We start from the raw sequence: 72,089 nt of genomic DNA on the forward strand, positions 1-72,089 counted from the left end.
TTTTTGAGTTTTATAATGTGCTAAATGTTGGGGGTGATGCTTCAAAGCCCCTGGAAAAACAAAACTGGACACCAAGTCCAATAAAAAGGAGTGACATAAATATACAATAGGTGCATGTGTACACAGCGAAGTAGTCTACTTAGCTACAGTCAGTATCAGCGATCTGTGCTGACAGGTGGATTACATAGTGTGGTTGATGCTTTCACTAAGGCACCATGGGCTGAATAAGGCCTTGGGGTGGAAGTGCTAGTCATACGGTGGAAGTGCTGTAGAGCCAAGTATAGGAGTCAATGCAGGATGGAAGGTTAATTGGTTAATGTACACAGTCATATGTGAGTTCAATCTTCTGTTTACAGAGCTAGATTTTCACATTCATTTGACCACCTTGAGGGTATATTCTGTTTTCATGGTTATGGAAATGTTGTTCCAGACTTTCGGACCTAATACTGCAGGGGTTCGTTCCTCTGTGTTTCAGTCTTTTGAAAACTGGTGTACTTAGGCTATTAACATGTGATGGTCTTAGTAGTTTTGTAGGTACATGTTTATTTACCTAAGGGTTCAGGTACTTGGGAGTGATGTTGTGGAGGATTTTGAAAGTAATACAGCTGATTAAATGTGTTATTCTCTTTGAAAAGGGAAGCCATTTGAGGATTTTTAGGCCTTATGAGAAATGGTCCTTGGGCTTGAGCCCCAAAATAAGTGAAGCTACTTTATTTTGTATGAATTGGTTTAGTTAGTTTTTGTTTAGTGGTAGATAGTGACTATTAGAATAATCTAGGCAAGGGAGGACAAAGGCTGTGGTTAATTCCAGGTAGTGGGCAATTCTAAGGATGTTGAGCTGGAAGTGCAATTTTTGAGGTTGCAATTGTATTTGTGGCTGTAGCTGGACTTTAATGGTGACAATTACACCTAGATTCTTTACCTGGTCCAACTGGGCGGGTGACATACCAATGAGGGGTGGCAATTTGAAAGATATTGTTGCCAGGGTTGGGATCCCAAAGAAGACATCCTCTGTTTTAGACGTGGAAAGGTAAAGCTTGCTATCTATGGTATAATCCTGGATATCCTCTGGAGGGGTTCATTTATATGCTGATGGTTGTTACCAGGTTCAGAGAATCTGAGACTCATCCACGTATAATTGCCACAAACTTTGAGACGAGGTTGATAATATCTGCTGGTGGTTTAATGTAAGCATTAAATAGCCATCGGGAAACGCTGGAACCCTGTGAGAACATCACAGTTTAAGGGGAACATTGTCTCCCGTTTTAACCCACAGGGTGTGATTGTCAAGGTAGTTGGGGGCCAAGGTAAGGCTGTTGGTGCATTGTTGTCCAGTGCTTTCAGAATTTCCTCTTGGATGGAAAAGACACTTTCTTCCGTACTCCTGTTGGAAAGAAAACTTTATTTGAAGTAGGAAGTTCTCTTCACTGTTGAGGACCATTTTAATGGAAGTTAATTATTTTAGCAATGAAAGGAATGCTGTATATGGGTCTGTAGTTTTCGGGTATCTCTGGTTCTGCACTCACATTTTTTAGGAGTGGTGTTATGGTGACAGCCTTTCGTGATGTCGAAATACTGCCGATATACAACTCTACAAGATGTGGTGACTCGTTTCACCAGGTTAGCTATGTGTTCCTTGATCAGGGTGGATGGGCATGGGTCAGAATGTTCAACTGAGGCATTTAGTTTCTTAGTGATGTCTATCAGTTCTACAGTTGTAATGGCATTGCATTACATAAACATAGGCGGGTGACCCTGGTTTATGGTGTCTGTGCCCTCTGATCATTTATGATCATCTATGGTGGTTTTCATTTTGGCAATTTTATCCTGAGGGGCCCGAGCAACATGCTGGGCCAATTCCTCCGAAGGCTTAGGTTGATTTCTACTTTTTTGTGGGTTGGTTCATTGTACATTTTGAAAACTTCTTTAGTTTTACATTGTGAAGCATAAGTAGGGGCGGCAGCTGAAACGTAGACTGCAGAGGAAAATGAGGGATTGCGGTCGGAGATAAACTGCGAGACAAAGAGTCGACCCTGAGGCCCACTGCATTTTAGCCTTAAGATAAATGACTATAGAGGAAGAGAGAGACTGCTGGGTAGATGTGAGAGGATGCAGAACACATAGAGATGGTGAATGAGATACTCCATAGGAACGTAGGGCCTTGTCCGAGTTTGGCAGTCATTTTGAAGCAATTGGGCAAAATTACTGCCAAAATCGCTAAGCGTTGTCACCACTCAGTTCGGTAGAATCACTACCAGATTATGTGTGGTAGTAAAACGGTGTAAACCCCAATTTCTGGAGTCAACGATTCCACAAGGACTTTTTCAGATTTACCATAAATTGTAATCCAGCCGCGTTAAATCCACGCATTTTTGGCATTAAAGTAGAGGATGTCCCTCCAACATCTTGCTTGAAGCAAACCCACCACACTAAGGTCAAAACGTGGAATTCTGCAGTGCGGTAAAACTGCCAATAATTCTGTGACCACTAGAAAAGTGGCAGCAATGGAAATACTGCCACCTATTTATCACACTGCCAAACCTATGGTGAGGCCCATAGACACTGCAGAGGTAATGATAATGATGTGTTATTTATATAGCGCCTTAACCCAAAGCGCTTTACAGAGCACATATTCACATACAATATCACCCAACTGAAATTGGCACTCATTTATCGACCTCGGAAGGATGAGAGGCTGAGTTGGCCATTCCAGGATTCGAACCTGCAACCTGCAGATCTCACTCAGATCGCAGCAGCAAGCGCTCAACCCGCTGAGCTATCTTACCAGTATATTAGGTAGAACCTCTGTACATGGAACCGGAGAGTGAAGAAGAAAAGACTCCCAGAACAGGGACCGGAGAACTTACAGGTGATTGAAGGAAAAGATAACAGTCAGGAACAGACTGCAGCAGAAAGGGTAAAACTGTGGGGATGAGAGAACTAAAGCTGCAGGAGCAATAGACTACTTGGAAAAGTTAGACTGCAGGTGAAGAGTGCCTGCAAGGGGAATAGAACATGCTCCACAAATGAAAGAGGGGTAGATCACAGAGAGGGGGGTAGCTGTGGTCTACCTTGGAGACAAAGCGGTTGCAATCTGGATTTTCAAGTATAAAGGCATGTTTTGGATTTTAGCGACACCTTGGTTTCGGGTGTGAGGCGGGTGAAATTAATGTCCGAAAGGAGGAAAGAAAGAGCATGGGTACTACTTCAGACTGAGAGAGGCGCGAGTGCGACCACCATTTTGTGAGAGTAGCTTCGACCAATGTTGGCCTTACTGCCACACTTGAGCAAACATGAAAGAACCGGAAGTGAGTCGAGTAGAATATTTCCACATCATTTGGATGCAAGCCAGCTGCAGAACAAACACAGCTGTGTGGCCTACTACAAGGGTTCACCTATATCCACATTCAAACAAGAAAGGATAAAAGGGGGATAAAGAGCACTAGGAAACCCTTTAATCAAGGGATTAACCCTTTACAAACTGTGACTTCACAGTTAGTGCTGTTAGTTGCTACTCACTCTTAGTGGTACCTATTCCTATCTCAAAAACCGCTGTTCCGTACATGAGCAAGAATTACTTTGATGCAAATTTGTATAAAAAATAGACATATTTTATTATTAAATATTACAGGCAATAGTTAAGAACACCTGTGGTGTCAACTCACTGTCCTTTTCACAAACGTTATTTACAGTGAATTTTCTAAAAAAACTATTCACAAGATTGTATGCACCCACTACTGACCTTCATGTGGTGAGCTAAGTAATTTAGGTTTGTAAGCTTGAAAAGTGTAATGTGCTGTGTTATTTCTCACACACGGTCATTCCTCACTCTACACACCTCACTTGTTCTCATTTCATTCACTTTCAAAAACCATTATCACCATTTTCATTCAACACACACACGCCTGTTGCCAAACATGTTTCTTTCCATAGGGTGTATAACTATCATGAATGTTAGGAAATTCGTCAGGGGCTTTCTAGAAGGCTAGATGTGACCTGCACATTCAATCTTGCAACAATATCATGACCCTCAATACAATCAATCACTAAAAACAACAATCTTCAAACAGTATTTCTATTTGTAGTTCAAGATGTCTCTTCTCAGCAGGGGTTTGTAGTTCCCTCGCCGTGCATCTATCTAGGAAAAAGGAGGTTCACCACCTATCGAGGGGCAGCAAAACAAAAGAGAGAGAATAGGCATATTAGTGGCCAATTCTACTACTGCACTCAACAAGCTGCCATAGTTCAGTAATGGCAATGTTTAATCAAAGTTAACCTATGGTTAAAGGGGCAAGGAAGTGCCTTTACTAGGGTTTTATTTAATTATTAGTCCGACCTTATCAACTCAATCCCGTGATGTCAAGGGAGAGAGGGAAACACAAAACGAACTAGGTAATTGAGGGGAAGCATCACTATCTCTACCTACCCCCATTAGCACTAGAATAGAACACTCACCCTCGTTTTTAGAAAAAAGGGGGGGTCTATCCACAAATCAGCAAGCTGCTAGATGCAGTGAACGAATCCTCTGGTTTCCAGAAGTCACGTGGTCTTGTTGGTCTGGTGGGGGATAAAAATAAGGAAAGAAAAAGAGAGAGAGTATCCCATTACCATCAGCTAGCTTTAACACCATCAAACGAGAGGAACTTGACAGATCTCGCCTGATCTTTACCAGTCAGAAGGGCATCTCGTGTTCACGCTGTACTATGGATTCCACACATTGCTGTCTGGATGGTCACGATTCTATCTTGCCTGGTATTTCCGGTTCCGTTCCGTACTGGTTGGTTTGAATTTCTAGGTGGATGAACACAGAGAGAAGTCCACATGAATTACCCATTAATTAATCTTTTGTGGAGGTGGTCGTATGAACTTAGAGTCAAGGATATGGCCGGCCATATAGTATGCTCTCACTCTTGTTAAACAAATATGTTCTACCATTATTACAAGTCAAATGTGCGTGTGTTTTATATTTATGGCAATCTGTAACCGGTTTCTCGCAGATCTTGGGTCCCGCCTACTAACGGCCTTCTAAATTCACTTGGGGTAGTATACGAAGTTCCTCTCACCTTTTGTTTTGACTATAAGTCCCACGCCTGAAATTTTTTGCTCCGACCGCGTCTCCGCCTTCGCTCCAGTGTTAGTGGCCAGATGTCACGTATCTTCTACGTCAATTCGCGTGCATCCTTTCTACCGTCACATGCTTCCGGGGAGGTCTCCATTTAAATGGCAGCCAACTCATGTTTTTTATAGGGCTGCAATCCTCCTGTGCGCATGAGCAGTGGTGTCACCGCGCTCCAGCTCGACAACACTGCGGCGGGCCACGACTCCATGTCCCAGTCTGCAATGGGATCCAAGCCGTTTGCCTAGTTAAGGCAAGTTCCATTTTTTAAAAAGACGTGTCAGCATTTGGTAATTACCAAAAGCAAGTGGAACTGCGCAAAATAGCCTGTCAACAACACTATCATTTTTCTACAAAATCGATAACGTTAATATATGTGACATCATATTTACAATTGTACTCTTTCATTTAATACGGGTTGTGACCCATTGGAGTAGCGAATTGTAACTAATATATTTTGATCGATCATCACTGCATATTTTTGATAGCATTGCACCCTTCTGTGCTTCAAGATGTTAAACAAAGACTAATATCTGTCTGATTGCATATCAGACGTTGATGATTGAACGAGCCGGCGGATTACTACCAAGATCTATTAAGATATTTCCTCCTACCGTGGGGCATAAATGAAAGTTGTCTCTGCTGTGTTGTGTAAGGCCACCAATCGATTTTATCATTAAGGCCATTCATTGTGCTGTTGGTGATAAAGATTAGCTGTTGTTCTTTTTTAAGCAGGGTTCTTTTTTCCCGATTGCTATCCATGCTTAATTTAAGTTTATACAATATCGTCCAACTAATGTCTTCCACCTCATGATTATGTTCGATACAGTGATCTACTAGGGGTGCATTCCGAGTTCTATTTCCTATGCAGCTCTTATGTTCCCCTATTCGGATTTTAATTTTTCTCTCTGTTTTGCCCACATAGATTTTTCTGCAGGGGCACCAAATTGCATAGAGGACCATCTTCAAATTGCAATTGGTGAAGCTTTTCTGTTGCCATAAATTTGGTAGACCGATATCTACTGCTGTGCTTTTAAAAGTAGAAGAACAGCAGCGACAGTTACCACATTGGGTGTGGCCCGTCACAGCTGGGAACCCCCATTGTTGTGGCAGTGTAGCTTGAGTTGCAGGTCTCCTGCTAATGTCGTTTCTTGTCAGAAGTTCTTTAAAGTTACGGCTTCTTTTGAAGGCAATTATGGGTCTAGCAATCGGCTGGTCCCCATTTTCCAAAATATGCCAATTTTTCCCAATCATTTTTTTTATTCCATTGGAAAGATGGTTGTATGTATTGACAAACACCAGTCGTTTATTGGGTTCTTTCTGTGTGCGTTGCGTACGTTGTTCCCTGTATTCGAGGAGTGCCTCTCTGTTGTTGTTATTCTCCAGGTAATTTTAAGTGGGTACCCCCTGTCTTCAAGTTTGTCTTTCATTTTGGCTGCTTCAGTTTGGTAATCATTTCTGTTGGTGCACCCTCTTCTCAAGAAACCCTCTTCCGACCCCTCCTGCCCGGCTAACTATCGCCCTATCTCCATCACTCCCTTCCTGGGCAAGCTCCTGGAGAAACTGGCCATCTCCCAGCTTAACCTCCATGCTGAATCTGTTGGTAGTCTTCATGACCATCAATCTGGCTTCAGAGCTGCCAGAAGCACGGAAACTGCTCTCCTGAACATCCGTGAAGACCTGCTCTTGAACCTTGATTCCAACACTCCGTGTGTTCTCATTCTGCTCGATCTCTCCTCTGCCTTTGACACTGTCAACCATGCCATCCTGCTCAACCGTCTCCGTGAAAACCTGGGTATCACTGGTCAGGCTCAGGCGTGGCTGACCTCTTTCCTTTCAAATCGACTCTCCCAGGTCCAAATGGGGTCCTTCCTCTCCGACATCTTTTTCTCCACCTGTGGTGTCCCCCAGGGATCTAATCTCTCTCCCTGGCTGTTCAACCTGTATCTGGCACCCCTTGCCCACCGCATCGCCGCTCTCTGCCCTAATTTCCAGTGCTATGCGGACGATACCCAGCTCATTTTCAGGCTACCCTCAGCCTCCCACTCTCCTTCCCTCATCTCTGACTGTCTGTCTGCTATCCAGGAATGGTGTGCCGCCAATGACCTCTGCCTTAATGCCAGTAAGACTGAGATTGTACTCATTGGTACACCCACTCCCTCCTTCCCTGCAGCTCTCTGGCCTGCCTCCCTTGGCCCCCTCCCTGCTCCTACCTGCAAGGCAAAAAACCTTGGGGTCATCTTCGACTCCACACTCTCCTTCTCTCCTCATATTTCTGACGTCGCCAAGAGGTCACACTACCAGCTGCACCTCCTCAGAGGTATTCTTCCCTTCCTCTCCTTCCCCCAGAAGCTCACTGTCTCCCGAGCCCTGGTTCTCTCGAAGCTGGACTACTGTAACAGCCTCTATCTTAATCTGCCTGCCTCCACTCTCCTCCCTCTGCAACTCATCCAGAACAGAACTGCGAGACTTGTCTTTGGCCTCAAGCCCAGGGACCGTATCTCTCCAGGACTGAAATCTCTACACTGGCTCCCAGTGGCTGCGAGGATAAAGTTCAAAACCCTCTGCATTGTCCACAAGGCCTTCTGGGGCCTGGGTCCTAAATACCTTCAACTCTCTCTTCCCAAATATCTTCCTTCCCGAGCCCTTCGCTCATCCGCCTCCAATTCCCTCAGGGTTAGCCGCTTCTCGATGCAACGAGCTGGGGGTAGATCTCTCTCCGCGGCAGGGGCCTCCCTCTGGAACAGCCTTCCTGCCTCCCTGAAACTTGAGGAGAACCATCTCCGGTTCCGGAAGCACCTCAAAACCTTCCTCTTTGCTTCTGCTTTCTCTCTCCCTCTCCCCTGCTGAACAGCTAATTTAATTCCTCACTGAAACTGCACTGATCCTGCAACTGGACCACTCTAAACGGCCTCGGCCCTGGGCCCTGCCACTCTCCACTTGCACTGATGCCCTGGAACTCCTTTGCACTGCGGGACTGTCTCTGTATCCCTACAGCCCCCCCCGTCCCCCAGCACTTGTTCTGCACTTACCTCACACTTGCCACCAGCTGGCCCTATTTATTTATTTATTACGTTACGCCACTTACCTTGTACTGCACTTCCCCCCCTCCCCTTCCCCTTGCACTTTTCCCCCTCCCCCACCCCTGCACTTGCGCGATCTGAATGACACCTGGCCTAGTAAGATCGTTGTCTGTCTCCCCTTGTCCCCCCCTCCCTGCCTCGTCGCGCCTTGAAACATATGTGTATAGGCGCGTTACAAATACCATATCATATCATATCATTGGTGCTGTTTCTTTTTAGTCTCAAGAATTGGCCTAAGGGTAGGTTGTCGCGCACATGGCCCGGATGAAAACTCGAGTAGTGCAACAGTGAGTTTCTATCTGTTGGTTTGTTAAATGGTTTTGTCCACAGTATTTTCTTATCAGAATCAGAACAGATGGTAATGTCCAAAAAATCTAAGGACGTCCTGCTGAACTGGTGGGTAAATTTCAAAAACCCATTCTGTATATTAATCCACTCAAAAAAGCTTTCCAGTTCCTGCTCTCTACCTACCCAAATCATGAAAATATCATCTATATATCGGCGCCATTTTCAGATATGACTAATGAACGGGTTAGAGTTGTTCATGATGATGTTAGTTTCAAAACCCTCCATGTAGAGGTTGGCTACACTGGGAGCCAGTGTAGCGCCCATGGCGGTTCCTTGTATCTGTTTAAAGAACTCTCCATTAAAGTGGAAGTAACTTTCCACTAGGGCCATTTCTGCGAACCACAGAATGAAAGATACAGGAGTATTTTTGACAGTGTGTTCTCTCAACAGTTTTTCTTCAAGTACTTCTAAAGATAATTGTTGCGGAATGCTAGTGTACAACACCACTACATCGAGTCCCACCAGGAATTCGGTTTGTGGATTAAAGTCAAGGTTTTCTACTTCTGAAATGATTTGCGTTGTGTCAAGTACAAATGATGTCATCTTCCTCACCAACGGTTGAAGAAATGTGCCTGCAAATCTTGACAGGGGCTCTAAAACTGAGTTTACATCTGAAACTATGGGTCTCCCTGGCGGATTAGTGGTCGCCTCGTGGATTTTGGGCAGAATATAGAATTGTGGAATCTGCGGTTTGTCTTTAATTAAAAATTCACATTCTTTCCTGCTGATCCACCCTCTTTCTTGTGCTTTAGAAACTTTGAGGGTGATTATATTCAGTAGACGAGTTGTAGGGTCTTCTGTAAGTGGTTGGTAAAACGAGAGGTCTAACAATTGACGATTGCATTTTCTAACATAATCTTCCCGGTTCAGAATCACTGTGGCTCCTCCTTTGTATGCTCTACGGATTATTTTGGCTTGAATATCAGAAAGTTGTTGCAATGCGAGGGTTTCATTTTTGCTGATATTTTGGAACACCTTCTTTCCTTTGGCCTTTAATTCAAGAGTTTTGATCTCTTTCAAAACTCTTTTTTGAAACACCACTGCTTCTGCACTCTGGGCTGCTGTCGGTACGCAAAACACAGATTTATTGCTCAACTCTGAATCAGAAGCCTCTCGTTCATGTGCATTATCCTCAAAATATTGGTGTAAGTGAATTTTTCTCATGAACTGATTGAATTCCTGTCGAAAGATAAAGGGACTATGATGGTTTGTGGGCACAAAACCCATCCCTTTCTCTAGTACCTGCATTTCTTGTTCCGTCGGTAAGTAGTCCGAGAGGTTTACCACAAGGCTGCCATACTTCGTGTGACTCTGGGCTCCACGTCCCATGTCTCTGCGCCGCTCTCTAAAAAATGCTGTTGATCATTCGGTCTGCCGCCTTGATTACCCCCTCCTCGATTACCTCTCCGTCCTCGATAAAATTGTAATCCAGCCGCGGTAAATCCACGCATTTTTGGCATTAAAGTAGAGGATGTCCTTCCAACATCTTGCTTGAAGCAAACCCACCACATTAAGGTCAAAACGTGGAATTCTGCAGTGCGGTAAAACTGCCAATAATTCCGTGACCACCAGAAAAGTGGCAGCAATGGAAATACTGCCACCTATTTATCGCACTGCCAAACCTATGGTGAGGCCCATAGACACTGCAGAGGTAATGATAATGATGTGTTATTTATATAGCGCCTTAACCCAAAGCGCTTTACAGAGCACATATTCACATACAATATCACCCAACTGAAATTGGCACTCATTTATCGACCTCGGAAGGGTGAGAGGCTGAGTTGGCCATGCCAGGATTCGAACCTGCGACCTGCAGATCTCTCTCAGATCGCAGCAGCAAGCGCTCAACCTGCTGAGCTATCTTACCAGTATCTTAGGTAGAACCTCTGTACATGGAACCGGAGAGTGAAGAAGAAAAGACTCCCAGAACAGGGACCGGAGAACTTACAGGTGATTGAAGGAAAAGATATCAGTCAGGAACAGACTGCAGCAGAAAGGGTAAAACTGTGGGGATGAGAGAACTAAAGCTGCAGGAACAATAGACTACTTGGAAAAGTTAGAGTGCAGGTGAAGAGTGCCTGCAAGGGGAATAGAACATGCTCCACAAATGAAAGAGGGGTAGATCACAGAGAGGGGGGTAGCTGTGGTCTATCTTGGAGACAAAGCGGTTGCAATCTGGATTTTCAAGTATAAAGGCATGTTTTGGATTTTAGCGACACCTTGGTTTCGGGTGTAAGGCGGGTGAAATTAACGTCCGAAACGAGGAAAGGAAGAGCATAGGTACTACTTCAGACTGAGAGAGGCGCGAGTGCGACCACCATTTTGTGAGAGTAGCTTCGACCAATGTTGGCCTAACTGCCGCACTTGAGCAAACATGAAAGAACCGGAAGTGAGTCGAGTAGAATATTTCCACATCATTTGGATGCAAGCCAGCTGCAGTACAAACACAGCTGTGTGGCCTACTACAAGGGTTCACCTATATCCACACCTGGGCTTTTCCAGGCCGTCAGCAGGATTTTCTCCAGGCAAGCACTTTTGTACGCCTTAAGTATGGCATGGAATAAGAGTTACAGATCTGCCCACTTGCCATTCCCCTTTCAGGCGTGCTTGTGTGAAAGACAAATGTCCACTGAACTGTTCCCCTGCACAGAATATTGACAGCAGGTGCAACGTTTAAACATGCTTATGAATGTTATTGCACACAGTTCACATTGACATATTCATGAATATGCCACGATTTGGTGTTTTATACCACATTCCGCTGCCATTTGCATGGACGCTGGAGCAATGAGCCATAAAAAAGAGGCATATTGAGCTTGGTGGATAGTATCTACAGGAGAAAAGTGCAGGATAGTTTAGCTGTTGTGATTGTGCCTACAAGTCAAAAGGACTTGTGTGATGCTGGAAATGCCTTTGAGGGACAAGGCCTCCTAGTCTTTGTCATACCACTTCTCTGTGTGTGTTTTCTATATGGTTTACCCACTGAGGTCCAGCCTGGACCTCTGGCAGTGCAGCTATTCATGTTTTCCTTTTGGTGAACACCCATGGGATACGCTTATGGCACCCATGGGTGGGGGTACACGCATGTCCCCCTTATGTGTGTTTTTGGGCACTTGTGTGATGCCCACAGAGCAGGGTATGGGCTGGTGCTTGCTACATGTTGGCTTGGCAGTGGCTCTGAGTGTCCTCCATTTCTAGGACACCCAGGCCCTACCACAGGAATCAGTGGATTCCTGATAGAAGGCAAGATGGCCCCTGTGGCCTCTTGGTTTCTAATGCATTTTACCTTGTTTCCCGAAGTCCTGGGAAGCCTTGACTCTGTCCCATCCTCCTTACTTGTTTTAGGGTGGAAATACCATATGTGGCTCTGGGGCCTGCCCCTCACACTGGCTGGTGCCTTCGCAGGGGCTGTGTGTTGTGGGTACACCCTAGGGGTGGGATCTGTGTGAATGGAGTCTGAAGTGAAGTCACATTCTGTTTTATGGGTGCCTGGATGTGGTGTGTGTCACACAATGACCCTTATCTCGAGTTGGGCAGATACCGCCCAACACTAATAGCTCTACCGCAAATCGGTCCAGTGTAATTTGCACCGGATCACGACTTGGATGGTAAATCCCCATTCCCCATTATATCCATAGGGCCCAATGGGGTTGGGAAGCGTTATTCCCACTGGCGGTAATTGCACCGGCGGTAATAGCATCAAAAACAGCCAAAAAACGGCCCAAAAATTGTCATTTGTACCTGCAGCAAAAAGGTGGAGGTACAAAGGCCATTTATCGCCAAACTCATGATTTGGCCAGCCCTTAAATGCGGTGGTAATACCGTTATGCTGCATTTAAGGGCTGAGGCCAAATTCGTGATGATGCCCAATGCCTGCGACTGCCCTGACTGAAACTGACATGAATGCAGTGCAGTGTGCTGAAAGCCTGGGTATTTACCCCAATCCACATTCTTTGTTATGGGTGTCTGGGTGGAGTAAATGGCCTAAATGCCTGTAACTCTCAATACATATGTAAGACAGAGCTCAGTTCACAGGTTGCACCACATACAAGGTTAACAGTGGTCGACAGCACACGGACGGTTGAAGGGATGAGCACATTCCTGCGCTGAATGGGTGTCAGACGCTGCAGTAGCACACTCGAAGAGGGAATGGCTGATCCCTACTCTTCAAACCTAGAAGAAACATAACGGCACCAATTTCTATTCACAGCATACACGAGCTCTGTGTGGTTTCCGAACTGCAGGTCCGCAGGGGATGAATCTATTAAATGAAGTGGCACTATTCGCACTGAACAGACGAATCCACATATGAACAAGAGCCCAGGGCTTGGGAAATTCTACCCCATGGGAGCTATGGTTGTAGCCTAGCGTCCATTGAACATTGTCTTACCGAGTGCCATACACATCCAGTCCACTCCACCTTTATGCATGAGTGGTTTCTACCACCAACAGATACCTAGTAGGTTCTACCTACCAGCCTACTGCAACTGAATGATTGAAGTTGAGAGCCCCACGAGCACCATTTAAGGTGCACTAATCCAGCTTTTCTTTACAACTGGACACGTTTGTTTATACTAGGATTTTCATGATCTATTTACTTCTCCTGATGAATGTTCATTGATTAACTACATATGAACAGAAACATGTCGAGATAACTCTCTGGATTTGAAGAGAGAACGCAAACTGTTTTATCTGACAAAAATAAGAAAGCCATGCACTATATGAGTTGTCTTGAGTGTACCCACATCAATTTGAGAATAACAATAATTGATTGTAATCTATGATTTCCTATGTTTTATGTGTCTCATGGCAACATTTATGTTGATTCTGATAACTTGTCGATTTAATAACATTTTAACTGTGTTCATTTTTTATTAAAAGTGTTTTATTGATTTTAATATGGTTTTCAGCCACTGTTAACCTTGTATGTGGTGCAACCTGTGAACTGAGCTCTGTCTTACATATATTTTGAGAGTCTATCACCCCCCGGGTATAGACAGAGAAGACTCACCCCCCACCCAGTAGTGGGCTGGTGTCTACCAGGATTCCTCCCTTTTAGTGTCGGAATTTATTCAGAAGCTGAAGTTAAAGCTGAAGCAAGAAGAAGCTGTTCCTTGAAGCACAGCTGGGATAGAAGTCTGCTGCTGCATTTTCCTCATATAATCTGAAAGCTGCCGTGTTCTGCCAAGGACTGAACCAGAGTGGACCTGCGAAGGAGACCTCTCCCAAGATATGAGGGTCCATTGTGCAACCTGCTACTCTTCATCTGAAGTCTATTGCGCTTTAGGGACAACATGCTAGCACACAAGTTACTATAGTAACCAGTAGCAACAGAAAGGCATAGAGGAAAAGTGGCATGCAAATCTGCTCTTAAGGGCTGGAAATCCACTACAAGGTATGACTTGGATCTGCGAGAGTTATAATTCTGTTTAACATGAGTTATAGCATTGACATAGGGAGAAGATACATTCATGTATCTTTATTTACAGGCAATACTAACAGTAATGAATGATCGCCGCAGACAGCAGCATTTCAAGACAACTCACCAGTCTTTGAAAAAGCAGGAACAGGTATTCAAATGAGGATATTCCGAATTTGAAGGTACAAGTACATTCTTTAAATCTAACAAGAACAATTATAACATCTGAGCTAAGGCAATCATGTACTCATACTTAGTCGTGTTTTCCACGGGCAGATAAAAAAACAGTTTTGAATGGGAATACAGCAAATCTGAATATTCTTAGCATAGAGGCAACAAATGAAACTAGAGCTTGATTCAAGTCATTATTCCTACCCACCAACAACGATATGAGTCATTTTGACTTTAGTACCACAAAACGATTGAGCTTTATACAAATGCAGGGCTTAGAACTAGGACACAGGGCTATTGCCTAGCGACTGGTCCCGGATCTAGCCCACCCTTCATGATCATACTCATGGAGAACATTTTATCTATTCATAGTTCAAACTCTCGATGTGAGAAGATTGAAATACTTGTTATTACAAATTTTTCATTGCTAGTCAGTCCACCTTGCCAACACACTAAGGTTAGTTGCTGAAGAGGAGTGCCCATACATCTTGAGTCGAAGAAGTCCATTTATGTCACCCAGGGTCCGGAGGTGAGTTTCGTGACCACTGGAAGCCGTTGCTGTCTACCGCCCAGAAGAGGGGGTACACTGGCATAGTGCTGCTGGACACCCGGAGCTGTGGAAGTTCCCAACTAACTAAGAACATTTCAAAGGACATCCTTGCCATCATCACTGACAACTTTTTCCCGCCAGAGAGAGTACAGACTCACTGGGTGCAGAGGAAGGTCTGTCAGTGTGTTTCACACCACCAGAAGCTAACAAAGATGTCCTGAGGTTATAGACTTGGTGAGGGTCCGAGGTCCACTCAAGTGGCTGAGTGCAGGTCACCAGAAGCCATCCAGAGGTCTGTGCTGCAGCTGTAGTACCGAAGAACCGAAAGTCAAACAACCGTGTAAATCCAAAACCTGACACCAAAAGTGACCTATGCACCCGTCGCTACCAGAAGTAATCGAAGGGCCCCAGGGGTCTTACTCTCATCTGCCATGCCTTTAAGAAGCCCACAGCAAGTATCATCTTCCCAGGACTTCCACAGTCTGAGAAAGTGTCGACCAAAGGGGTGCACCACGAAGAGCCAAACTGCTGCAATTCAGAAAGACTTTGGTTGAATTTATCTTCTTGAACTCAGCATCCCAGTGGCTCCTTCTTCCAAGGGGGGGGTCCATCCTCGGAGGGAATTGTCTAATGAAACCGAGAAACTCTGAACCTTTGCCTGCCAAGGCATCAAAGGTACTGCGACGAGGGAGAGCATCTTCTAGCCTCAGGAGTCGTCCAGTGGTCCCAGATTCTTCTTGGATTCTGTTCTCCTGTGGCCTCTCGGGTGCTTTTGGGTTTGTAAAGGAGGAACGGTATCACTTCACACTGACACAACAGTTACAAGTTTCACAACCTTTATTACATTCTTGGGGTTTGGAAAAACTCCTACTCTACCTTATACTTATGATGGGAGTAGCCTCTACCATCAAATAATAAAGAAAACACAGTCCTATACAGTCTTTGTCAAATCAAAATAGCCTACACTACCAAAACCTAATGCCTGCCCTATCTCTTATACAAAAAGTGTGAAAAGGGAAAAGTGTATGCAAAGGAAAGTCAGTGTTACAACATAAAGTATCAAGATGGCTGAGTCAGCTCTCCTTCCCACGTTTGACTGCACAGAGTAAGGCAGTCCCCGTAGACAGGATGGCACACTCTTGCTCAGGTTATTAAAAAAAGGCGGTTCAAAACGTGGGTCGAGGGCCGCTTGTCCTTCCACATTAAAGTCACTTATTCCCAGTGGTCAAAATGAGCGGGAGCGGTTGGGAGCGGTGCTCCTCTACTTTTTAAAATTAAGTTTTATTGTTCCTATACTTTTATTTTAAAGAGAAACCGTTCGGAATGGTTTCATTTTAAAATAAAAGTGTAGGAAGAAGTTGAAACTTGCACTTTCAGTGCACTGCATTGAACGTTCCCTTAAACAGCAGATGCAAGTGTTTGGGAGTTTGTATTGTGTTCGGGAAGGGGCGTGGTGATAGGGTTTGTGGGTAGTGGTTGCAGGCCAGCAGGGAACAGAGTTCCACTACTTCTTTTCGTACACTTCGACCACTGCTTATTCCAGCTCTTCAAAGGTTCTTTCACGGTTCAATAAAAGTTCACGTAGGTCTCCTTCGGTCGGGCTGGGACCTCTCAACTAAAAGTACCTGATTCAACTTAGATTTCCGTCAGCCGGGCCCGGATCTCACAATCACAGCCCTTGCAGGGGTACCCATCCCCAAGCTTTATTCACATTCGTTAGGGGTTACTGTCCCCTAACTTATTTCATATTCCGGGTCTCCCTCAGTCAGGCTCAGAATCTTTCACTGACATTGAAGACTTTTGAATGTGCAAGGCTTTTACTATAGACCTCTGCAGGACAACTTCGACTTTCACTTCAGCTTTCCCTTCATGTTATTTACCCCAGTGTTTCTTGGTCTTGGTAGTTCTATAACATAAGCACAAAAGTTCAAAGAAACATTTCTCTTAAAGCATTCACCTTTCACTTCCACTTTCGCCAGGGTTAATCTTGACCTTTGCGCATTTCAGAGTTCATTCACTTTGCCACTTTATAACAAAATGTCAAACATTTTGCTGAGACTTTCCAGTGGTCTACTTTCTTTTGCCGGACCACTCTGCTACTCTGTATCACTGGCTTCACAGTTATCAGCAACTTAAAAGTTCAGCACTGGTTAGATTTCATCAGCATATGTGCAACCTTCAGTTGTGAGATACACTGTTGCGGCTTCAATTTTTGCTTGACACAAACCAGACTTTCATGTCTTTCACTAACTCACCGGTTCTGTGCGTTCCTTTCTTGTCTCTGCGGCTTTGATTCACGAGTTAAGGTTAATACCACAGGCTCGCCTCCCCAACGCTGTTGTTCACCCGGGAGGGTTGCTGGCGTCCTTGAAACACAATGCATGTTTCTTCTTGTTTGCGATTTGGCTTTCTCCACATCACCTTCACGACTTTCCGGAGGCAACAACTTCCTGCAGGGAACTTCAGGGTTTCTCTACCCTTTGCCCTAGTTCCTTGATCGGTCGACCTGCTTTAGTGGGTTTGCCTTCACCCCGGAAGATCTGCTCCTTCTCGTGTGCCACCTTGCTCAGAGTGTGTCTCTATGTTCCGCCTTTTATTTGTGTGGGGAGAGCTAATGGGTATCAGATGTATGTGATTAAAGTCAAGTGCCTGACTTTACCTGACCTAATTAGTGGGACATGTCCAATGAGATATGTAAGTGTTAGCTTTTCTACCGGGGGTGCGGGGAGTTGGGACATTGGAGGATCCTATAAAATAGGATTGGGTATGGGTACGGGAAAGGGGGGAATACCACGTCTCACCATCGGTTGCCTCACCCCCAGTCCCGGACGAACTCACACCCAGGTGATCCTCCCGCACTGGTCCACCCCAAGGGTCTGAATCCAAAGGCAATGGCCGTGCCCTGGCCATCTGTAAGAGGGATCCCGGGGACTACAAAGTGAAACACCCTTTGGTTTCTCACAGGTGGTAAAACCTTTTAAAATAAAGTACAAGGTTATTGAAAATTATTGAGACAAAAAGGTAAGTTCCCCCAAATCAGTGGAACTTAAGATCTGTGTACACGTTTGTAGCAAAAACTAATGCTAAATCAATTCAAATGCAGTTGAAAATACAATTTTTTATGATTACATAGTTAAATAAAATGCAATGCAAATTCATCAAATAGTAACAATATTGAATTGGTCAAATACCATTTCTGTGTGCAATGTTTGTTACACTGTTTCCAATTTCACACAAGATAACAAATACTTTTTAAAAGGATATATATACAATACATGAATTTGAAGTTTGCAAGGTCAATTTAAATTCAATTGAGAACAATATAGTGCAAGGTCCTTTTGTGAGATGCCTTCTGATACACAAGGAGGTATCTTAAGGTTGTGTATTGTGTCTCTACACGACACGTTTCGGGCTAGGGTGCACTTCATAAGTGTGGACAATTCAGGAGTTGTAAAGATTTCCTAAAAATTAAATATGAAATATTGTGAGTCTAGCTATTAAATTCATCATTTTCTCTACAGTGCTATCAGTTTGGATTTAGTAAAAAACCCAACTAACCTTAGTGTGTTGGCAATGTGGAATGACTACCGATGAAATATTCATAATAAGTATTTCAATCTTCTCACATCGAGAGTTTGAACTGTGAATAGATAAAATGTTCTCCATGAGTATGATCATGAAGGGTGGGCTAGAATCGGGACCAGTCTCTAGGGAATAGCACTGTGTCCCAGTTTTAAGCCCTGCATTTGTATAAAACACAATCGTTTTATGGTACTAAAGTCAAAATGGCTCACCTTGTTGTTGGTGAGTAGGAATAATGACTTGAATCAAGCTCTAGTCTCATTTGTTGTCTCTATGTTAAGAATATTCAGATTTGCTGTATTCCCATTCAAAACAGGTTTTTTTTATCTGCCTGTGGAAAACACAACTAAGTATGAGTACACGATTGCATTAGCTCAGATGCTATAATTGCTATTGTTAGATTTAAAGAATGTACCTGCACCTTCAAATTCGGAATATCCTCATTTGAATGCGTGTTCCTGCTTTGTCAAAGACTGCTGCGTTATCTTGAAATGCTGCTGTCTGCGGCCATCGTTCAATTGCTGTTAGTACTGCCTGTAAATACAGATACATGAATGTATCTTCTCCCTATGTCAATGCTATAACTCATGTTAAACATAATTATAACTCTTGCGAATTCGAGTCATACCTTGTAGTGGATTTCCAGCCCTTAAGAGCAGATTTGCCTGCCGATTTTCCTCGATGCTGTTCTGCTGCTACTGGTTACTATAGTAACTTGCGTGCTAGCGTGTTGTTCCGAAAGCGCAATAGACTAGAGGAGGACTGAATGCTGTGCTTTTGCAGAGCACCATGTTTGAGTTTAGGTTAAGGAAGAAAGAAACTTCACCATCAGAAAATGTTAATAACATTAAAGTTCATCTTCATGTATATAAATGAATTGTGTGTTTGAGGCATGCCTATTGCCCCATATATGTGCACCATGATCTGAGACCAAACCTTAAGGAAAGTTTTTTTAAGAACATATGACAAGGTTAACGTCTAGATGCATAGGACCTTATGAATTGTAATATTTTGTCAGTGAACAAAACGACCTGGCCTAGATTTGTCAGTGAACAAAAACAAATGGCCAGATATGTGATGTTATCAGTGATATCATCAATGACATTTGTGATGTCATCTTTGATGTCCTGGGTGTTAGTTTTAGCAGTGCACGGTGGTGGCGTGAGTTATGGTTGCTTAGCTTACCATAACTGGTGAATTTCTGAGGGGTTTCTGTTTTACTTGTAACGATAACCTCCCTTTAACAAAGATTTTTCATTGAATTTCATAGGTTTTTATTAGTGCAATTGAACCATAATGTCCATTTAACAATTTTTTTCAGTGAATTTCATAGGTTTTTACCAGTGCATGCTATTTTCCTACATCTTACTAATATCATACTAATATCATACTATCATACTTACCCCAATATAGCAACATTTCTATCCAATTCACAAAGTTTCACCTTAAAACTCTGCCATTTGCCACCATCTAGCATAATTTTGGACACTTCTATACACTTGTTGAAACTTTTTCCACTGTTTTTGCATCCGTCGACACCGCAAATGTCTGTCGTCATCACGGACCTTCCGGACAGTGCCACATGACCATCCGCTCGTGCACCATGACGACGTGTCCGCGAAGAACGCGTCCGCACTTCACAATGAAGTCTGTGCTTCGAGGACAGTTCGGAACTGCATTTACTACTAATCTAGGAAGTTCAAGCTCAAAATGTACCCTTACACAGCTCCTACACCTATACTTACTCATTATCCATTAACAATCTAGTACAAAGCACATACTTGAAAGAATATTAGCAAAACAGCTATTTATATAACAAATGGCATCAGCTACTGCCATCCCTCTTTCGCAAGAGCCACCACCACCAGCTGGAGGACCTACACAACAAAAAAAGCATGGTGCTTCCAAAGACAATGAAGAGGACCAAGAAGATGAGGCAGAGGAAGTGCCTACCTCTAGCACCCAGAGGGAATCATGGGTGTGGCAGTTCTTTACCACTGTTGGGAATGTACAAAAGGCTAAAGCTGCCAAAGTTAAATGCACTGACTAAGTCGCAGACTACCTGGACAGTACTCTTATGGGACCACCTCCATTTGCCGGCACACCAAATCCAACCACCGCAATGCTCTCAGAAAAGTTGTTCCTTTCTTAGGAAGTAGTAGGCTGTCTTTCTCCACCTCATCTTCCTCAACCAATACTGTAACCACACAGCCTACTTCTGTGGGAAACAAAATCACACCAGCTACCTTGCAAGCAATACAAGAAGCTGTTGATCCATATCTTTCGAAGACAACAGTCATCTGTATATACTGCAACACACCACTCTGCAGGGGGAAGCAATTTCGAAGTGCTTTTGAAGCTGTAATCAAGGAGCATGAGAAACACTGCCCCTATCATAGAAGAAAGATACACGCAACATCTTCCCCTGTCCACCTGCCCCTTCATATTAGTGATTGGCGCCTTTTCCCTCATTTCCCTTCCCACCTTATGTTCTAACCTCTCCATCAAAGAAAAATACATCCAAAAACAACAAAAGAAAGGTTCCTTTAGGAACCACATTTCACAGTTAAAAAATAGAACAAAAAAAAATCACATACACTCCATCTACTTTACATTTCTCATTAAAGTACATATAAGGTACATAGACACAATAAGATTTTCCAACATTTCCATTAGCATTTTGTGTTACACTAATGGGAATAATGTGGCGTTCATCCCCCATTCCAGGGACTCGAACGGGGATAATGGCCCGGCAGCCCAAGTTATCAGGCCAAGCAAAGCGAGGGCAGATGATGAGGGCTCCGGAACGTTATCCCCCTTTACAGCCACTGCAATGGGGGATGAAGGACATTAGCACCCCAAGCTCCACACTTTCCAAAACCATTCAGAATGAGATCTAGAATAATATTCAACAATTTCATGCAGTTTCACTGAATGGTGCCAAAGTTATAAGCCATCCAAAAACTGCTTTTCACCCACCCTGTAATGTAGAAATAGGCATACATATCCCTGAACATGTGAAGTGTCTATGAACATCACAGGACTGTACCCAAACATCCAGACTGTTTGCAGACTTTGGGGATGAAAACCCCTGTTTTTTGGCTTCTTAGGGCCAAATCCCATCCCATCCTCATCCCCCCTCACCTCCCCAGAGATTGTTTGTTAAGTTTGACAAGTGCAATGTTGTGTTTTTTAATATGTTTTTACCGCGCTGTCCGCGGACACCAGCACTGTCTGTGAATCCAACATGGCGGGTGTTTCCAAAAACGGACGCACTTACAAAAGCACACTTTTGGGACCAAGCCACTACTCATGCCGCAAATTTGGTGAAAAACCGCCCAGTGGTTTGGGCTGTAGGCGTGAGCAAATATTCTTTCCATTGCGTCTATGTAAATTATGTTTTGGGACCCCCTTATAACTTTGCCCCCCCCTAATGAAACCTCACCAGACTTTCCAGAAAAATTCAAAAGGGGCCATATACTTTTTTTGCAATGTTTGGTAAGGATTCGTCCAAGGGGGGCAAAGTTATAAGCCGCCCATAAAGTGCTCTTGCTATGAGTTGAGCCACTTAACCATAACTACAGGGCCGCTCCTGCAGGGCCTGTAATATATTTTCAGTGAAAAAACATTGTTAAAGGAATGTTATGGTTAAGTTGCACTAATACAAACCTATGAAATTCAGTGAAAAAACATTATTAAAGGGACATCATTGTTACAAGTAAAACCGAAAAACCCTGGAAATTGGCCCGTTATGGTAAATTAAGCAACCATAATTCGCTCCACCATTGTGCACTGCTAACACTAACACCCAGGAAATCAAAGACAACGTCACAAATGTCATTGATCACATCACTGATGTCATCACATATTAAATTGTGATAAAAAGTTCCTACAGGAGGTTGTGTTTACAATGTTGCTAGCAAGATGCTTATAGGCTCCATATACTTTACATTATTCAGTAAAGTAGTTAGACTCAATAAGATTCTCCAACATTTCCATTAGCATCTTCTACTATGCTAATGAAATTAATGGACAATTGTATACTAGAGAAAAAGAAAAAAGCACAGAAACTATTTTCTGTCCCAGATACTTTTCTCTAACGTACAATAAGGACCATAATCAATGGACCTTCATGACTATCCACAGTCTCCACAGTCCCCTTTCCAGGTCATGCATCATAAACAAAAAACATATTGCATGTGCACACCATCGAACAGGACAGCCCTTCTACCCATTTTACTGTTATGTTTTTAACACTCCCTCATTGCTTGCATTCAAACAGTGACGCATCTATCCACCAATCACTTCCAAAAACTCTACATATAACTTTATAAACATATTAAACTTCCACACACCAACTGCCACTTAACAATGTTCTAGAAATCCTTTGCATCTGTATTTCCCTTGCTTATCCAAAGAAAATTGTACACACTGCTGCTATAAATGCACATATGCATTGTGCAGTAAGAGAAGTGCATGAATGGAAAGGGGAGTAGGGATTGCCAAGTGTTGTTAGGAGCCCAGAAAGAAAGTGCCAAGAGATGCCAAGGTGGGAGGCTACTGGCTAACTGCTGCAGCAGAGGAGTCTCTGTTCCAACGAGAGGCACCGGCCGAAGAGAGAGACATGCCTCCAGCTCTCTGTTTTGAAAAGCATTTGACAAGCAGAGAATTGGAGTTAGAGGAGCAGAGGCCCCAAGCAGGAGCGTTTTTAGGGAGACAAAGTTGGAGATAGTATAGTTCCAGGCCCCAGAAAACCATGCCAATGTTACAGAAGATCTTGATTTTCATCCTTGCAGCCACCAGGAGCCATTGTACACATTTTAGGGCTGCAGCGATACGATCCCTGGGCTTGAGGCCAAGGATCAGTCTTGCAGCCCTATTCTGGATTAGCCGAAGGGGGCATAGACAACAAAAGGGGAGGTTGAGGAAGAGGCTGTTCCAGTAGTGAACCCTAGAGAGGACCAGGGCTCTAGAGATGTTGAGCTTCAGGAGGAAGTTGAGGAAGAGTAGAATGCCTGTAAAGAGGTGAAGCTCAAAGTGGGCCTTCTTTACAGGCTCCAAGATGTAAAGAGTAAAGGAGAGAGAAGACTTAAAGATGACTCCAAGGTTTTTGGCCTCACAGGTGGTGAGAGTAGAGGGCCCAAAGAGGGCGCTCAGAGGGTAGGAGGAAAACAGGGCACAGGTGTCACAATAAGAAGGATCTCCATCTTACTGGCATTGAGACAGAAATTGTTAACCGCACACAATGCCTGGATGGCGGTCAGACAATCAGGGATAAAAAACAAGGAGAAGAAATGTAGAGGAAAGTTTAAGGAAAGCTGTGTCTCATTAACAGAACACTGGAAATAAGAAAAGAAGAAGGACATCAAGTATGCCAGAGGGACAAAATAGATATTGAAGAGGCACAATGTTAGGATCGAACCCTGGGGTACGCTACAGGTAGAGAGTGAGGTGGTGGAGTAGACACAGCCCAGTTGCAGCTGGGAAGGGTGGTTAGTGAGGAAATAGGTCAGCCAGTCCAGTGCCCGATCCAGAATGCCTAAGGTATCATGTAACTGTTTAATGAGGATAGAATGGTTGACTGTGTGAAAGGCGGAGGAGACATCAAGGAGCACTATCCTCAATTGTCCTTGTACCATAAATACCATGTACCAAAAGCTTGGGCTGGCAAGGTTCAATGCATTGAGTGTAGGGTCGGACTCAGTCATGGACAACCTTGGCAATACTCTTTTGTGACCACCTCCATGTGACATCAGAGGTTCTCTAAGAAAGGCTATTCCTTTCTCAGAGAGAAGTAGGTTATCTCCCTTTAACCCATCTTCCTTAAACGCTCCTACCACTGCACGGGCTACTCCTGTGGGGCAGAGGATCCCACCAGCTGCCTTGCATGCCATACAGATCACTGTTGACCCTTATCTTTCTAAAAGTCACAAAACTCTGCAGGTGTGAGCAGTTTCATAGTGCTTTCGAGGCCACGGGCAAGGAACACGATAAACACTGCCACCTACCTTCCCCTGTCCACCTGCCCCTCCATATCTTTGGTTGGTGTCCCTTCACTTCCCCACCTTACCTCCTCGCATCTCCTACAAAGGTAGGGTATTACATACTGCACAAACAAATGTTCTACTAAACTTAATTATTTCACAAAAACTACTTCTAATTTTTTTCTGTTTTTTTTTATTTACTACAATACTAAAATAATCCTTCACAACATATTTTACGCGTTCACAAAAAAAATCAGTGAATTTTGGATATTTAAAAGAAAAATCTAATTTCTGACATCAGTCAAAAGCATTGCATCTCCTCTAAAGATATTTACACCATCCAACTCGATATTTGTGTTTTTAAAAGATGCCATTCCCAAACCAAATAAAAAAGCAGATACACCTTTATTGACATGCTGTCTAGCTTCTTCCATTTCAGAACAAAACAATTTTAGACGTCTCCATATTTGACTTTCATGGATTACAGAAAAAATAATCTTCACAGCTCGACACAGTTCCATTAGACTTTTCAACATATCCTCATCGCAAACTGCAAACATTCTGCAATCCCATAGCCCAAACTGCTGCCTCCACAATGCACAATAATAATATTTGGATGTTGCAAGTGAGCCATACTCTCACAGAATGGTAATAAAGTCGCCCACTTTAATCCACAATCTGCATAACATAAAACTCCACTTTTTCCAATCCAATAGAAGAAGAGATGCCACAAGATTCAGTGTAAACCATAATGAATGGATCCAAGAATCTCCGACCATCCACACATCCACACACTCTGCTTCTTGATAGCAATAGCCACAGCCATCTTCACTACACACACAAAATAAAAGGCGTGCTATCCTGTACTCCTCTATACTTCAACTCCTCCTCCACCACCACAAAACCTGATTAGCTAATTCGCCAATGTCCTCTTCCCATGCCAGGCATCCTTAAAAGACCCGGATGGCACTGTGGACTACCACAGTGTCGGCGGACCCGGATGGCACATGCGGGTCCGTGGGCTACCACAGTGTCCGCGGACACCATCGCACAGGGCAGCCCTTCTACCTACACTGGCCACAACCACCACAATAGAATTAAACCATATAACAAGTATGTACAATGCATCTTCAAATAACAAGACTCACTCTCAACCTCCCCACTCCCAAAGACATCCGCGGACACTAACATTGACCGCGGACTCAGCAGCAACTGCAATGCTTTTATTCACCTATACAAACATCTCCATATCAACTTTATTCAAACCACCCACCCTTTCCAGGCCCTCTTTCAGTCACCAAATAACCCCAAATGTATTTTCCACACTTTTCCATCACCATGCTATCCACGGACACCGGCAGCTGTCCACTAATCATCATGGCGACTGTTTAAAAATGTTTAAAAAAATCTGACACACCTCACATTTTTTATCGACCAATCAGCGAGCATGCACTATGTCGGCAAACATCATGTTGCTCTCTGATTGGTCCAGATGTGTCTGCGGAATCCGAATCAGGTAAGGAGTCCGTGGACCAGACCGAGATATCATACATTTTTTGTACCGACTTTTTGCCAATTTATTTTAAAAGTACTGGACGGATTTACACCAAATTTACAAAAGCACACTTTCGGGACCAAGTCGCTACTCCTGGTGCAAATTTGGTAATAGTCTGTCCAGCAGTTTGGCCTGTAGGCCAACATTTCTTTTCCATTGTCTATGGGGATTTTCACACATTTTGGGACACCCCCCCCTATAGCTTTGCCCCTGGAAAAAACCGCCACAAACTTCACAAAGTCATTCTGAGTGGGCCATATACAAAATTTGGTGAGGATTTGTCCAGGGGGACAAAGTCACAAAGTGAGCATAGGGGATTAGAAAAACCTAACATTGGTGTTCAGTTGTTAGTCTGCTGTCCATAACAATTCCTTTGTTCTTGACCACTTTCAATGTCCATGGGCAAGTGCCCATCCCTGTAGACCATGAGATTTTTGTGTGAGGTGAGGTACTAGGAGGACGGATTAAGATTCTTCTTTTGTTTCAGTTGAGTTTCAGAGTGCTCCTGGTCATCCATGAGTTAACTTGCATCTTGTGTGCCTTTGTTGGTTGTGAGTCTGAAAATGGTTTGAATATCCCCTGCGAAGATGTGAGGATGTGTCTCTTGATGAGTCTCAAAGGTGTGGCCATGCGTATATTGAAGAACAGGGATATATACTTGATACTTGTGGAACTCTGCAGGTTATGCTCAGTGGCATAACACAAAATGTGGGGGCCCCCTTAGAGACATGCTGTGGACCCGCCCCCAAGCTCGGCAACAAAACACAGACCGCGCTGAACGTCCTGGACCACCATGCATGCGCAATCTGCATAATGATATAGGTGAAAGATGTAAATATACTTTACAAATTTCACTAAGCGTAGAAACAAGGGTGCTGTGCCTGGTTCCTGGCACCCAAATGTACCAACCATCTCTGTGGCTAGTAATATTATGCACAGTAATGATACCATAAGAAAACATGTTCTTGTTGGCTCTGCCAGTATACGCCAGTATCCCTATGTACAAACATTCTCTTGTTGCCTTTGCTCTCAACACCATTAAAAATCTCCTGACAACGGATGAAAATACGTTATTGTGAGCTGCACAAATGCTTGCCCAACTCCCGCACCACCATGTAAGAATACTCTTCATGTTGACTTTGCCCTCAACGCTAGTAAAACATGCAATGCTAGAGTAAGGAAACATTTCCTTGTCTGACTGCACAAATACCACCACCCACCATGTAAGAACACGCATCATATTGGCCATGCTCCTCTGTGTGTATAAAATGCCATGCCACGGGAAATGTCCAGTCTGCCTGCCCCTTTGCGCTATAAACCCACCACCTGAAACCCTACTCCATGTAATTATATTCATCAAGTTAGCTTTGCCCACATATGCCAGTCAAACATGTAAGAAAATGTCCTTATTTCAATGCCTCTTTCTCTGGACTTAACCTTACATACACATATTCATATCTATTTAAGCACCAGTCACTCACCGAGTGGCAGCTGGTGATTTATTTTATTGAAGGGGTAGAAAATGAATTCTCCGAACTATGCCAGCACAACCAAATGCAGAAAGGCAAATCAAACCAACCAAGTAGATTTGGGTGGGTTTCTCCCCCGAGAAAAATGTTTGAATAATGGGTTAAAAGGGTGCATTAATCAGCACACTTGCTGCAAATGAATTGGGTCAAAAGCCAGTTTGCAATTGGTTTTGTAGTGTAACTCCAATACAAAAATCCAATAGATGCAAGTCACCAACAGTTCACAAGAGCATTAATGTTTTAATTAATGTAATGCTTTGCCATTAAGAATACAATGCCACAATAAGAAAGCATGTCCAAGATGGCAGCACATGGAGGCCAGTCTAGTCAACTTGAAAGGGGCCCCTTAGGTCTATGGAAACAAGGCGAGTCACCACACACGATAGATACGCCAGACACAAGGTTGTATTCCCAAAGCTAGGGTTTATTGCAAAGCAAAAGTCTCAGTTGGCCAACTCGGTCTCACGCCCCGCGACGTGTATCTCTAGACCTCGAGGGACGCAAGAGAGTGAATTACATACATCAGTTACATATATACAAAATGCATATCAAACAATCAGCTATATGTTTAATACCCCCCTTGTATTGGGTTTCTTTGAACTTGGTGTGATGATGGACACTTTCGACAGCTATGACACCTTCAAATATCTATTCTAGTAACAATTTGCAATTTGTGAGTGAAGAGTCATCTTTCAGTTGTTGAACAGAACACAGCGCTTCTGTTCTTGGAAGCGAGCTACATACGGGGGAAGCATTGCATTCCAGACCTTGCTATCTATGAGGTGCTATTTGTGTCCTGGAAGCCGATACGCTCTAACGGGGCTCAGCAAAGGGGGGCCATAAGAAGAGCATAATTCAAGCCTTTAGCTGCTTTATTCTAACATATTCTACCATATAACGAGACTGGCTGGCAGCTGTGAAATGATTAAATGCCCTGCAGCTCTGCTTCAAGGCTACATTCGGGAGGGAGCCGGGCATTCTTCCTGGTGCTGCCTACGTTTTGTTTCAACAAACTCTTGTTATCCTCGCGGCCCTGCAGCCTTGTCCTTTTATGTGCAGACAACAATGTTTTACAGTCGAGCAGTGTAAGCAGAAAATGTACTGCAAAGCAATAAGAACAGAAAGCAATGAGCAATGGTTAGAAAACAAAATGGCGATTCTTGTTACATCAAAATGGCCGTTCATTGGCAAACTCGGAAACCTATATTCTGTCATATCGTGCATGAGACGGTTGGCCCACGGCCATCAAAATACGTTTGCGGTCACACAGTAGAGGTATTCATTTTTCTAGACTGACAAACTAATAACACTTATCATATTTGCTTTACCCTTGATGATGCCCAGTAAACAATGCCATTCCACAGAAAGAGATAGGTAGACTGGATGTACCAAAATGCCAGTCTAGCCACATAATCACACATATCATGTTTACTTTATCATAGATGCATAGATACATGCCATGCTACAGTAACATAAGACTAGGCTGGATGCACCTAAATGTCAGTCTAGCCAGGAATAACACATAACTACTTTATTATAGATGCCCAGTAGAAAATGTAATGGCTCAGTAATTAATGGCTAGACTGGTTGCACCCAAATGCTAGCCTTGCCATTAATAACACATATCATGCTTGCTTTATCATGGATGCCCATTATAAATGTATTTTAGCAGAGTGCCCAGGTAGGCTCTGTAAGGAATGAAGTAAAACATTACAGCACAGTGTTTTCTCCTGATGCTTTTTAATTAGTGATGGGTGGCTGACTATGTGGAAAGCTGTGGAGATGTCTAGGACTATGTGATGCTGTGTCTGTGTTGGTTTTTAGGTCACCCCATGGTTAGAATCTCTGATTGTCTTCCAATATCTCTGGTTAGGAACTCGTAACTTCTTGCCTGGGCCTCTTAACACTTGAATGAGGCAATGACCACATATATTTAAAACAATGGCCACTGTGACAAATCTGGGAAATTCGTCGCTTCTCCCCAGGTGGGATCCACCCCCTATGAGGCTAGAGAGGTGAGCCCGCTAAGCAAGAGCCTACCTATGGATCTGATAAAGTAGTACATCCCCGGGAGTGACTCCTCTTTAGGGGACACAGACTCACATTCTTTCAAGGAACTCCCAATGAAGAATACCCTGTCTGTCTATATGGGAATCGAAAATAATGATGTTACTTCTGTTCTACATCCAGCGAATAGTGACAATGCTTCTATCTCTTTGGCTTCATGTAATGCTGGACTCTACTCGAACTCAACAACCAAAGTGGAGCAACACGCCTCTTTCCTACACAACATTAAAAATAAAGAGACGAGGAACCTTGAGCGAGGAAATGAGAATACTAAACTGAGGCGAGCCTTGAGCATGCAGATGTCCTGGAGGGGTGGTGCCACACTACACCACGGAGCCAGCAGTAGCTTGGGGAAAGACAGCAAGGAAGCAGAGATGCCAGAGTGTTGGTGCCGGGAAATGCAATATAGACAAACAAGGAACAGAGACCGAAGGACCGTCTTACCTGAAGGCGGGACCATGCCTCAGCCGTGGTGGGTCTGGGACCATCGAACCATGCGTGACCAGGGCAGAACGGAGGAGTGAATCCTCCATTTGGAATGCAAGGACCGTGCAGAATGCAGTGTCAAAGGAAATTAGAAAAGCAGACGCTTAAGTGCTGGCGACGCTGGGGAGAGAGCCGAGCGGCAACATCCCCGTTAGAATGCCAACACGCTGGAGCACACCCGAAGGCAGAGAAGGCGCCAGGGTTGCCAAGGGTGGAGGGAGATGAGCAGAATTGAAAAAAGAGAGTTACGGGAGCCCAATGAGCATTGTATTTTGGCACCAGACACAGAAACAAGTACAAAGGTTTAGGAAACCTAAATGCTTGAGGGACATTTGTGAGACCATAAACAGAAAGTAACCTGGAGGGTTCAAGGGTACGACGTCCTTTCGTCACGGGATGTTTTTTCACTAGGTTTTTTACCGCAATTTATTTTTTTTCAAAACCCATCAAATTTTTTTTGAAAATGGGTAGGGGTTGGGGGAACTCCCCCCCAAAAAAAGATGGGTTTTTATTTTAAAAAAAATCACAGTAAAAAACCCCACAAAAACATTCCGCGATGAAATGACATGGAACCGGTTCAAGCACGTACAGGATAAGAAACCAAGGATGAGATAGTGGCTAAGGTGGTGAACCAGGAATAAGGAAATCATTCCTGCAGATAAAGAATTTAAGACATTTGACTTCTACAGAGATTTGCAGCATTTTATAATAAAGAGTTTAACAAGAGAGTTAAAACCATTTCTTTGTTAAGAACTATCTCTAAAAGAGAGACCCATCGAACATTGGCCGGACATGCATGAGTTGAGAGGCTATTTGATCTGCCATATTTTGGTGTACTTTTTCTACAGTGGTTGGGCCAGATAGTGAATAGGTTTTTGGACTGAGGAATACCTTTGATTTGGACATGTGAGCACCCTTAGTTTAGTGCATTGGCTAGGGAAACCCCTCTTAGAAATAGGGACAGTTAGGCCTTTTTTCCATTTTAGTTTAATTAACTTTCTTGAAATGTCCTCTTCAAGTCCAAATCCTTCTGGTTTGTAACAGCACTGTATTTATCAAATCTATCGAAGCACATTTTAAGGGGAAAAATGAAGGCATTTTGAACATTGTAAATACAACACAAAAGCTTAGTGAATAGGCACTAAATTAAATGATTTTGCTTGAATGTTTCCATGTTGTAAATTGCATTATATCGTGGACACAAACTGCTCGCCCTGTTAGTGGTGAAGGCTGGAAGAGGGTAGAGGTGGTCCAAGGTCCAGTTTGCCAACTCCAAGCCTGTTAGACCTTTGACCTTTGAGCTGACCTACTTGTTAAGAAACGACTGCTGCGTTGGAAGAAAGGAAAAGGGACACAAATATTCGGAGGAGTGTTTATTTAACTTGTTGACACTTGCACAACGAAGATTGCATTTTGGGAACAGCCAATTACACTGACTCTAGATAATCATCGCCACAGAGTTGAGAACCAAACGCTGGAAACAAACCGCCACACTCACCCCAAAATGTTCACAGGCATTTTGTGTGGAGATATGTTTTGAAAAATGTTGCTTCTGGCACATCGATAAGGGAAGGGCGGGGCTGGATTGGCCTACAGGGAACTCTGCAGATTTCCTGGCAAGCCTCTGCACCCTGGGCCTCTTTTGTGTAGTAACTTATTTTATTTTCAACTTTTCTAATAGAAAAAGGGTTGGGCTAGCTCAAAAAGTGTAATATGTGGCCACTTTGAAAATGATTTCCAAGGCCTCTTGGTTCCCAGTCCACCCCAGGGCAATAGCACTTTTTACCATGGATGGGGTCAGAGATTTCCTGTTTTCATCAGTGCCCATCCCTCTGGTAATGCAATAATTAGCATAGTATTAACCATCATATTTAAAAATGTAAGAATGCATAGTAAATATCGTGATATGCTTCATCTTGCAGAGCAGCAGTGTGCAAGGATTGTATTTCATTCATTCATAGGCTTCAATTTTCAAATGTTAGCTTTCTTGGAGTATCAAGTGACGCAGTTTTGCATATGACCAATGGACACGCCTACTGGTGCATCCCGGTTCCCATGTTGTTGCACCACAAATACAACACAGCAAAACTAAACACCCCCTGTCAGCTCAAAGCCGAAAGATGTACGCTTGGTGCTCGCTTTGTGATAAGGCCCCACCTTGTCAAGAAGGTGAGGAGGCCTGTCACCAAATAATACAGACTCAGCCCTGGCTCTGAAGGACAAACCAGCTGAGGAGACTCAATCCTTACACCATACCCCTGTATCTGCATGCTTAGAAGCAGTACCCCTTTGTCTCACACCATGCCTTCAGACAAAAGAGCTTGCCAGAGGGGTTCTGTTTATTCTAGAAAACCACAGCCAGAGCACTGCGAGAGCATGAAAGAACAGTCAGCGCTCCACATTAGCCGATTCTATGCCATTATTTCGATGTTTGTAGGTCGCCTAAACAAAAGACTGATTTGTTTTGGCCGATTTTGGGCAGCCTACAAGAATCAAAATAATGAAATTTCTTCGCCCCCCACCTTCGCCCTCTCTTCACGGATTTACTCCAAATCAGGGTGATTCAACCCCCGAATCCCCCTCCCTCAGCTCCCACCACCCCCCCACCAAAACGCACACAAAGACACACACAAACACGAACAAACCAACACACAAACAAGCACACACGCACATATCGTCTTACCCATTCTCTGTCGCGGCGGCTTCTGGGTCCTGGCGTGCCTATCAGTCCCTGAGCGCACTCGTGTGCGACGCAGGGGGTGACAGTTCAATTTAGAAAGACCGCTCTGTGCGATGCTTTGCTGAAACCATGGAAAATCGTAAACTGACCCAGTCTACATTATTTATTTATTTATTTATTTATTCGTATTTGTTAAGCGCACAGAAACAGCCCTGAGGCATCGTGGCGCTGGTTACAGAATAGCGCTGGTTACAGGAAAAGCGCGTCTTAGTTGCAGCATAGTGGCATACAGGCATACAAGTTTGGGCAGTAGCAGTATTTAGCAGTGTGTGCCTGATTGGCTGTAGGTGAAGGAATTTTAGTTAAAGAGAGAGGTTTTGAGTTTTTTTCTAAACGCTGTGAGGGAGCCTTCTGCTCTTAGGGCGTGGGGGAGATTGTTCCAAAGTTTAGGTGCTATGTAGGGAAAACCCTGCCCTCCTGCTGTTATCTTGTTGATGCGTGGTACAGTGAGTTGGTTGGTGTAGCACAGTCTGGTAGGTCTGGATGAGGTCGGTCTGAGAATGGTGTCTGAGAGATATGATGGTGCAGTGTGGTGGATACATTTGTGGGTAGTAGTCAGTACCTTGAAGGTGATGCGTTCTTTGACAGGGAGCCAGTGAACTGATTGTCTTGCCAGTGAGATGTGGTCCCTTTTGGAGATGTTTAAGGCAGCTCTTAGAGCGTTATTTTGGGTGACCTGAAGTTTGTTTAGGTTTTTTTCAGAGGTGCCGGCTAGGAGTGCATTGCAATAGTCAAGTTTAGCGCCTATGGTAGCTCTTGCTATTGAAAGGCAGTTTTCTTTGGAGAGGAATGGTTTGATGGCGTTGATGAGTTTAGTGCTTAGTGCAGATGCGGAGACAATGGCACTAACTTGTTTGTCCATGGACAGGGTTGCATCAATGTAGACCCCTAGCGTTTTCACAGAAGATAGGACTGGGATAGTGCAGTTGTCGATGTTGAAATTGGCATAGCAACTATCTAGCCTGGCCAGTGTGGACTTTTGGCCGAGGATAAGGATTTCAGTCTTATCCCCGTTAAGACATAGGCCGTTAGTGGCCATCCAGGCTTGAATGGTGGCGTATATGAGTTTTAGAGCTAGGGCGTCTTTGTGGTATGAGCCTGTTAGAGGGAGGAGCACTTGGGTGTCGTCAGCGTAATTGGTGTAGGCAATCCCAAGTGCATCAAGTTTCTCGAATAGGGGCTTAGTGAATAAATTGTAGAGCGTAGGTGCTGTACAGGAGCCTTGAGGGACACCGCAGTGTATTATGGATGGTGTTGCGCTAGAAGTGTTTGAAAAGACTTTCATGGCCCTCCCTTCAAGAAATGATGTTATCCAGGAGGTGGCTTGGTCAGAGAAATGTGCGGAGTGGGAGAGGTGTGTGGTGAGGGTCTTGTGGTCCACTAGGTCGAATGCCGCAGAGAGGTCGAGGAGAAGTAAAAGGGCGGGTTTACCTATGTCCAATATCTTGGTTATTTGGTTTTTAAGGTCCAGCAGAGCAGTCTCGGTTCCATGACCTTTGCGGAAGCCTGACTGTCTGGTACCTAGGATGGAGTTAGATTCGAGGTATAGTTGGATTTGGCTGTGTGCCACTTTATCTAGAATCTTGAGAAGGAAGGGGACTGTTGTTATAGGTCTGTAGTTGTTAGGCACTGTGGGGTCGAGAGTGGGCTTTTTTAGAAGTGGGCGCACCCAAGCTTCTTTAAGACTGTCTGGGACAGAGCAGGTCTTGAATGAGGCATTAATGAATGCGGTAATGATTGGGGCAAGTGGTTCAGCGCAGTCCTTGATTAATTTAGGGGGGCATGTATCGGCTTTGCAAGTCGATGGTTTCAAGTGTTTCAGTATGTCCAGGACTTCTAGTTCTGAAACTTCTTTAAAGGCAAATTTGGGAATGTTAGTGGTTTTGCTAGGCGATTGGGAATCTAAGTGCCGACTCTGTTTCGGCAGGGTATTGTAGTGGTCACGGATTTTGTTTTGTAAGAGGTCTATTTTGTTGAGCATGGCGGCTTGGATACTGTTGCACCAGCCTTCATCCTTAATGATCTCGTCAGAGGAAGTGGGAGGCACTGTGAGCTCTTTAAAGATAGAGAAGAGTTCTCTTGAGTGGCACTTTGAGTCTAATATTCGACGGTTGTATGATTCAGATTTGGCATTGAAGATGGCGGTTTTGTATTTTTTTGCGGTGTCTTTGAATAAGTCTTTGGTGATGTCACATGGGTTGGCCTGCCAGTTTTTAAGTGCTTGGCGCTTTTTGTTACGCAGAGCTTGGAGGTCCTCTGTGAACCATGCGTTTGAATGGAAAGATTTTTTTTCTTTTTTCTCTTCTAGAGGAGCAATGGAATTTATAGCATTGGTGAGCGTATCCTTGAGTATGTCTGCTAGGATGTTAGGATCTTGTGGGAAAGGAGGGGCGAGGCATGGGGTGTTGAGAAGGGGGCGTAAATTGTCAGCAGTTAATTTTTTGGAGCTTCTGGCTAAGGTGGCGGATTTATGTACTGGAGTTTTTTTGGTAGGTATCGTAGGGATGGAGAATTGTATGCAGCTGTGATCTGTCCAAGGGAGGAATGTATTGGATGTGATAGAGGAGCTGCAGTTATGGTCGGCCAGCCAATCAAGAGTTCTGCCTTTGGTGTGGGTGGGTGACACGATTTTTTGTGTGAAGTCTAGGTTGGAGAGGTCCTTGAGGAAGGAGGTTGCTGTTTTGTCCTTTGGGTCATTATAGCCTAGATTAAGATCACCTAGGAGTAAGGTTTTGGTGGATTTTTTTAGGTTTTCGCTGAGAATATGCGTGATTTGCCCTTGAAAGTCGGCTGGGAGTCCTGGGGGCCGGTAGATGACATGAATGTTAATGGTGTTGTTGTGACACTTGTATACAAAGTAGGCGCAGTCCCGAAATCTATAATTGCAGAAGGAAAAACATGCTTTAAGATTGGATATCACTTCACATATGAAGACACCTGCACAGTGATTGGGCAATCATTTGGTGCCTGTGGTCGAGATAATCATTTTAGATCTGTGAGCAGGGCATCAAAATCAGTACTTAAAACACCAGATGCACAACGACAAAGGAGGGGGGTCCATGGTCAGCTTTTAGTGGCCCATTCAGATATGGCTAATTGTGATGCTGTTCCTTTCTCGGTTTCAAGGGTTTTCCAAACTCAAGAACATACAAATAAAGCTGCACATAGATGAAACAGTCAAACAAGTTGCCCAACAATACAGAGGAATTCCATTTAACATTCAACTCCATGTTGAAAGCAAACCTAAAGCCTTTTTGTATCAAGACATCATCAAACCAAAGAAAGGTGCCCCTTGGTTTCTCCCATCTTACCAGTCCTCAGAAGAGGCACATCCATATATGTGTTGACATGAGCACTCCTAAATCAAGCAATGCAAAACAACCCCATCTTTCCCCAAGAGTAAAAGACATGGTGCATCTGCTAGATGGCTACACCATATTTTCAAAGCTTGACCTAAACAAAGGGTTCCATCTGTTGAGACTTCACCAATCCTCAAGGTACATAACAACTTTTGGCACCCACCTATTGCGTTTTCAGTAAAAATGCCTAAGTTTATGCACACTGCTGAAACTTTCTAGGAAGAAATCCACAAGGTCATACAGCACATACTCAACTGTCTGAACTACCTTGCTGACATGTTGGTCTTCAGCACCACCCAGGAGTCACAGAATGCCAATCCATAGTGTAAGGATGTCGCTGGAGAATGTAAACATTATGTTTAATGAAAACAACTGCAAATTCCTCACAACTAATTAAAAATTATTTGGGCACATATTTTCCAAGAATGGTTTGAAGCAAGATGTCAACAAGGTTGAAGACCTTGTCTGCAAGACGAGCCTCAAAAACCTATGTGCTTTAAGGTCATTCCTTGGCATTGAGAGTTATTGCACATGAGAAACCAAAGGTTTTGCATCCACCGATACGCCTGTATGCCTATTGACCGAACAAGGACAAGACTTCACCTAGTCCTCTAAAAGTCAAGATGCTTTTGTCTGTAACAAACACTGCATCATGTCTGCTATTTGCATAGCTTATTTTGACCCGGACCTAATGAATTTGCTGTGGATGCCTACCCAGGAAATGTAGGCATCATTCTTGCACAATACAAGATGGGTTCCACATCACCTCACCAAGGTGTTATAGTTTGGGCCTATGAGGACTTGCTCCTGTTCCTCTACCCTGGGAAACCCACCATTGTCAAAGATCACCAACCCCTGACAACAATGTATGGCAAGTCAAAGTTAAAGATGCCTTCTCACATTGCAAGATGGACTCTACGTCTCCACGATATACATATGACATTGTTCAAACACCAGGTAAGGAGAAAAACTAAAAGACTTCTTGTCCAGGCATCCCTTTTGCATAGTGCAAGAGACCAAACTCGCCACTGCAGCACCGTACATTAACTATGTAATTCTTTGTGTGTGACCTTAACACTTAAAGAGATAAATGATGAAACATCTGCTGACCCTGCAGTGACAGCCACAATGAACAGGCTTCACTCAATCAGGTGACATGATTTCGCTTCATCAGCTCTCTGCACATCCATATTTGCATTAATACCACTTGGGCATACTTCTTTAAAATAGCATGATAATAATTCCTAACTCAATACACCTGAACATAATTGAATTAGCCACAAGGATTAGTGGGTCACAACGTTCACGAAATGGCTTAACGTTAAAAAATATGGTTCCCCAACATGAATTCAGTGGTTGAAATTACCCTGAAGCAATGTCAAATAGTTCCCTACACATCCTTGACCCATTGCGACTATCCACTTTGCCCACTGCCATGTTCGAAGAGATGGCAGTTGACTTTATGTTGACCTATCCAGAATGGTAACTATGTCACAGTAACTATCGATGAAGTGTTGCAATATCCACTCGACAACTGCTACGTACCTGCTCTGGACAAAATGTTTGCAGTTTGTGGCATCCCTAAAACAGTGAAAACCAATAACAGTCCTCCATTTGGAGGGCATGACTAAAATATTTGCAGAATATCTACTTTTCCAGCACCGACGAATAACTCCACAGGCGAATGGATTGGGGGAACGATTCAAGGAAACCCACAAAAAGGCTCTACAGATATGTCTTATCACTAAATGATATCTGGCTCAGGCCTTGTGTCAACTTCTGACAGATAAAAGGAACACACCTCACAGCACGACAGGGAAGTGGCCCTCTGAGCTCATGATCTGCTGAGTAGCATGCACACGCAGTCTGACGAATCAGCCACACTGGATGATCTTTACGGAAAGAGATGACGCTCGCAAAGCCACGTGACAAATCAACGCAGATGGCAAAGGGTGATCAAGTTATTGTGAAACTATCCAGATTACAGAAAGCGAGATCCCCAAAGATCACTGACATTATTGGGTTCTGGGTCACAGTGGGTTGTGACGATTTTCTGGTATAAGAGAAAATGGAGTACCCAATGCCTCGCCTGAAGATCCGAATCTGATGAAGCTGAAGCAACTGGCAGTAATTGTCATTTTAAGAACGGGCTGAATGATCATACTTATTACTCCAACCTATCATGACGCATATTACTGCGCCTACCAAAAAACTGAATGCAAAAAATAGCTAATGTTGTTTTCGCACTTCACTGCAATTATATGTGGAGGGTGGGTTTTGGTACTTAATTGGGTAAAGGGGTTATGGGGGCGGGGGGGCATACCAGCGCATATAATTGCGTGAAAAGAAAAAAAATAAGTCCACATTTTGCATTCAGGATTTTATTGTCTCAGTGATCACATAGATTCCCAAGACGTAGATCACAGAGAGCTGTCGGACTTTCCCTGAGATGGATTGCAGCTTGAATAATGGTAGTTGTTTCTGTTTAAGGTTGGGAGACATGTAACATCCTCAGACCTGGATTTCACGTGTATGAGAGGGAATGATTAGAATAACAGGAAGAGGACGGACGTCATGGCAGGAAGGGAGGGGCAAGGGTTTTACTTTCACTTTGTTGGAGAACATAAATAAAGTAGGTTTTTCCAGTATGAGCTCTGTCTCCTGTGTATGTTTAATGACGCTGCTCAAGTGCAACGTTGGCTACAAGCATATACGCAATCTGCCCTTTTAACTGGACACGTGAAAGAACATCCCGACTTTTCTGCATGTATAGAAATACGATTTTTCATCAAATAATTTTCGCCCCCATTGAAATGGGTTCATAGAAGTGATTTGCACATACGAATATACTGGTCTGCGCTTGTTCAGGTAAACGTGTGCGGTTTTCAGTGACTGTGCAAAATATTTTTTAGAGAACATTTTTATGTTCAAAAAGTGCATTACGTGGAGCGGGAAGAGGATGGGCTTTGCCAATGAGCCATTGCTACGCCCCCGAACCCACAACCTCCTTCCCCCGGCTGAGGAGAGGTGAGGAACTGGGGAGCAGGGGCAGGACACCAGGGCCGGTGTAGGGCAGAGAGAAGCCATAGCGACGAGGGGAGACGAGAAGTGGAGGCGCAGGAAGGGAAGAGCCCCAGTCGGGAGAGGGGGCCTGGACGTGCATTAGAGAGAACAGGTGAGCAGGCCCAACAACCGCCACGAGCGCCTGCAGGCAGAACGGCAGTAGAGCATAGGACACCCCCCATGGACAGGAGTGCGCGAGGGCTTTGCTAAGAGGCCAGCACTTGCCCGCTTATAGGGAGGCGCTCTCGAGGGGAGTGCGGGGCAGCATCCATGAAGGGTCCCTGCAGGAGGCCTGACCCCCAACAGTATCACTGGGTCCAAAAGATATCACAGCGCCCAGAGGTGCGAGCACAACTACGCGCTCCCCGGCGCAACGGAGCAGGATTCAGCAACGGCAACCACGATCAGCCATAGCACCGAGGTTGGCCACGACCAAGAGGATTAGAGGACCCAGAGTCTGACCCATACAAACAGCAAGCAGCTGAATATGCTCTGGGGAAATGCTATGGTGGGGTCGAGCAACTGGTAGGCTGGAGACACAAGGGGAACTGAGTAGGCAGCAGGGAACAGCCAGCCAAAGAAATACCCCAAGGAAGTCTCCTGACAGCTGGCAACTCAGAGGAGGCACCCCCCGGAGGCATCAAGCAGGGGGGGTCAACAAGGGAGAGAGCGTCCATCGCCCGGGGAGTGGGTACTTAGAAGCTCATTAGTATCCAGCACAATCCTCACCAGAAGCTCACGTCCGGGGGTGCTCACTAAGCCCCTGAAGGAGGCAAAACTGAGGCGTCCCGGGAGAAGGGGTGGTCCATTCAGGGCCAGCGCTGCAAGACACGAGAGGAGGGATACCCCCCACAAAGGAAGGACCAACAGGACTGAAGCAAGAGCAAGGTAACTCCTGACCACGAGGACAATACCCAGGCCTTGGACAGGCGGAGGGAGCACAGTAGTGGCGTGAATTGCGACAAACATAGTTGACTTCTAAGGCCAAGGGGGAAACGGCGAAGGCTGGGCAACATGCAGGGGACCCCCAAGGAACTCTCCCTACACTCTGGCCAGCAATGGAGGCCAGGGAGTCAAACAAAAGTGGCAATGGGCATCCGAAAGAGCGGTGGGATCACAAAGCAGATGACGACTCGGCACAGATGACGAGACAGGATCTTAGACAGGAAATGCAGACCTTGAGAGAAACCTTAGCAAAAACTTTTCATGACCAATTCCAGCTGATGCAAACAGACCTCAATGTGGTCCTAGGAGAGATGAGACAAGAAATGGCTCAGTTAGGGGAAAGAACAAATCTGCTGGAAAGCGGCCTCCAGGAAACCAAAAGGGACACAACGACAAACAGTGAGGCTATTGACCGGCTGAACATTGCGGCATGGAGCATGGAGGCACAAGTTGAGGACCTCGAGAATAGATCCTGAAGGGTCAATATCAGTATCAAATTCTTACCAGAATCGGTGTCAGACCGGGAACTGAAGGTGGAAATCCAGCGTATCTTTGCAGACCTCTTCGGCGAAGGGGTTCCAGAGACAATAGAACTGGATAGAGTCCACAGAGTCAGTCGGCCTTCCAGGGGCCCCAACACTAGGCCTCGCAATGTTTTGGCCGCATTCACTAGATATGGGCAGAAGGAGGCGGTGCTGAGGGCAGCCAGGCAGCGCGAACCGGTGCTCTGCAAAGGGAAAGAGATATCCCTGTTCCAGGACCTCGCAAACAGTATGCTGATAGAAAGAAGGAACATGGGCCCGGTACTGAAGGAGCTGAACAGGAAAGGGATAAAATACAAGTGGACTTTCCCCTTCGGCCTACTGTTCGAGTGGGAGGGGGTTCAAAGGCAAGCAACCACACTCCAGGAAGCGGCAAACATAATACATATGGAGGTTGAGGGTGAAAGGGAGGGCCAAGGAAGCGGGGCCCCGGCCACCCAAAGCCAAAGGGAAAGGGCCAAACCCTGAGAGTGGTCGACCGTAGGAGAAAGAAGCAAGAGAAGAGCCACCCTAAGAGGCCCCCCAGGCACGGAGGAGATCGAGGGGCAGGAAAAGAAGGGGTGAGCAGTACCGGATGACTCAGGTGATTTAAGCCCGGTAAGATATTCAGACAGGGGTGGTGGGAGAAAGGGCAATACATTGTGCCTAGAAGGGGGGCGGTATAAAACATGTTGGAATGGGTAAGAACGGGTGTGTCCGAGGGTTGGGAAACAAGGTGAATGGGGAGGGGAGACTGTTCTCACTCCAAGTTGGGGGTCTGGGGTGTGAGGGGGGGGGGAGGTTGGGCTGGGGGGGACCAGTGCAGCCAGGTAAGAAAGGCAAGAGGAACTGAACCGGGAGTTAACACAGAATCACAGCAGGGGCAGTGGCTAGTAGATGGAGTGCCACAGCAGGCAGTAGGTGGGAGGGTACGCCCTGAAGGGAGGCCCGAGAATGGGCCAAGGGAGCAGGAAGCAGGGTTGAGTCAGGAATTCACTCCGGGTTCAGATGGCTAACGCATACTGTGAGGGGGCTCAACACCCCCCTCAAACGGGCCAAACTAGAAAGGTTTACAAGGGTGCAAGCCCCGGATCTCCTTGCTTTACAAGAGACCCACGTGCTGAGAAAAGGCCAGGGTTGCTTGCGGTTGAGGGGCTTTTGGCAGATACTTTTCGCGTCGGGCTCCACAAAAAACGGGGGGGTGGCCCTTGCTATCAGGAAAAGAATCGATTTCAGAATGCAGGACATCATCAGAGATAAAAAGGCAGGTACATCATGGTGAGGGGGGAATATATGGGTACGCCCTATACCATAGCTTCAGTTTACGCTCCGAATACGGGGCAGGACCATTTCCTGGACGAGATCCTGGGAGCCTTGGAGAACTTTGCAAGGGGACAAGTCATTATGATGTGGGACCTCAATCTGGCTTGGGACAAATGCCTGGATCGGACATCACATGAAGGCGGAGGGGGAGGCGCTGTGGCCTCCCCCCAACTCTGGGAATGGATGGATGGGGCGGGTCTGAGGGATGAGTGGAGAACTCTACGGGGCATGGAGGAGGGACAGACATTCCGCTCCGGGGTCCACGGGACCCAATCAAGAATCTATAACATCTGGGTCTCGACGAGTCTGGTAGGCGGGGTGGAGCTGGTTGAGGCAGGTCCCATGGGCATAGCTGACCACAAAATAGTGTAGATGAAGATGGGTGTAGGAGTGTGAAGGTTTGGAAATGGAAGTTCCCGGAAGAATTAATGAGGGACCAGGTGATCTGGGAAGAAATAGGGGACAAAATGAGGGCCTTTTTTGAGAGGAACAATGGCACAGACACGAGCCTAACCACGAGGTGGGACACCGTTAAGGCTACACTAAGAGGAGAACTCATAGCCAAGAAAGCATAAAGAAATAAATAAATGAGGCTGTTGGAGGCTCAATTGGAAAGCAAGGTGGAGGGCGCTCAGCTGAGGATGAGGGAGGCTCCCACTAGGAAAGCCTTCATGGAATACAGACTAGCTGAGGGCCAGCTGGGGATTTTAAGAACAAAAAAGCCGGACGGGCCATGCTCATGGTTAGGCAGAAATACTATGTGAAAGCCAATAAGGCAGACTCACTTCTGACGTGCCTCTTGAGGGGAGCTAGGGAGCAGAATGTGATCACGGCCATGAAGGACGAGGGAGGGAATAGTCTCACCCGAACTGAAGAAATAAAAGGACGCTTAGCTAAATTTTATGAAACACTATATTCTTCACAGGATCCCCTGTCCCAGCCACAGAGGGACTTCCTTGATGCCTTACCCCTCCCCACCCTACCCCGGGCGGCCAGGGAGGAATTGGGACAGACGAAATGAGGGTTATTATACCGTCACTCATGGAATACGAGATGAGGGTTATTATAGCGTCACTCCCCCGCAACAAGGCCGCGGGTCCAGACGGTTACCCAGCATCATTTTACAAAGCTTACTCCCACATACTTACCCCTCATCTCACGCAGTTGTTTAACACATTTAAGGCAACCGACCACATCACACAGACAATGGAGGAAGCCAAAATCACACTCATTCATAAGGCAGGAAAAGACCCGGGAGAATGTACTTCCTACAGGCCCATCGCACTCATCAATACGGATGCAAACTTATACACCAAAATATTGGCGAAGCGACTAGAGACGCACATCCCTGAACTGGTGGATAAGACAGGGTTCGTGATGGAGAGGCAGACAGCTGACAAAATCAGGCGGGTGGCCCACCTTGTAGAAAAAACGCAAAAAACGGCCCCTCCGACGGTCCTCCTAGCCTTAGACGCAGAAAAAGCATTTGACCGGGTGGAGTGGTCATTTTTGTTCCAAGTCATGTAGAGGATGTGATTAGGCAAAGAATACATGAGAATGGTTCCTGCTAACTATAAGAACCCCTCCTCACGCATCCTGGTCAATGGGACAACATCAAACCCAATTAGTCTAAGGCGGGGAACTAACCAGGGGTGCCCTCTTTCTCCCTTGCTCTATGCAATATACCTGGATCCCCTTCTCCAGGCGATATGGGGGGGCTCAGAAAATCAGGACATACCATTTGGGGGAAGTCAGCATAAGGTGGCGGCATTTGCCGATGATATGCTTCTCACCCTAACCAACATGGTTGGGTCAATCAAGGCGAGCACGGACCTCCTGTCTAAATTCGGGGAGGTATCAGGCCTGCGAGTCAACTTGCAGAAGTCAGAACTTCTGAACTTGTCATTGGGAGACGGTGAAGCCACAGAACTGAAGGCAGAATCACCATTTAAGTGGAGCCCTGGGGGGATAAGGTATCTGGGGGTCAAAATTACCCCATCCCTGGCAGGGTGGTGTGCAGTTAACTATATCCCCATGATAAAAGCTATTAAAAAAGACCTCTGAAAGTGGAGCGCCCTTAGAATATCCTGGCTTGGGAGAGGAGCAGCGCTCAAAATGGTGGTCCTGCCCCAGTAACTTTACCTATTCCAGGCTATCCCGTTGCCGGTGCCACTGAGCTTCTTTAGGGAACTAGCGACAGCAGCAAAGGACTTCATTTGGGAAGGAAAGAGACCGCGCCTGGACAGACGTTTGTTGTCAGCCCCAAAGAGGGAGGGGGTCTGGCCCTACCAAACATCCGCCGGTACTGTGAGGCGGTGCAGCTAAGAGTGATCAGTGAGTGGTTCTCACGGAAATATGAGAAACAGTGGGTACAAATGGACGGGGCGATGGCCCAGCACCATCTGGGGGAGGTCCTCTGGCTCCCACGCCACCTTAGGCCATCAGATTTACACCTGAGCGCCATAGCAAAGGATCTGGCTGACATTTGGGACGGGGCTGTGAGGAAACTGGGATCATGACGTACCCCTTACCATTTACCCTGATCCTCAACAATAGGGATTTTACCCCGGGGATGGAAAAAGGAGTGTTCATAAATTGGGAGAGATGGGTTTGGAAGACAATTAGGGATATGGTCCGAGGGCAAAATTTGAAAACGTTCCAAGAGTGCAAGCAGGATTTCATTCTAGGCGAAGGGGAAGGGCATAGATATTTTCAGATTAGATATTGGGAGATGACCACGGAGATAAGAAAGGCAGCCACTCATGCCACAACGCAGTTCGAAGGGTTTCTCCTAACGCACGAGGGGTCCAGAGGGCTAATCTCAGACCTCTACAAACTCTTAGAGAACGCAGCCCCAAAGGCGAACTGGGCTTACATGAGTAGATGGGAACAGCTATTAGGGAGTAGAATGGAGAGGGAGGACTGGGAGAGGCTGTGGAGGGGGATATCGAAGCTGGCAAGGGCGGCACAACTTCAAGAGGCCTGGTACAAGTATATCTTTGGATGGCACTACACTCCGGCCCATCTACACGCGATATATCCGGCAATGCCCAAAAAGTGCTGGAGGTGACGTGGGGAGGAGGGGACAGCATCTCACATCTGGTGGGAATGCCCCAAAATCAGGCCCTTATGGAGCGACATCAAACAAGCACAGGAACAGGCGTTTGGGAAGGGGGTAGGTCAGGACCCCTGGATGATTCTAATGGGGAGGCAAGGACCTGGGGAAGGAGCGGAGGGGAGGGGACGAGTCAAGGCAAAGGTCATATTCACGTTGGCATGGCCCTCATTGCTCAGAGATGGAAGGGGCCCATGATCCCTACAGAGCAGGAATGGTTGAGGAAGATCTGGGAGTTGGTAGCTATGAAGTGCGCCACATACACGGTCAACAACAACCTTGAGAACTTTGCAGCCGAATGGGGAGAGACTCTGACCTATCTAAAAGGAGAGTTCATGGCGCAGTGGTGCCCATAAAGATTAAAACTGTTGGACCTTCACAAATGATTCTCCTATGGTGGGAGGGATGGACACGAGGGATCACCAGCGCTCTGGTGGAAGACTCTGGGGGGGAGGCTTTTCATGTTGTAAAAATAATTAAAATAAGTTATTTTAAAAAAGTGCATTACGGAAGACAACATAACAAACGTGCTCTCACTCATGCACGTTTGGTCATTTCACCAACACTCCCATGGAGGAGGAAAACACCAACAAAAATAAGGACAACAAATGATTCTTAAATGGCATTTAAATATCCCCAAATAACATCAGGAAATTCTTCTTCGGCTTTTGGACACGCATCCAATGTAGCTTAGCGCATATAATGGTGGCCACTGAAAGGGCTTAGTTAGCAATGCCCCTAACACATAATGACCAACATAGCACTGAAATATCGAATATGCAGAAATCAGCTAACCATCTATAAAAACACTGCTACGGCTTGGGGCAGAAAGAATTCTGTGTTCAGTCAAATCTGTATCCATTAAATCGATGTACTAATCTCCCTCGAAGGGGAGAGTGGGGGGTGGGGATCCTGCCACCAATGAGTAATGCAGAGACGTGAAACGATGACTGCTTTCACAAATATTAAAGTATCTCCCAAGCCAGCCAGGCATCTCTTCCACCAACAGGGGCCTCCCTAGGAATAAGCACTTAAGTTCATATCCAGATTCATCATGAAAATGTAGTTTATACTTAGCTCCAGAACCCGTGTCACTGGGATAAGTAAAGAAAATGACCATCGCACCTGGGATACCTATGCACTTAATTGTGTTAAAACCTGCAAATATTTAGAAGGGTCTAATTAAAGGACAATAGAGGCTTGCACCACTGGGATGATATGGCAGACATTTACCCTTACAGGAAAATGTTAAGGTGCGTCACAAATCAGTCCACCATCTTCCTCCAAAGTAACCTGAGTCCAACAATCTGATATTGCCCCAAGATCCAATTCATGTCTTTGGCTTAAGAGTCTACAACAGGGTTGGACAGCATTCATCCCTCCAGATGTTTTGGCCTACCACTCTTATGATCGATCCCTCACCATTGACTATGGAGGGTTGATGGGAGTTGCAGAACAAAACATCTGTAGGGCGGCATGTTGTCCATCACTGATCTACAATATACAAAAGCAGACATCTTTCCCTGTTTTCTTTTATTGAGCATGCATCTCATTTGATCAGTAACGGTAAAATAAATTGAATCGTTTTACAGATAGTCGCAGATTTTTTAATATTTTAAGAAAAAAATAGTTTGGCATGTCAAATCAGTTTTTATTTGGTCAAAACAGCAAATAGTTCCTCCATCAAACAACTGTCCTTTCCTACTAAAAGGAAACAGCCATACCATCTGAAAATATCGCCAGAAGCCCACAATTATACCAGAGGTATGTGAAATAATGAAGTTGTAGTATTCCGAGACTTTTCTTGATGTTGGCCCAATTGTGCACATAAGTTTGAAGATCCTTACGACTCATCAAGTTTCCAAGTGACTTCGACAACAAAGACAAAGGGACGGAGGATGTCATGCGCGGCCCCGGCCCCTCCTCTTCATGGTCCCTCTAACAATCGTGGTGCTTGTCCAGTCCCGGGAAGCGCTGCGCTTACCCGGTCAGCCGTGTATCCTCTTCCAAGATGGTGGCCTTCTTGGAACACCTAACCTCCACCAAGATGGTGGCTCATGTTAGCATGCTATATGTGAAGATTTCATTCCAAGTTGGCGGCCTCACTAATGCTCCCTCAATCTTTCAACGGTTCATCGTCTGAATATTCTCTGATATTCTTATGCATTCTCTTAACGTTTATTTAGATGATATTCTTGTGTGTCCTAAGAACAAGAACGGCCATGTGAAACATGTCCCGAAGTACTCCATCGACTTCGATACCATCATCTTCTAGCTAAACCCGAAACATGTCAATTCCATCAAACAAACAAACCTTATCTGAAATATATCCTGTCTCCAGGCGGAGTGGCAACAGATCCCTGCAAGATCACTGCCGTCGTTGAATGGCCAACACCCTACATCATCCGTGAGATTCTACGTTTTTTTTTGGTTTTGCAAACTTTTATTGAAAGTTCATCCCCAATTTCTCTGGTACCCTCGTCTCAATAACTAGATAATTGAAGAAAGGAGCACCCTGAGCTCCTCTCTCTCCCTGGACTCTCCTGGAAGTTGGATTACCTGAACTTGTTTTTTGCTGCTACTGGAACTTGCCATCAGTCCCAAAGGTTTTCTTCCCCTTGAGGTTTTCCCTTGTCAGCCTCCCTGGAACACCCACAATGTTCACCCAGTGCTCCTTTTTGACACTTTGTGGACTACATAGGTGACTGTACCTTTCTGCACTCAGCCAAGAGAACAGGTCAGTGTGCTTGGTTGTTCCATTGTCACAGAGGATGGATGTTGGCTTTGTAGTGGTCCGAGGGGTCGTTCTTTAATATGTTGTCCTACCAGAAATGTTGCAATTACTCAAAATAACTGGCTGAGTTTTCTTTATCATGCTGTCCTTTTCCCTGTTCGCACCTACACAGTACAGCGGCCATTGTTTGTGATTCAGTTGGTGTAACATATTGAAGTGAACTTACAATATAATTGGAAAAAGAAAAAATACAAATATTCGGTAGCTAATGAAGACACAAATGAGGGTATTCCCATGTTTGCGCCCAAAAACAACAATTCCTAATAGATGTGTGCAGCCCAAATGGTATTCCTGAAAGTTTAACATCCCTCCTCCCTACCACCAATTCACCAACTCTTGTGTAGCTTCTTTAGACCTCTCCTTGGTATTGTAACATTAAAGCAGAAAGTATAGCTCAGAGTGTTTAATTTGGTTAGCGTTGTGGTCTGTGAATTAGATGGGCAAAGCACAGAATAGGTACAGGAATGTTGACAATATGGACATTTTCACTAAGTGTGATGTCCCATAAATGGAGACAGATGAGACATCCGGCACGACAAAAGTTGGCCACATCTCGAAATATTCTCTCAACACTCCTCTCACCTACCCTTGCAGGTTATGTGTATAACTTGTATCAACTGATGGTCCAATCTATGTGTTATCATATTTATTCAGTTCTCATATATGCAACATAATTTCTGCATTTGACATTGCAGCACAGGATGGAATTAGCAGGATCGGATAAGCATAATACAATATCATCTGCATAGAGGGAACCCCAAACTCCCTCTACCATGGAATAAAGGAAAGCTACAATACCCGCGTGCTGCTGAATCCTCTTGAAAAAAAGTTCAACATAAATAGTAAATAGCAGTGGGAACACGGGGCACCCCTGGGAGGTGACTTGTGTCACTGGAAAAGAAGACGATTGCTGCCCCTTGGCCGGCATAGAGGCTTTAAAGGTTGCAACCGAGCATTTAATCAGCTCTTCAAGGGCTCTGGACAGTGGTAGAAGTGTACCGAAAAAAGTAGTGGAACTGTGGTCTCGGCAGGGCAGAGGGTAGGCGGAAGGGTTGTGCAACATGTAACAAGGTGTTGCGGCTGGGGCACTGCAATAGTCTAAGTAACTAGTAACTAAGGCTTGTATTACAACTTTACACTTGCACATGACTTGAATGCACACATCCTCTCTATAGAATGGTGGGCATGGTCGTAAAAAGTAGAGGAATGGTAAACCAAAAAAAATAAAAGTAGCAGAACACTGCTCCCGACCATTCCCACTCACTTCGATCACCTGCTCTGGAAACCCTATGGGGTGTGCGGCTGCCCAGAGAATCCACCATTCTAACACAGTCAAATGGTTTTTCAGCATCAATAAAGGTCTGTGACAGGGGGAACTTGTGTGGGCAACCATATGGGGCAGGAAAGATGGCAGGTATGTAGGTATCCTCTACAGCTGATTGGCCCAAGACAAAACAGTGCTTATCCTTATGCACTTATTGATATACTGCTCTTGCAATGCAAATGTTTTAGATTGTTTCCCTATTGAAAATCGATACGGGCCAGTATGACGATGACATTAACAGTGGATTGCACCCCCCCCCACCCTGGAATGCCACAATGCTGCACTCCTTCCAAGATGCTGGTGCCCGGCGACTTTCCCACATTATGGCAACAAATGTAATTATCAGTGAGAAAGGATTATCAACAAAGTGCCTGCAGAGTTCTGCAGGAAGATCATCTCCCCACACATCTTTCTCTCCAGGAAGAGGCTTGGCTTGGCCTGCAATGAATCGAACATCATAGGACAGCACAGCATTATCCCACAAGAAAGCACAGCAGTATCGGATAAGACAGCGCAGCGTTGTCGTTTTCCAACAAACGTATGCTAAATGTTTTTTTCTTCTCAAAGCAATGCATTCCTCAAGGCCTCCCATCATCCTCCCTTGTGCCCCTGAGAAGTGTCCTGCCTGCAGCTGCACACCTCATCAAGGGTCTAGGCAGATATGACCACATCACCCCGGCCCTCATTGACCTTCACTTGCTCCCACTGCACACAGAAATCACCTCAAGTCTTGCTGCATCATCTATAAGGCAGTCTCGCTCAAGTCACCCAGCTACCTGACTGGGAAATTCTGCATCTCTGGCCGACAGCGCACCACCAGAAGCCGGGACACGTGCAGACTTCAAATCCACTGATGCAAACAGGGAAGGACCAGAAAGCAAGCCTTCTCTGCCTGCGCCCCCAGACTATGGAACTTCCTCCCCATCATCAATAGACTCGCCCCCACGCTCCTACATTTCAGAAAAGAACCCCAGACCCACCTCTTAAAGGAGTCTCTCCTCCTCAACACCTTGGCCATCACGTTGCCCCTCGCACCACCTGAATCGCTAGACAACGCTGCCCCTCGCCTGCCCGCCACCCTGTCGGATGTACCCCCCCTCTGTACCCCTCTGCATCCCTCCCGTCGCTGTATATGTGTTCTGTTGTTAACCTCTGAAAAGAGCTCTGTTATGCATCTGTATTGTTCTATACCTTGTATACCTCTGTAAACTTTGCTTCTCAAAGCTAGGTCCGCGCTCATTAAATATAATAATAATAATAATAATAATAATAATAATAATAATAATAATCATAAATGCTACCTGTTGGACACCTTGTTTCCAAATGTGCCTCTGCTGCAACTGGTGCATACTGTCTGCTGTAATGTACATTTTTCACATTCTATGCTTGAGTTGCAAATGTGTGCATTGTAGGCATGCGCGCCACGTGTACGTGATTGTGTCATACATTGTGGTCCAGAGCCGAATGGCTAGCAAAGTGAAATGCCTTTTTATAACTATCCTTTGCAAGTCATTTCGTTCCTCTCTGCTGACCTGCTTCTTCTCTTCCACTGCTAATTACTTTGCATTGTTTGCTCATTTATTTACTTATTTATGTATTAGGTGTTTGCAGCACCATCTTGCAAACTGGCGGTCACTTTGGAGCGCAGCGCCCTTTTGACATCAATGGAGGATCACAATGGGAATATTGGAGAGATGGTCCTGGGTTTAGGGTGAGAGGTTGGAGAGAGTGGGGCCAGAGTGAGGGAAGCCACGCTGATAATGCCAGCAAAAGGTTCTTTAAGTGCTGGCGAGGGCGTTGCTACTTTTCTTCCCCTGGTAGTTGATGAGATGGGAAACCGTTCCATAGAGTGGGAGAATGTGTGGGGAAAAGGCAACCTGGGAATTCCAATCGAGTTTGTGGATCTCGAGACCCGCGGGAGGTATCGCCTGTAGGACAAGCGAGCCAGACATTATTCATCATGGTAAGGCAGTGGCAAGCAGCCACATCTTTAAGAGGGCACCTAAAATGAAGAAGGTTTTCTGTGGCACTTTCATGCTGGGGAGGGGAACTGCAGAGGGCGGGCACTAATCCCTGAGGGGTCATCGATAGCTATGCTCCCTGTTATCTGAGGTGGACTTAAGCAAGAGGGGGTGAACTCCTGCTGCTGGACCCTGCTGGCGGATTCCTCTCCGCTTCTGCTGTATCTCTAGGGCCCCAATGGCCGGTCCATTGCGGCCCGTCGAAGTATTGCTACTGACGTTGAACGTTTACTGGAATCCCTCTGTAGACGGGTGATGAGGACTTTCACAAATCAGATTGTGACTTGTTGTCTTCTCTTTTGTTCTCGGATCAAAAGCGTCAGGTAGAATTCTCCTCCCATGTGCTTTTCATCTACCAATTGCCTTTTCCTTTTTACTCACGGAAGTCGGTTACTTAAAATGCTAACCATTGAAGTATTTAGTATTTAACTTAAATAAAACCTGGAATGTCTGCCGAATATTTAGACTTGGAGTTTAAAGAGTTCTTCTTACAAAAGGTCAACAAAAACCACTGGCAATTGCAGGTGCTGACTGACCAAAAGATAGGGTGACCAGACGTTCTGGTTTTTCCGGGACTGTCCCGGTTTTTGCTGCTCTGTCCCCCTTTATCAAGATTATGTTTCCATTGGAAACTGCAGTGGTCTTGGTTTTTGGTAGTCGGTCTTCATAGCTGACAGGCATGAATGCACAATCTCGCACAGAAGAAATTCTGCATTTTACAACTTAAGATAGTGTTAGTTTGTGATAAATGAATTACAATATGTGTTTATTTGAACAGTAACACTTAAACCCCCTTCTCCTCCAACCGCTACTGAAGTCTAGTGCCTTGACAGCCCCTTTCAAGAGTTAGTCCTATTTCTATGTTAGTTGCCCTGTCCCGATTTTTTACTTTTTAAATCTGGTCACCTTACAAAAGTTCACGGTGAATTGATCACGACTCCGCCCACATGATCTCTGTTCTTCAAAGTGTAGCTCTGCAAATAAGAGCGCCCATTGTTAGGCTGATTTAACACTTCTTCTCTGCTGTTGATACCCGGAAGTATGGTGCACTTGATCAGGTTTGCCAACTTCTCAAATACTTACTCTTTCTTCGTCAGTTACATTTGCGTATTTTAACATAAACATACAGCAAAAGGTTGATTATCTGGCACCAGAAATGCTGGTTAACTGAATGTCGGAAGTCCGAGGCAGATACAGCAAAAGGTCCAGATAACCACGCTTCTTGGTCTATTGGCTCTGTTATCCGTCTCCGAGACTTAGTTATCCAGCATTTTCTTAACCCGAACCGATCAATGGAGATGCTGGTTAATAAAACATTTCGGTTAATAAGGTGCTGGGTAATATTTTCCCCTTCATCGCATTTAACAATGTAACTTGGAGGACACGAATTGTATTTTTGATCCATGGAATGCCTTCTAGTAATTTTACAGGTGAGCATATATTGGTTTGTTCTTGATCCTTCCACCTAAAACGGTTCGACTAAAGATTTTTTATATATTGTGATGGTGATTTATCGGGTGAGTTGGTGATTTGCACGTCAGCCTTAATGAACACAGACTAAGAGATATGTTCTTGAAAAAGAACTATTCGGGAAGTTTTGTAAATTGGTGCTAAAACCTAGGAACGAATGGAGATTACTTGGTATACTGCCTAAAGTGTCAACTGTGAAACTGGCAAACCCGGGCTCAAGTCCCAGCTTCTCCATGTGGCCACACAGTGTGATCCTGGGCAAATCACTGTACCCAACTGTGTCCTATTCTCATTAATTATAAAATTGGGGTCACGTTAGCAGTTATTAGGTTCAGTTTGGGCAATAGCAAAAGGCTTAGTCGTGTGCAATTTTATAGACAACCTTGTTGATTCATGTATAATTAAAAAAGCCACTTGCAACATTATTATATATTACTATTATATGAATTTATATCACAAGCATAGCTCAGGGGCAAGGGACCGCTGCAGAAGTCATTAAGAAAAAACATTATTAGCAGGATGTTAACAAGTCTTCAAATAAAAATGTGTAATAATTATCACAGTACAATATAAGAATGGGGAAGTGCACAAGATAGCCGGAATCTAGGTTACACCAAGCTGTTGTTCTTCAGTTCTTTCCTAAACCGAAGGAGACTTTGTACCTTCCAGACTACAACAGGGATGTATTTCCAGCAGAATGGAGCGTGGCCTGGGAAGGACTGTTTCCGAGTTTCCTCCAGGTGAGGAAGTTTAGTTTCCAGTCTGGAGATTGTCTTACTGTGAGATGAACGCGCGTCGCACGACCGTCAGATAGGCTGGCAAACCGGTGGTGGTCGCCTTGTCGGTGAGGCATGCAGTTTTGCACTAGATCCTAGCCGGGGTGGGGAGCCAGTGTAATTCTCACAAAGGTGGTGGTGATGTGGTCAAATTTCCTTGAGCAAGTGATGAGGTGAGTCACGATTGGTGGGTCACTTTGAAGGGGTCCAGGTGATCAGCTGGGAGCCCGGTGAGCTGGGTGTTGCCCGCAGTTCCATGTCATTTGCATGAAATAAACAACTTTGATTTTTGTATTTCTTATTTATGGGGGGTTCCGCCCAAGTCCGCTTCTGCCTACACTACCACCCTTACCCCAAACCGCTCCCCACGCCACATTTGCCATTTAACCCACACTCATATACGAATATTCAAAGTAAATCGAAGTTATTTTCACAAAGTAAGTGGAAACAATGGGAGACCGTTACCCCCATTTGATGTGGATGGTCGCTCAGACCTGCGCCACCATTTGGAAAACGTAGGGCAGGAGGTAGGGCTTGATTTTGTGGAGTGGGGAAAGCTGGCACCCCCGCCCTCCTCCCGCCCTCATTTCAGCCTTTTTTGCATTGTGTTTATTAGATTGCTATCTACAATGAAGCCAAGAGATGGTTCTGAGTGGGTGAGTTGAGGGTTGTGGGTTGAGGATTTTCAAGTGAGTTATCGGGACAATAATAATAATATTGCCAATTTATATGCTAACTAGTGGAAATGAGGCTTCTAACAGAAAAGTGAACAATTGTATTTAAAGGTAGCTCTACTTACACATTCTCCACCAATTGGTGCGAGTGCCCCTTTGTTTTGGGTGTGTCCCCATGGCAGTGTTGCATGGTATGATTCCCATTAACAAGATTAATTAATGTCCCATACATTAGTATTGCATACATTCACTTAGATTAACATAATGCCTACTTGAAATATCTGGGCCACTTTGCCTTCTGGCGCCGATCATTATCTGGCCATATGAAAGTGATGACTATTGCACTCGTGTTTTTATGGAATCACATTATGACTACGTTTTGATCAAGGCCTTTTATCCTGTATTGTATTGCATGTGCAACTTTTGCTACTTGTGATGTGTACTTTTGAATGTATAATTTGTATAATGTGTACAATATGAAAAAAGTAAATGTGTAAAAAGTCTATTAGACTAAAACATGCCAAACTAATAAAACAAATAACATAAATTAACATATTTTGTAGTTTTTCAGTTTTGGCTATTAGGTGGGGCTGAAAGCACTGGCTAAACGGCAAAACTATTGTCATGGGACGTGAAGGTAGACGAGAGATGGGGTGTGCGGAAGGACACACAACTTGTAATCTTGTTTCGGATTTAGCCCACCCATTCAGTGCCCATGGCCATACTAATTCCTGTGGCAATTCTCACCCACTATCTTCCTCTTCCCACCCCAAACACCAGCCAGGATCTCTTTCGATTTAGGTCTGTGCTTCCTGAGCAGCCCTCTTAAAGATAATCACTTGATTGAAGCTATAAACCATCTCCTGATGTAACAAAACGGCCTTAACCAAGTCTGCCTTCAACCACTTGATTTATAAGCACTTGCGTGATCTGAATGACACAAGGCCTAGTAAGATTGTTATTTTGTCCTCCTTTTGCTTCTGACTCCTTGTCTTGTCGCACCTAGAAAGACTTGTATACAGGCGTGTTATAAATGCCACATTATATCATATAATGTGTGTCCTTGCAACTTATCCTTGCACAGAATTTCTGTTAAAACAAGCAGTGGGAAAACCAAGTGTGGTGTATATTGTACAGGCATTAGGTAGGGATTTGCCAGGCACTCCAGTAATATCCCTGGGTACTAACACCATTGGCCAGCTCTTGACATTTTATGACTATGTAGTACCAATATGGCAGTGCCTAGAACATTGGATCTCATGCCTATACAAAATAAAAACTTTTTGCTTTCCTAATGCTTGTTTATTACATTTGTAAACTGCAAAGCCCCCTCTTGCTGTACACATTAAAGGCCAACATTGCAGCATGCACAGTGGAACAACATTCAGACCATGCAAGTGCAGTAACAAGAAGTGCAAGAGGGGGAGGGAGGTGGAGAAGTGCAGGGACTGGGTGGGAGGGCCCATGGGAAGGAGAGAGCCAGGGAGGGCAGGTGGACAGGGCCAGCGGAAGAGAGTGAGAGGGGTGCACAACTAAGTGTGAGTTAAGAGGCTGGAATAGCTTCAATGGGTGTAAGCCAAACCAGTCAATAATAAGTGGGGTGCCCACGAGGGCACGTGCAAGATGGGGGTGGGGTCACGTGGGAACATGTGTAGGGGTAGACTCAGCAGGGGAGGGCCTGGCGCCTTGTAAGACTCTGAAAGAAGCAGGCCACCAGTCTCAGGCAGAGGGGAGATTAGCAGTGAAGCGGGGGGGAGTACGAGGAGAAAAAGAATTCAGGAGCTTTCAGGAGCTTTCAGAACTTTAGAAGATCCGGCTCAAGTCTGAGAGGTGCAGGGAGGCCATTCCAGAGGGAGGGACCTGAGGAGGAGAAAGATCTACCAGCCACTCTCGGCTTGGAGAAACATCTGCTTTGCAGGGAGTTAGAGCTAGAAGAGCAAAGTGCTCTACTAGGGAGGTATTTAGGGAGAGGGGGTTGGATATAGCGTGGTCCCAGGTCCCAGAAAGCTTTGTGGATGATGCAGAGGGTCTTGAATTTGATCCTTGCAGCTACCAGGAACCAGTGGAGAGATTTAAGGGCTGGAGAGATGTGGTACCTGGGCTTGAGGCCAAGGATAAGTCTTGAAGTCTTGTTCTGGATTAGTTGAAGGGGGCGCAGGGAGGAGTTAGGAAGATTGAGGAAGAGGCTGTTGCAATAGTCAAGCTTAGAGTGTAGGTCAGAGAGGTAGTCATGGAGTTTGGAGGAGGGAAACCTAACAGTAGTATTAGATGGAGAGTGAGGACGAAGCAGACGTGGAGATTGAGGCAAAGACGATACAGTGATCAGAGGGAAAAGGTGTGGTGCAGATATTAGATGCGGAGAGTTGAGAAGAGATGAGAATAAGGTTGAGGGAGTTTCCATTTAAATGGGTGTGCAGAGAGTGGCAGAAGGGAGAAAGGGTTTAAGAAGAGAGTTAACGTCAGTGGATAGAGCAGCAGAGAGAGAGAGGGGAGGTTAGAGTCACCAATGACAATGCAGTGGTGATCGGGAGGGAAAAGGTCAATTAGTTGGGAGAGATAGTTGAAGAAATGACCTACCGGACAGGTGACTGATAGATATGATATGATATGGCATTTATAACACCCATATACACAACAAGACAACGGAGGGGTGACAAAAGAGGACAAGACAAACAATCCTACTCGGCCTAGTGTCATTCGGATTGTGCAAGTGCGAAGCTAGGAGTTCAGGGGGAAGGATGGGGGAGTGCAAGGGAGAGTAACAGGGGAAGTACGATCATAGCAGTATGGCTAAAGTAAGTGCAGCCCAGGCAGCGCGTCTCTGGGTAAAGTGCAAGGAGACAGGAGGGCTGTAGAGTTTACAGTTACAGCCCCTAAGTGCGCAGTAGGCCAGTAGGCAGTGCAAAGGAAGACTGTCTCTGCTTTGGAGGAGCCTGGTACCCAGTGGGATTCTGAGGGAACCAAGCAAACCAGTCAGAGGCGCAGATAGGTAAGTTAGCAAGGGAGCGCGAGAGAGAAGACAGAGGAGAAAAGGAGGGTCTTAAGCTGAAATGGGGTAGGGAGGCTGTTCCAGAGGGATGCACCTGCAGAGGAGAGAGATCTATCCACCTCGCTCTGCCTGGAGAAGCGTCTAACCTTTAGAGAGTTGCAGGTAGCCGAGCAAAGGCTTCTAGAAGGAAGGTATTTTGGAAGAGAGAGTTGGATGTAGTGCGGGCCCTGGCCCCAGAAAGCCTTGTGGATGATGCAGAGGATCTTGAAATTGATCCTTGCAGCCACCAGGATCCAGTGGAGAGATTACAGGGCTGGAGAAATAAGGTCCCTGGGCTTGAGGCAAAGGATAAGTCTCACAGTACTGTTCTGGATTAGTTGCAGGAGGCGATGACTAGAGGTAGGCAGATTGAGAAAGAGGCTGTTGCAGTAGTCCAGGGGAGCATATCACCCATAAGACTCATGGTCTGTGTAGGAGGAGCACGTATAATTCTCCTCGGTGGGTGAAGTATTCTGAAGATGTCTCTACTGAGAGAGGAGCACATGTAGCTTGTTACTACCTGTCCATTTCTAGAGCAGGAGATTTGTGTTTGACTGAAGAACTGCTCTACTGATAGTGATGGATGGGAGGAAAGGGGGACGGACAGAGAAGACTCTTTCTAGCTCTTTCTCTCTATACCACTATCCCTAGGCTGCGCTGGTTGACCGCCAATCTAATAGTGGATAGAGTAAGGAAAAATATAGAAAAACAATTCACTGTCATTTCTCAGTTTACTGTATATTGAATTCAGTTATAACTTCAAACACTAACTTCTTATTCTCCTCCTCGCTGGTTAGTAATCGTGTTAACAGGTAACACTCAAAATGAGAGCTTTACACATTGTGTAACATATTGTGTAAGCAGAGACGCAGGCTTGAATATTGACCCGACTCTCTTCTTTGTGAGGACAAGCAAGCAGCAGGCCTGTTTCTCAGAGCATGCACCCAAAGCCCTCCACTTCCTCTCAGCCACCCTGCACTTGCGTTTCAGGGTGGCAAGGTCAGAGTCATACCAAGAGTTGCACTTGGAGATGGGCTTCACATGTATTCTCATCACAGGGGCACGAATGTCCATAGTGCTGGCGATAGAAAAATACATGTTAGAGAGGGCTGTGTCTGGGTGCGAGTCAGCCGCAGGAGTAGGAGCAGAGAAAGTAGAGGCAAATGTTTTCACTGACACTTGCTTCCTGGGCCGTATGACCGGGAAGGGAGGTGGCAGTGCTGGGGTAGGCTTTGCTTGAGGGATAAGAAGTTTCAGGTGAGATGAGAGCAGAAGGTGGTCAGTCCAAGAGAGGAGTGGTGAGAGGGTTAGAGAGGAGATGAGAACATCCAAGGTGTGTCCAGCAGAGTGTTTCAGACCAGGGGGTAGAATGGAAAGGGAGAGGGAGTCGCATAGGTTGTGGAAGAGTGCAGAGGAGGGATAAGGAGTATCCAGGTGGATGGTGAAGTCTCCGAGGAGAAGTTGAGAGGACGAGGCAAGGAGAGAAGCGGAGAGGTCAGCCCATTCCGAGAGGAAGAAGGTGACCTGGCCAGGTGGCTTGTAGATGGTGGCCACAGTCATAGAGAAGCTAGGAGAGATAGAGAGTTTACAGAGTAGGCATTCAAAGGAGGAGTAGGCCTGAACAGGAATGACAGAAGCAGGGACCCACTTCAGAAAGATCAGGGCCACAAACCCCTGGGCCGGTTGGTTGTGGTCTCAGAGAGGCTCTTGTAGCCCTCAGGGAGGAGAGTGTCAAAACTTGTGGCAGAGCTGGCCATGCACCATATCTCGGTGAGGGTGAGGACATCCAGGTCAGGGTCTTCGAGGAGGTGGCAGATGTCAGAGGAATGTTTGACAGCAGAGCGAGAGTTGAGAGTAGCTATGTGGAACAGGTTGCCACATTTGAAATGCTTCTGGGGTGGGGTGCAGGGGTGAGGTGCACCTGGCGGATGCGTTAGAAGGGCCCGAGAGTGGGTAGAGCCAGTAGAAGGAGGTGGCATAGGGGCCTGAGAGGTGCTAGAGGGAGTAGCAGGAGAAGGGAGGAAATTGATGAAATGCAGGAGATGCTGATTAAGAAGGAGAAGATTGGGCTGAGAGCCCTGGACCATGACGGTACCGTTTTGATGATGGTCTTAAAGGACTGGAAGGGGCTCACAAGGAGCTCCCACCGGGTGCCACTATTGATGGGAGAGGAGTAGAAAGGAGTGAGAATAGAGACCATCTGGGGGGTGCATAGGTCTGGAGAGGGAACGACAAAGAGGATGTCAGTGAGTCTGTCTGGAGGAAGCGCTGATGTGGTTATCAGCGATAGGGAGGCATGGGTTAGAGACCAGGATATCCCTCTTGAACTTTTTTCTTCCAAACTTAGTGAGAGAGATAGGATAGGAGATAGAGTATTAGTTTGAGAAGAGGGGAGAGATTGAGAGCACCATAGGGGGTGCGAAGAAGCAGGAGGGGCGAGTGAGGGAGGAAAAGAAGCACAGCCCACAGCCGCACACAACAGGAAGCACCAGAGGGGGAGGGTTCACACAGAAAGAGGCACACAGGAGGCAACAAAGGCAACACACCACAGGGGAACACAGGAGTAGTATGGACGGAAGGCAGGGGTGGCACAATGCACAACACACAGATACAGATTTCCTAAAAGGAGGGGAAAATGACTCATTTTAACACACAGAGAGTTAATATGTATGTCATAGGGGCAGTGATAGTGGAGATAGAGTATTCAAAAGAGGGAGAGTTAGCGGGAGATAGGGGAGTAGGGCAGATAGGAAGTTTGGAAGATGAACAATTTCGTACACCACCACCCCTGCCGTGAGGCGGGGAGAGTGGGTGAAGGTGCAGGCAGGGTCATGAAGAGCAGCAAGGGTTGCAGAATCAGAGGGAGAGATCTAGATTTCAGTAAGGGTAATGAGGTCAAGGGAAGGAGAATGAGAAAGGAAGAAGTTGGGGGGGGTTAATCTATGTTTTATTACAGACAGACTACACATTCCAAAGAGCGAAAGAAAGAGATTGAGATGTAGCAGCATAGTGATGTTGAGTGTGAGAAATAGAGAGGCGCAGGGGTACATGTGAGAACAGGAAGTGTAATGAAAACTGGGGTTGGAGTAGGTTATGTGTATGGAGAGGGTAGTGGAGGGAGAAGAGAGGGTGGCCTTGAGGAGAAGAGATGATAGGGATGGGAAGAGAGTTGAGTAGGTTCTGAGCGGAGGAAAGTGCAAAGAGAAGTAGAAAGGAAAGGAAAAGATAGCAAGGAAATAGCATGGTGAGGGCGAAGCTGAAAAGAAGCAGTAATGGGTACTTGGAGTCAAGTAGCAGGACACAACAAAGTAAAGGCTTATGAGAAAGAGCATGAGGGAAGAAGACCGGGAGATTGTCTTTTACTTCACCGCCCTTAACTGAAGACCCCCATAGCAACTAAACTATTTGACAGGGTGACAGGGCAAAGTCACCTTAAGATGACCGCTGCTTTCGGCTCCAAGACCCCAGTCACATGATCTGAGACCAGTGCTCCCAATTGGTGGTTAGAATGGAGGCAGGTCTTTGGGAAAATGGGAGCACTGCTGGCTGGGAGCAGGAGTTGTTGCTGGGTTGATCCATGGTAATAAGCATTAGCACCCTTGGAATTCACACTGGCCAATCAGGATGCACAGGCAGTGGACTGAATCCTTCAGTAGTGGCCCCCGCTCCATGCTCTCTCTGACGTCCGCCTTTGCCCGCCATCTTTACCCCCACATCGCTTCCCTCATAGCATCTTCCCTGCCTTTGCTGAGGCCTGATGTGCTGGCGAGTCACCCTCTGCTGGTGGACGAAGAAGCTCGGGGTCCTGTCAGTAGCCTCATCCTTCAAATCAATACTGCCCCTCCTTACCACACTGACTGCAGAGGCTCACCCTGGCACAGCTCCCTTCCTCTTCCACCTCCTGCTTTTCGCCCTTCCCCCTCTTTGCCCACGCATCCGGCACCCACCAGGTGCTAATGATGTTCATGTTCGCCATGGGGTTCCCCCTGCCGATAATATGGGCGATACGCCCTGTGTGAAGGCGCTTGCATCCAGCTCGGTCCTGTTTTGGGCCATTACCGGCTGGTTCAACCTGGTTACTGTGTGACTAATCATCTCCTGGGCTCCCTCCTGCGATGCCATGAAAGGTGTCCATTTGCACCAACATTGGGGGTGGGGTCTTGTGAAGTGGACGCCTGCCCAACCACAGCTGGGGGCGGAGGCTCCCGAATTATTTTGCATAACACCACATTTTAAGGAATTGTACCCACAATCCAGTCTACGACCCTGTGCCAAATACATGAGCATCTGTTGCCCAGGGGTTTAACAAGGAATGACGATCTCACCTTATGTCACAAACCGGCACACGTGATCTCATACATATATTTTTTTATTTGATTTTTATTTTGGATTTATAGAGCGCACTACAGCTCACAGGCATCGAGGCGCTATAGGGATATGTAAGAGATCTTGTTTGAGGGTTACAGGTTTGCGGCCCATATCCTTGTGAAAGAAATTTTGGGGATGCTGAAAACCTTTCCAAAAAGATGCACTACACCGTATATATTTCCACCTATAAAAAGGTCAATATTTTAGAAGGAAAAAAAAGCCCAATCCAACCAACTGGAAAAGAGAACCACGTGGCAAAGCAATTAAGCCATAGAAGTTACATTGATCTTTGACCTCGTGCAACTCCAAATAGGATTTCTTCAGAAATCTATGTCCGGCTGCAGCCGCTGTCCAATGACTCTACACCAAAATACAGTCCAGCAATCTTCTCTGATCCGTGTCCCATTAATAACTATCTTGCAATTGGGACTGATCCAAGACAGCATGTGATTGTTGTTTTCGTGCCGTTTGTGATCATTTCTTCTGCATGGATTTGCTGATAAACAAGAATGACACCACGCGCCATTAATTATTACTCACCGACTTGTGGGGCCCGGCCATGGGCCGTGTGACAGTGTTTACAACTCGCACACGTTGCTGCCTGCCAGGTAACCAGCGGAACCCATCCTGGAACAAAGGCTCTTTGTTCAAAATGGTGGCATGGCATTGAGGGTGCGGCAGCAGACAGACAGCAAGGTCTCCGTAATCTCCACCCTTGACACTCCAGGTCATGTGAGAGAAAGAGGACGACGTGTGACACCAACCTAGACATGAAGGCCTTTTCAGTAGTCTTCTAAGCGCTCCTTCAACTAGTAGTCAAGCTCGTGTTTACAATCTCTTTGTTTGCTTGGCTGTTCTTGCTTCTGGCCTCAGGCAGACGCCATGGGAATGGATGGGCCATGAATACCTTTGGGAAGGGGTACAACCAGTGCTTTAAGTGGGCCGGGGCCTACCGGGGCCGGGCCCCGGCAGTCTCCAAAAAGTGGGGCTGAGCCGGGGCCCTGCCGGGGCCCCGTCCCACCGCCCGCAACATTGGCAGGATGCATTATCCCGTCGCGGCCGTAGCCGCGACGGGATAATGCATGCGCCTGCCATGTAAGTCAGGCGATCTGACAGAAGTGGCAGCCAGCCACAGCGATGCTGTGACTGGCTGCCACTTCTGTCAGTAATAGTAACTGCATCTGGTGACCCCTCGCGCGAGAGGTCACCAGAGGCAGTTACTGTTCCTTTGTTTCCCCAGGTCGCCGAGGCGTCTTTAACCCTCGGCGAACCTGGGGATTCCTCGACATATTTCGAGGTTTATAAAAGATGGCTTTGAAAGTACACATTTCAAGCCATCTTTTATAAAGCTTTGCGGACGGACAATTTTGTCCGTAGTCAAAGCTTTATAAAAGATGGCTTGAATTGTGTACTTTCAAAGCCATCTTTTATAAACCGGAAAACATGGCCTGAAAACCAGGCAAACCGTAAGGTACGCACACAAATATATACACATGTTATATATCTGTGTGCGTACCTTACTATGGTTTGTGTACTTTGCAGGCCATCTTTTCTAAACATAGAAATATGTAACATATTTCTATGTTTAGAAAAGATGGCCTGCAAAGTACACAAACCATAGTAAGGTACGCACACAGATATATAACATGTGTATATATTTGTGTGCAGACCTTACGATTTGCGTGCTTTTTAGGCCACGCCCCTCCCAGAAGCCACGCCCCCAAATGAGGGCCCCCTCTCGATTTCTTACCCCACTTAAAGCCCTGGGTACAACTATGTTGAAACGGCCTTCCCAAATGCTGGGAACATTCTTGTTTCCTAAACGTGCACCTTACAATTCCATAGAAACAACAAAAAAGACATTTCCAAGGGGAAACATGTTTCTTAAACTTAAATACGGCAGTTTTTGCTAAACTGTGTTTAGTTTTTAGTTTTGGCTGTTAGGTGGTGCCACAGCGCCATCTATAAACCAAATATATCACATTGGAGTCCAGCTAGGGGGAAGGTGGGATGTGAGGAGGGATATACAGCTTGTGGGCGGGGCCTGTGAGAGGCAGGCAGGAAAAATAAAAGCCCCATTGTAACATATGGGGACTTTCACGCGATTAGCCTTTCCTAGGCGTTGTTGGGTCACTTACTCACCCATTACCTGCCCACAGCCATGCTATTATTATGGCCATTGCTACCCACTACCTGCCCCATCCTGCCCTAACACATCCTCCTGGGATCTCTTTGACCACGCTTTATCAAGGTTTAAGATCAAAGTTCTTGTTGGAACTGCCTGACAGAATTCTTTCAAAGATGTCCTCTGAGAGATGGCTTAATTGCAACAATAAACACGCTGCTGGCATAATAAAACTCTTGAACAAGTCTGCCTTCAGCCACTTGATTTATAAGCAGTATGCATGTCTTTGCAGAGATGTTCATTAAAAGCAAGCATTGGCAAAGCTAACATAATTGGCTTGTCTATAGTTGTTAGGTAGGCACTTGCCAGCCACTGCTTTTGCAAATGCCCGGGTATTAACACCATGTTGCAGATGTTAACATCTTTTGTACATTTAGTACCATTATGACAGTGCTTAGCAAACGCTAGCCTATTTCTACATAGAAGCTCAAACTGTTGACTTGGCCAATGCTTGTTTGTTAAACTACCTCCACAAATACCTTGGGGTTTTTGTGCCCTTTCCTTTGGGTTTTATCACACAGTATACTTCTAAAGATGGTATTTGCTTGTTAAACTGCCCAATTGAAAGTAAAGTATCCTATTGTGCTCACAGCAGTTACTAGTAGCAGTGGGAAAAATTACCGCTGGTGAAACGGAATTGGCGAAATTTGCCAACAATTGCATTCTACCGGTTAGGCAGTGTCATGCCTTTCTTGAAACAACTTTTGGCCAGTGTCTTTTTGTCTGGAAATTTCGTTTTTTGCTGACATTTCAGGGCACAGGGTTTGGCCCAAAACACATAAAAAACAAAATGTCAGGAAAAAGTAGAGTTTGTGGAGCTAAACACCCGAAAGTTTTTCAAAAAATACAATTATGAAAAACTAATTTTTTTTGGGGGGGGGGCCTTGAACTGCAGACTGTGTGCCGTGGATGAAATTGGTGGATAGGGTGAATTTTGCCTGGACTCCGCCAATTTCCTGCAGAACGATATCGAGTAATTTCACCCAACCCTGGTGATTAGGGACCTGAGCTTTGGGTTCATCAGTGGCAACTTTTGATTTTCAATTTGGGGGCAGAAATTCCCCTTCTCCTTCCCTGAAAAAAGGGAGGAGTGCCCAACCCATCCCGAAGTGAAGCACCCGGACATCGCCGCCGTCGAAGTCCATTGCCGTCGACCAGGGTTCACAGGTTTGTGTAACCGCTGAAGGCCCGTCGAAGTTGTGTTGCCCAGACGCAGGGACCACTTGACCCCGTGCCTCCGATGACCGGAGCCGCCCGCTCCATTGCCTAAGAACATTTGAATCGAAGGACTCCCTTGTCCGCACCGACGACCACTTACTCCCGCTGGGGAAAGTCGAGGACGCCAACACGCTGAGGAGAATTCGCCGGTGGGTTTCCCGCCACCTGAAGGCCACAAAGACTTCGACGACTCGACGTCCTTGCTGGGCCACAGTTCTTCAGAAACTCTTTGCGGTCCTGAACAATCAATCGCCGAGGAGCCCCGCACACCTCAACCTCGCAGGACGTCACCGATGAGCACCGCCTGGATCGACGCCGTGGTCTCAGCACCCTCGAACTTCTCATCAACGCCGTCGACACCAAGTTCCCCCTCTTCGACACCTCTCGACGATCCGTGGCTCATGCTTTAAAGGGAGTCACTCAAGAAGGATCCGTGAACGCTTCTTCGAAGAACTCTGCTCCACCAGGTACATTAGGGGGTAAAAACATTATAGGAGAGAATAAGACTATTGAGCAATATATGGACTGGGCTTGCGCTATATATCTTTATTTTTACCGGTTGCCCAGGTGGGGGGATCTCCACACAGAACTGTGTCTCGGTAGCTAGGCTAGTATTCTGCCAATTGTGTCAACCATCTTGCTTTCCTTCCTATCTCTATTGCTGGTTTCCTTGTTATTGATCTGTGTGACATTCTAACAGTATAGTTGATGCACTTTAATGAGATCTGATAATATTGGTGGTACCACTTTAGAATTGTATATATTTACCATTGTTGATTTCTGAGTACAAAGTGCGTTATTGTGATAGTGTACATAACTTTGAATATTAATTATATAAAGACTGTGTTTTCAGTAATACAGTGTGTGGACATTCCTTTGTGGGGGCGTGGGGACTACACTGTACTTAAGAATCAGCCTGCATCACCTCCTGAGAAGCTAAGCCTTGATTGCTCGACTACGTTACCAATAATAGAGAATCTTGGCTGGGGTCCTCTGTGCCTCTCCTCTACCATATAGAGAGCAGAAGTACAGACACCCCCCTCCAGTCTTTACAGTGGTCATACAGGGGTCAAGTAAAATCCTCTGTGCAGTGAAACGTCTTTGACCGGTAGATGATTGTGAAGCTAAGGGAAGTGAATCCTGCATCGTGAAGAACTGTTCAAGCAATTATGTGATTGATAAAGTTGTCAAGAATTAACCCAACGGAGGGATGCTGATAAAGAGGGGACGAAGCCTGAAGTCCCGATAAATAGTGTGCTGACAAGAGTGGACCTGGCAGAGGGTTGTCCACAGTCAACTGTTTAAAAAGACATTTAAAATGTGTGAATGTCACAGAGGTGAAGGTATTTGTGAATAGCGGTAGTGAGCCCGGCGGAGTGGGACAAACAGTTGAGAACGGTCTGAGACTTGAAGAGGGAGATCCAAGGGTGAAAAACCATCACCCACGACCCATGAATGCAACAGAGAAAAGGCGGCAGAGAAAGTCTTTGAATACAGGCCAGAGTGAACCCGACAGAGGGAGGCTCATATTCGAAAGGGGTCTGAGCCCATAAGAGGGGGACCCGGGGGTGAAGGAGTAACACCCAAGTACAATCAGAGAAGAACTTCAGAACTTTTGTTGAACCTTTGTTTATCATTTTGAACCTGTAAGGCCTTTGAAAGCAAGAATACTTAACTAATGAAGGTCCTGATATTGCTAAGAACTGTTTGTGGATGTGAGCCCGGAAGAGGGCGATTGAGGGGTGAAAAGTCATCACCCAACGTGCCTGCAGAAAGGAACTTTTTTAATGATTTTTGGAACACAACAGGTCCTCGGACGCAAGACGCTTTTTATAGAAAAGAGACTTAACCACCTAAGGTCCTGATACCTGAGAGCAGAACTGTAGTCTTGTGCTGGGAAAGCTTGAGCGTGTGCTATGCTCCGGAGTCCCGCCGTTTCCCATGCTCAAAATGGGGGGAAGGGAGACCCTGACTACCGCATCCTGACTTATCATTTATGAACACTTATTTCTTTCTTATGAACATTATCTCACTCACTTTGTTTGTATTTAGCGTAAGGACTGGCAATAGGTTTTTCTTAGTATAGGCCCTTTTATTTGACAAGACGCCACTAGGACTGCCTAATTATCATTTGATGGTCGTAGCTTGCTCCCATCTTAGATTTAGGTTTAGATTAGGCGTTTTTCCAGCCCGCATATACAGTTTAATAAACACCCTTGAACTGTGATCACTTGTGTCTGTCTTTACTGTTGCCACCATGAGTTCCTTACAGGAGGCGGGGGAAGAGAGGGCATAGCACATAAAATGAGGTATTTAAATGGACACAGGAGAAAGGCCGGGAAGTAGGGCCTGGAGGGGGATGCCCGATGTGCAAAACAGGAATGCCCCTGCCAGTAAAGAAGCAGCGTATCAAAGTAAGTAATACAACATTTGTATATTATTAATGGACCCTGGATGTGTCATAAAGTTGGGAATGTAACTGTGTTATGTAGTATCGTTGGTGTAGAATAACAATGTAACCAGAAGGGGCAACACTTGAGGAGATTTGTACTTTTAGAAGTGGGGGGAAGGTGAATAGGGACGGCAGGTAAGTAATGGGGAAGGGAAAGGAGTGTGAGAGGTCCACTATTGATCCCTAGGGGAGGAGAAGGAGGCACAAGTGAGTAACAAATAGGAAGTGAAAGAGAAGTAGAAGGGTTTCAATGAGGAGCGTCTTTTTAGACAGATAAAGAGACAGAGATGAAGCATGGCATTCGGAAGGTGGCCCGCAACGAGAACAGAATAAAAGTATCCTTTTTATGAAGTGTACCAAATGTATATATGTCAGGAAAATATGCAAAGTTTTGTTTATGATTTGAAATGTAGTGTTTTATATAAGATGTAGGACTAAAGGTATTTTTTGAGAAGGGACAGAAATGTATGTGCTAGAGATGGTAGGCAAACTTGTGTACACATATCTCATACATGCATGCACTCACACATCACCCATGCTTGTTTCATTGTCAAACAAAAAACAGGTTAGGGAGGTGGCAACAATACTTTGCAGGTACACCAAAGCATACAAAAGATGGACAAGGGGAAAATGTCAAGAGGAAGCAGCTCATGCAGAACTGCCAACAAGCACAACAATCCTCCCTCAGCAATCCCAAGGGATATGTTCAGCATTATTGGAAATAAGAAAGCATCTGGAAGGTCACGTGACAGCAGTTACCATCACATGGTACTGGAGCACAGAGACACATAAAATTGTCATCTCATCACATGGAGGAGTAATACAGTAGCAAGGCCAAGGCACCACGCAAATGAGAAGACAGAGCTTATTAAAAGGGGAGCAACATTCAAGCCATTACTTCGCTATGACTTTTTGTCCCCTTCTGATCTCTACAGGATAAATTAATTGAGCTTAAGTATGTACCTAGAAGAAGAACAGAAGTGGCAAGGGTGGGAAAAGGACTATGTTGTCATTATTTTTGTGTTCTTTGTCTCTCTCATGAGGGTGTTACAGTCCATGGTCAGAGGAATTTGGAGAGCAACAATATCCTGCATGACATTAAGGACAGAAGTGGATTGGGTAGTGGGCGTGGGAGATGTGAATTAGATGAAGAGAGTAGATAAGTAAAAGAAAGAAGCATTAGTAGAAATTACTTAGGCAATGATAGGATGTGATAAAGAAAATGTATATACATTTCGAGAAACTCAACCGGCTTTCTCTGTGTTTCAGGCGCAGGGGGACATTTACCCAAATGCCAGATGAAATGCACAGCGAGTGAGTCTCACACCCAAGCCTGTGAGCAAAGAAAGAAGGCCTATCGCCAGGAGGGCTTGTGGGAGCCAGCCTCATGCCCAGCCAAAATGTCACAAGCTGGAATATAAGAAAATCCCTCTGATTGTGTGATCCCCTCATATTAATGTCGTTTTCATACATTGACTGTATTGCTACCTAGCACTTGGACTCAAGGTTCCTGGACATAGAGCAACTTGCAATATACATGTTGTGCAAGTGAATGTCAAAGGTAGGACTGGGACAAGAGAAACAACTTTGGGGTGGAGAGTAACATGAATTTGGAGTGGCAACCTTTAAAATGAAAAAAAACATGACCAATGGGCTAATGGGTCACACTATAAATACTAGAGCGTCACTCAAGTGGCATCCTGTGCTCATGGTGGAAAGGGCCAACTGGTGTGCATCACATAAATACAATAATGGGTAGCAAGGAAATCACACACTTGCAAACTGTGGAATTGCCCCGCTGGAACACATTGTGTATATGATTATTTTGTACTCTGCTGTCTCTACTTCTGTCCCCTCCTAGGAGTGTAAACAAGGACAATCTGTGTTCCTGCATTTTGCAGCAAAGATCTCACCCCTTACTAGTGTCGTGAAGAGATGAAGCAGCTCCAATAGAGTGTCAGTATCAATTCTTTAAAAAATGAGTGCTTCTATGACCAATCTGGCCCACATCACTAACAATATTTATAGTACCAATACATGACCCGTGTGGGGAGGGAGGCTTCAGGGGAGGGCTGCCACGTCAACTCTCCCACATCCCAGGCCGTGAGCAACTATAAGACTTCTTTGGTGGTTCCAGAGAAAGCAGGCTACACTACGATGAATGACACAGAAGATATTGCCCCATGAGGACAGTTACATGAAAACATGGACATTAATGGAAGATTGTTAAAATGCCGATGACCTGTTACAATACATACTGAAAGGCCCAGGCAAATTAATTGTAACACAAGGGGGAATTGCACTGCCTCACTAGCGGAACAAGAGGGGTGGGAGGACTGCTTGAATGCTGCAAGAAACACCAGCTACCAGTATATGGACAGGAGTTTGCAAGGGAAGAGTGGTTCGAAGGCTGCAGGGATGCATAGCACAAGTCCACATGTCAGTTCCAGTCGAGATGGTGCAGATAGAGAAGGGTGGAATACATCAAGGAGTAGCAAGAAGTTAAAGCTGCTCACATGGGTAGAAAACAAGGCAGGCCTCTGTCCCGAATGCCCTCAAGAACAATGCCACTACATGGCCAGGATGAAGGTTCAGTAAGGATTGGAGAGACAGAAGGCTGCAGACCCATCTCAAGGGAACATGGCGCAAGAGGAGGCAACAATATTCACAGATCAACACTGGGCCTGAAGCGCACATGCAGGTGCCACCCAAATGGAGAGAAGAATGTGCAATTGAGCAACACAGCCTTGATGGTGCCTCCAGAATGACACAGAAGTGGATGGATTCCCCAAACTGGATGCACAAAAGAGGAAGAAGAGGTTAGAGGGAGAATAGGTCGCTGAAGCTGAGCAGGGTAAAGAGGAGGAGATGACCAGGAACATGAACCAATCCAGAAGGAGCTCAAGCAGCCTGAAGGGTGTAGCGAATGTGTGGAACCACAAGACACCCATCTGTGGTAAGGGGCTTTAAGTATGTGTGGTCCAGACTGTCTGGACCAGAGGGGATAATGTTAATGGGGCCTCAAACTCCCCCCAGCATACCCCCGAGATGACAGATGCCACCCGCTGAGGCAGCCCCACAGACCATAACTGGGTGACATCACCAAAGTCATCATGAAGAGGCGACATGGCTGAACACAAGTAGAGACATTAGCCAGGCGCACAAGAACACACATGAACTGCTTGCAGAAACCTAAAAGCAACTAACATGAAGAGCTATGAAAATAAAGATGGAAGCCATAGCTGCATTTAAATGAATGGAAGACATTGGAAAGGCTCAAAACACGGGGAGAGGTCCCACACACCAATTCCCCTAAGCGACGCAAAGCAGAGCTGGCAGTGCAATTGCTGTTCCCACCCTTGTCAAGGATGCTGCGACAGAGTGTTTCAAGTCAACAGAAAAGAGAGAACACCTGGAAGGGCTGAGAGCTGAAATTCTTCATAAATGCAAACAGAGAGCTCAGTTCTGCGGTACCTACACGCGTGATCTGAACCTTGCGGACCAGACCCATTCATCCGAGGCAAGCAGAAACTGTGGTTCCCATCAAACTGAAGACAGAAGATGCAAAAATGTAACACAGCATGAAGCTGAAGGCTGGACTCTCCTTGCTCAGGGCCAGACGAGTCCGAGAGGTGGTAACATTAGTGGGAAACAGGTGGGACCTTGAAGCCATTCTCTCCACCCATTATTGTGCTCACATGCTGGTAAATTTTCCAAATTGAGAAGGCTCACACTGGCTTCCTGTGGGTGGTGCCGGGCACAGCTACCCAATATGGCCAGGCCAATCAGATCATCTATCCCCTATAGGATGTAAGTCTGGCTATACTGTTCACCCAATCCCAACTCGGCAAAGGTCCGGAAATGTAACTTTTTGATTGTGATGAAACGATGGAGCAAAACCTTGCTACCAGCCTGTAATGAACTTAGAGTGCATTTGGACACTGCAGAAATCCATGTGCCTATCCCGCTTTTGAATTAATAAAAACAGTAATTTGTCACATTTCTGGACTCCTCTGTTTCTTGGGCACAGGGGATTTCATTGGAGCCAACCTCTGGTCTGTAATTCCGCTTCAAAAGGACACACTAGCAGTTTCTAAATCTCTTTATTTAAAGTGTGTTTACTTCTGGTTGTTAGAGCAACCTATATCCTTTAGTAGTCTCAATGCTCTATGAAGCTGTTAGGTGTAGAGTTTCCCTTACCAATATATGCCAGCACTACCCCCAAAGAATATTCTAGGTCCTGTCTAAATTATACATGCAGACATTACCAATGTAAATCATGTTCATGTTGCCTGTGCAAAAACAGAACATCCTGAGGCTATCTGCCAGCACAGGCCCTCTTTTCAGTTAGGTGTTCTCAACGGAAATTAGTTCCATCCAAATAATATATGCCAGGACTGCCACTGTAAAACATTGTTATGCAGCTGGTGCCCAAGACCATCATTGTCTTTGCCTCAATAATGTATTCCATTGTAAAATCATGTTTATGCTGCTTGTGCCCAAGTATCATCATAATGCTTGCCTGACCAATGTATGCCACTGTTAAACATTTTCATATTGCTGAGTGTTGGTCACAGAGATGGATTCTGAGTGAGTGCTGGAGTTATTGCACATGTTACATTTGCTACAGCTGGAGAACTGCCAATGCTTCTTTAGCATAGATATCTTCCTTAGCATTTGTAAAGCCCAATCCCTACCCTTATGCCTGCATTCCTAAAACATTATTTTAATATTTTTGGGGTTCCTTATGAATATATATATATATATATATATATATATATATATATATATATATATATATATATATATATATATATATATAT

The sequence above is a fragment of the Ambystoma mexicanum genome, chromosome 9, assembly GCF_040938575.1.
Source record: "Ambystoma mexicanum isolate Mex_15411 chromosome 9, UKY_AmexF1_1, whole genome shotgun sequence".
Lineage (NCBI taxonomy): Eukaryota > Metazoa > Chordata > Amphibia > Caudata > Ambystomatidae > Ambystoma > Ambystoma mexicanum.